The sequence below is a fragment of the Pongo abelii genome, chromosome 1, assembly GCF_028885655.2.
Source record: "Pongo abelii isolate AG06213 chromosome 1, NHGRI_mPonAbe1-v2.0_pri, whole genome shotgun sequence".
NCBI lineage: Eukaryota > Metazoa > Chordata > Mammalia > Primates > Hominidae > Pongo > Pongo abelii.
Window position 1 is genome coordinate 137,620,028 of NC_071985.2, and position 72,089 is coordinate 137,692,116.

Consider the following 72,089-nt stretch of genomic DNA (forward strand, 5'->3'; position numbering starts at 1 on the left):
TTTTCCATCCAGATATTACTGCTCAAGAGTTTAGTGCCCCAGAAGAGAAACTGATTGGCCCAGACTGGGTCACATGGCACCACGTGGTTGTCAGGGGTGGTAGTATGTGGGGTGTGGAGAAGAAGACACTTAGACACCTTGATTGACTATTCAACCAAGGCTGCACCCGATGTGGAGAAGGGATTCCAAATGTTATTGGAGTACTATTACTTGAATAAAAGGGCAATGGTGCTCAATAGAGGAGGAAAGAAGAGGGAAGGAAAGACACGAGGAAGGAAAGAAGTGAGGAAGGAAGGAAGGAAGGAAGGAAGAGAGGGAGGGAGGGAGGGAAGGAGGGAGGAGAAATGGGAAAAAGGAAGAAAAAAGAAAAAAAGGAGAGAGGGAGGAAGAGAAGAAGCAGGGAGAGATGAGAAGGATGGGAGGAAGGTAAGGAAATTACTTAACCTCTCTATATTTTAGTTTCCTTTCTATAAAATGGATGTAATTACTGCATCTACTTCCTAGAAGTGTTATGAATACCACGTAAAGCACTTAGCACAGGGTCTGGAACATGGGAAATGCTCAATAATTTTAGGCATTTATCCCAGATGGGAAGCCACAGAAGGGACACTTGTCAAAAAGAAACAAACTATGTGCTGCTCTGAAATAATTGCCAAATTATTTGTTTATTATGAACTTACTGAAAATCATCAAAAGATTAATTATCCAAGATATACAGCAGAGCAATAGAAAGAGATACATAGTGCAGTGTGTCTCCAAACTGGAGAAACTCAAGAGCATCATGGCATATAAGAAACGTAAGTTGATAGAGTTGTCTACCCATGAAAGTGGGGTTGTTATCTGAGTTTTCACCAAGTATTTTAATGCATTGGTGAGTACTTAGTCCAGGGAGAAAGTCCTAGATGACAGACATCCCTGACATATCCAAAGAATCGCTGCACATTTAATCCCTCAGCCTCCTTGCATTACCCATTAACATGCCTGCTCTGCTACACCAGCACAAGGTTCCAAGTCTGTCACACTTGGCTTCTGCTTAAGTCTGTTTGGAGTGATGACAATCAGGGTCCCATACTGGCTGGCAATCCCTTCCACACAGCTGCACTAAAGGAAATCTCCAACAGAGTAGGAGTGTTATTAGAGGCAAACCAGCCCTCAGTTTGCTCTTTTGTTAGGTCCCAATTAGGCACAGGCAAGAGTCAATTATGATGGTGTGGGGAGGAGAAATATTTCAGGCAAGAACTCCAAATTACATATAACCTCCATTAAGGCAAGCTGACCTTCTAGGAACAATGTTCCTGTGCTGGTACCTCAGCCACGCAGACTGTCAACTAGCCAGTCCTTCCTACGCACAAACCTATGCATATACATGATATGCATCTGATGACCATTTCTCAGTAAACAAGTGTATTATTGAAAATGGAGAACTGGGTTGAGGTGAAATGAGAAAGGGGGAGGCATCCCCATCAGGCTGCTCTGTTTCCATCACTGGTATTGGCTGTTCTATTCCATCCTAAAGGGGAACTGCTCTCTTCCGCATCGTCATGTCATTTTTATTATGCCAGCAAATGATAAGGCAAAAACCCATCATCACAGACCAGCCTGTGAAAAACTAACTAACAATATGAAGTTGAAAATGAAGAAGAAAGTCTTGCATTTCCTTTCACCTGTAGGGGAAAAAAATGAAGCCCAAGGCAAGCTCCTCACCATTCAGCAGTCCATTTTACTTTAAGATATACGCATACAGACTGAACAGGAAGATTTCTGCTATGCACGGCAATTGTTCCATTTTCTGTATTTCATAACCTGCAATTTTGAAGCCATGCTTGGTACACACGCTTGTAAAATAGTCATATCAGATAAAAGCAGAGGGATGCTAAACTATTGGAAAATAAATCAAATTCTCAGCAAGCCGTTATATCCATCATGTTGCAGCAAGCGCACGTATAGTTTAAGCTGTGCGCGCACAGTCTATCCATTGTAATGATTTGGGGTCAAGATCCTGCCACATGCATTTAGCATTCACTAAGAAGTAAACCCAGGAGTGTAGCAGGGAAAAGTGCCGAGCTGTAGCTTTTGGTCCTGGAAGTTGCCCTCAATGTATTTGTTTGAATATAGCCATTGTATCTAAATAGCAAGGCAGAGAAGAATTAACACATGCATAGAACATGACTATTTACAAGGAGCTTGCATGAACATTATCTCACTTGATCCCCAAAAGAAACTCAGAAGATGAATGGAGAAAAGCACTCGCATGTTACAGTAGCACGAAGACATTTGGAAACATCTGTGAAATGTTGAGTAAAAAATCTGAAAACCCATCCACACCCACCCCCATTCAAAACTAGGGTGGGAGTGTTAGAGTGATGTTTCAGCAGTGTCTTGTCCTAGAACCAACATATTCACATTTGACCATAACAAATATTCCATCTCTTCGATTTTTTTCTCTTAACACAAACATAAGACTAGTTTATTAGACAATCGCACAAGATTTTGTGAAGCCTTATGTAAGCACCAAATATGAAAATTATTCAGAGAGAGAAATCAAAACTTATAAGTATCATTAAACAAAAGAACTACACATTACACTGTATACTAATATGGAATATTAAAAATATTTCAAAATGTTCAATGTAAAAAAGTAGAAAAATTTAAAAACCACAGATTTTACTTAAAAGAAAACATAAAGCTTCAAATTCCATGTCTGAATGTCACAGAAAAGCCAGTTTGTTCACAAGGCTACTTAATAAGTCTTAACCACATCAATATAGCACTCTCCCAGAAACGAATGTCCAACAATTAGCCTCCAATTCCCTCAAACCTCCACATCCTTGCAAGATGAATTCTTCCTGGTTCTTTTCTTCCCTGCTTGCCAAGACCCCAAATTTGATCATCCAAAGCATTTTCTTTCCCCTGCTTTCCACTCCATAGTATTTGTCCTTCCCCTTTACCACTAATTGAAAACTCAACCCTGGAACCATGCTGTAAACCACACATTTCACCTCTGGAGAGGATCACAGGATTCCATAATCTGGCCCCTGTATTAATCAGCTTGACTGCTACAACAAAATATCATACACTGAGTGGTTTAAACAGCCAACATGTATTTTTCACAGTTCTAGAGGCTGGAAGTCCAAGATTGAGGTGCTAGCATGACTGGGCTCCTGGCAAGGGCTTTCTGCCTTGCAGACGACTGCCTTCTACCTGTGTCCTCATGGCCACAGAGAGGAAGCTCTGGTGTCTCTTTCTTTTCTTACAAGGGCACTAATCCCATCATGGGGAAATCCACCCTTGTGACCCTATCTAAACTTAATTGTTTCCCCAAGGCCCCGTATCCAAACACCAGCACACTGTGGGTAGAGCTTCAACATATGAGCCTTCACATTATTCACAATAGCAAAGACTTGGAACCAACCCAAATGTCCAACAATGATAGACTGGATTAAGAAAATGTGGCACATATACACCATGGAATACTATGCAGCCATAAAAAATGATGAGTTCATGTCCTTTGTAGGGACATGGATGAAATTGGAAATCATCATTCTCAGTAAACTATCGCAAGAACAAAAAACCAAACACCGCATATTCTCACTCATAGGTGGGAATTGAACAATGAGAACACATGGACACAGGAAGGGGAACATCACACTTCGGGGACTGTTGTGGGGTGGGGGGAGGGGGGACGGATAGCATTGGGAGATATACCTAATGCTAGATGACGAGTTGGTGGGTGCAGCACACCAGCATGGCACATGTATACATATGTAACTTACCTGCACATTGCGCACATGTACCATAAAACCTAAAGTATAATAATAATAATAATAATAATAATAATAATAATAATAAAGAAAAAAAAATAAATAAATAAAAATAAAATAAATAAAAAAAAAAGAAACTAGTTAATTTCATAGCAGAGACAGAGAGAGGAGGAAGAGAAGGAGCGAGAAGAGAAAGGAAGAGAAATACACTATTTCAGAGACTTGTAATGTTTCAGGGTTACTATGAAATGTCCATGAACTCAAGCTCAACAATCTGAAGTCAGGGAGTAAATGGAAAAACAGCAAATATTGCACACAGGATTGGGGAGGGGGAGGCCCCAAAGGCTTTGGGGTTTGGAGTGGGGCAAGGGCTGAACAAGGAGGGGTTTCCTGAAATCCTGCATCCTCGTGCCCCACCTGCTCATTCAGGTGCACATCATGCCGCTTCCAGAAGCATCTCGATAGCCTAAGGGGTTTATTCTCTGGCTAAACTGAAACAGATTATTGGGTATTTAAGATGGAAGTGTAGATATTTTCTGAAAGTTAGTATAAAGACAAGAACCAAAAGTCGAAAATTTCTGAACTGTCAAAAAGGACAAAATTTGTATAACAAAATAATAAAGTTTTTTTTAAAAAAAAAAAAAAATATATGAGCCTTCAGAGGACAGAATTCAGTCCTTAGCAGCCCCATTTCCAATTCCTGATGTCATCCTCTAAATGGCCTTCAATGCTAGACAGCAGTTCTTCTACTAATTCCTGTCATATACTCACTCTCCTAAATTTATATATGAAACCAAAGAATTGCCCTGGCCATAGCTGAGGTTATATAAATACAATGTTACTAATACACTTGTATGAAAGAATAGAACATCAAAAGTCAATGTATTAAAGAGCCCACACAACAAACTCTTTTCGTGATTCTGAAAATCCCTTCAGGGGCTCTCCTAAAGTTCCAAAAATTCTCCTATAATTAAAATTGTTTTTCCCCAAATCTAGCATTTAATATAAATAAATATTGACTTCCTTTTCTGTTTTTACAATTTTGTTCTTGTTTGCTGTTTTAGCAACTGTTTTTCTGTCTACCTTACAATATAAATGTCAAATATTTCAGGTACATTATGGATGAAAAAAATTGTTTAGAAATATAACAATATTTGTAGTATTTCTTTGGATAAGTGCTTTCTGAGTTTCAAATGAGCAACTTTTGAAATAAACTTTTAAGAAATAAATAATCTGTAAGTTGGGGACTATTCTATAGGAAGCATCATATTTTCCCACATAATATTTAAGATTTAAGGCAATATAATTAAATTTAGAAAATATTTTCAAATTTCACAAGGGGAAGGGAAATATATACAAGGCTCAGATGACAGCAAATACCAATGTGTAATTACTGATTCTTTATGAAAGTGGAAACTTCGCTGTAATACCAGGCTTCCAAATATGAATTGAAGAATGAACCTGTTCAACTTATTAGAAAAGTTGACACTAGCTCAAAACAACTTTTTAAAAAGTGTGTTTTAACAACAAACTATTAATATTTCTGTAGCATTTTGAACCAAGAAAGACAATCAATCAAAATGAGAAGTATAACAAACACGCCAGAAAGATCTAGAGATCACGTTCCCTTAAAGCATAGATGTGATCTGGTGAAAAACTTCCAGTTATCAATCTGAAACTATACGACAATTCCAACAAATTTTACTGTCTTGTAGACCTCCTCTTGCCCAGAGCTAGCCAAGATAAGCCATGGGCTCACCTGTCACATTAACCTTAAGAGACACATTAGGTCCTGCTGAAGAGGATATTCAAATCAATCCACTACTGCTTCTTACACCCTGCTCCTTCCAACCCACTGTCAAGTTCTAAGAAACTACTAGCAGATCCAAAGTCATCTTGGGAGGGAGTGCCCTCAGCACTGGTTAACAAGTGATACCTGATCACCATTCACCTAGTCTTTTATTTCTACAAATTTCAACTCCAGTCCTTAGAAAGAAGCAGAACCAGGGGATGAGCACCATGAACTGAGTTTTTCTGAATCCTGATAAATTTTCATTATCCATTTTGAAATCACTTTGCCCCAAACCTCAGGTACAGATCAAACTAGGAGACTGAACTGAGAAGGAGACAAATTGAAAGAAAAGGTCTGAGACACAGGGCAGGCAAGAGATGCTTGGACCCTTTTAGCTGCTCCATCCCTTGAAAGCTTTGGTCTCACTGGGCTAGCAGCACTCTTACCTCCTGCAGAAAAGTGCTTTTGATCCATTATTTTAGAGAATAAGAATATCACTTGTCATTTCCCTTTTTAAAAAGTCATTTATAAGTTAGTAAATTAATAAGTATTTATATAGCAACTTTAGTCAAATGGGTTTCACATCGTATAACAAGTCTTTGAGTTTTAGAATTTGAGAATTTTTGAATATGTCTTCTTTGCAATTATTGTAGTCAAATGTAAAATATTTTCCCTACACACTTAAAAATGTCGTGTAAATTATGTTAAATGCTTATGGTAAATATCTGCACTGGAAGGAAAAATCTGTTCTCAAAGAAATTAGGGCCTGAAACTTCATATAGATTCAATAAATACATGCCAAATGAATAAAGTGATAGTATGTATTAATTTGTGCTAAACCTAATGCTACATCTATACATATTTTCTCATTATGATATGATTTTGCTGTGTCCCCACTCAAAATCTCATCTTGAATTTTAATCCCCATAATCCCCACGTGTCAAGGGAGAGACCAGGTGGAGGTAACTGAATCACGAAGATGGTTTCCCCCATGCTGTTCTCATGATAGTAAGTTCTCACGAGATCTGGTGGTTTTATACCTGTTTGGTAGTTCCTCCTGCGTTCCTTCTCCTTCCTGCTGCCTTGTGAATAAGGGGCTTTGCTTCTCCTTTGCCTTCCGTCATGATTGTAAATTTCCTGAGGCCTCCCCAGCCATACTGAACTGTGAGTCAGTTAAACCTATTTCCTTTATAAATTACCCACTCTTGGGCAGCTCTTTATAGCGTATGAAAACGGACTAATACAAATCATTTGGGTGCTGTTCTTATTTTATGAATGAGGAAAGAGTTATTTGTCCAAGGTTACAAAGCTGATCAATCATGTCACAAAAACTCAAGAAGAAACTATATGTAGTTGGGATGTCAACACAAGACCCGTGTCCAGGAACATAGGTTCTAGCTCTGGCCAGGCCACCAGTTTTCTATAATCTTGAATATGATTCTTGATTTTTCTTATCCTCACTTTCTTTATCTAAGGTTCTCTTCCAGTTGTAAAATTCTCTAATTCTATAAATTTATGCCATCTTGCACCTGCATTTCAGTTAAAGATCCTTTCAGACAAGTGGCTGGATGAAATCCTCCCAGATGTGGTGTAAAACCACACAGTTCTTCTATCGTGCAACACTCTCGTATTAGTCATGCCTTGAGTGCACTACCTCGATTTTCTAATCCATGCAAGTGCTTAATTTGTTGTATGTAATTTGTTCTCTTTCAAGTTAATATCCCTGTATTATAAAAATCAATAAACACACATTGAAAATAATTACAAAGATATAAACCTCTTACTTTGCAAAAATACGTTGTAATGCATGCATTTTTCTACTCAGCAACATTTACTATGTGTTAAAAATGATGCTCTGTGCAATCTTAGGCAGGAGAAAATGTTTCCTAGAGAAATTTCAAACATCTACATGAAAAAAAGAGAATACACATAATCAACATAACGATCTCAAGAATGGAATCAACAGAAATAAAATCACCTCCTTTGGTTCTTCTGGGAAAATAGCTAGTTAAAGATAAAATCAATGCTAGCAAGAGGGGTGGCTTTGTTAGCTAGCATCAACTAACTGCTGTTCAGTGGGTGCATTTGTTTATGGCTTTATTACTAAAGCAATGCAGGATCAATAAAATTGTTTGAGGGCCTTGAATTTCTTACTCTGCATAACTACTGATGCCAAACCAGGGTGGACTAATAAGGTGGGCAGTTTGGCAAAACAGGCCCATTTAACTGGAGCTTTTCTCACAGGCTTTGACCACTGCCTCTAAGGAGACCTTAAAGTAAGACCCCAGTGGATTCAGGCATCCACATTACAAATTGTACTTCATGAGACACTCATTCAGGTCAATTAACTGTGAGAAATATTGCATATCTATCCTTTTCTGAATATGTGCAAAGCAGATGAGCTTATTAAAGTCTTTAAGGAGTCCTTTGTAAAGATACATGCTTAAATTTGTTTATATCACATTCTCCAAATCCATTGCCCATAGGACCCCTCTTATCCAATATCTATTAACACCTGATAAAGTATTCCAGGGAACATGTTCTCTTTAGCCACTGCTAGGGCTACTGATTTCATAAAATGAAGACTGAGCAAGAGAAGGGAGAAAAGGGACTACCATTCATGGATCACTTACAAGGGGCCTCACTTTGCTCTCAGGGTTTTGAATGCACAATTTCATATAATCTTCACAATAATCCTGTGAAATAATATCATATTATCTTCATTTGACAGTTAAGGGAGCTGAAAATATATGTGAAATTGACTGGGAAAAGTACTTACAATTAAGTGAAAAAAAATCAGATTATAAATATGTTTATAAATATATGCATATATCTATTATATATAGTCTAAATATTGTTAACTAGCAGCCTGTAGGGATTTTTAATTAAAAGACATTGGTTTCCCACATTTAAAACTGAGGAAGTTTCCAATATTTTTAAAAACCAGAAGCTTTAGCAATGAGGGGACCCTTCTTTTGGGGAACCTCCCTCTAATGCTAAACAGTAGCTGTCTCTTTAAATGAGGTTTGAAATCTCCACTTGCCCAAATTCCATCTGGCTCGCTTAACTCACACGTGCCAGCTGTCTAGTCCACACAAACATTCAGGTGTCTGGTCTAAATAGAGATATGCCAAAGTGCTCTAAGAAAAGCACTGTGGTTTGGCCCTAGGTTACAGCACATCAGAACAGCTCCTACCCTAACAGAGCTCAGACTATAGCAGGAAATACAGACAATTCCGCAAGCAATTTCATAATTGCTTGGAAAGTATTAAGTTGTAAAGTATTGAGAAAATGAAGGAATAACTTAGGAGCTCAGATTGGGAGCACCCAAAGAAAGTGATTTTTGAGCAGAGACTTGAAAAATTAATAAGAATTGTCTAGGAGAACAAAGAGGGTAAAGAGTATTATAGGAGGTAAAGAGTATTGTCGATGGACCCCACAAATAAACCTTTTTTGAGCACTGTTACACGTATGGAGTAAATGCAACCTCTACAAGCTTGTAATAATTTGGAGAGACAAGACAACAGGCCGTCAGAAAGAGGGCACACAATGTCGTTGATGAGTGTGAGGATTCATAATTTCAACTTGGGACTCTGGCAAGGAGGTCTGCCATAGCAAAGTCACTCAGATCATCAAGAAAAAGGCTGAGAAAACAATATAATATGATAATAAGAGCAGACTGTCCCAAATGCGCAGCAAATTCTAGTTCCCCTCACTCATGGCATTCTCGTGACTGAAGAAGTATGAGTGCCCAAGGCTCATACCCCCCAGGGAGCACAGCCACAAGGTGAGCTTGTGGACGCAGAATGTGTTCAGTGAGCATGAGTGTGGGAAGTCACAGAGCCCACAGGAACGAAGGTCGGCCAGGGAGGTTTGATATGTTAGAGAGTGATGTATCTGTCACACTACAGTTTCTGAGAAGTTGGATCACCTGATCTTTTGGTCATGTCAGGACTTATCTTCCCAACCAAAAAGAAGGTTTGAATCCTTTTGATTTATGACCATTTAAAACGTTGCAAGAAACATACCTGGCCGTTTATGTTATTGTCTCATTTAATTTAATCACAAAATAGATCATTAGGCAGAAATTAGTATCCCATGTTATAAAAGAAGTAACTGAGGCTCAGTGGTTATACATCTTGCTGAATGTGCCATGGCAGTAGTAAGTGGCAGAACCAGACTGAACTTAGGCATTCCAAACCCAAAGCTCATACCCTTAGTCAGTGTTTTGCAAACTGTAGATAAAGACCCATTACTTAATAATAACATCTATTGAGTGGCTTACAGTATAAGAATTTGTGAGTGAAAAATGTAAGATAAAACAGATTAAGTATCATGTTTCACATATAATAATACTAAGTTCACTTGACCCTTGAAAAATATGGGTTTGATCCATGTGGGTCCACTTATACACAGACTTTTTTCAATAAATATATTGGAAATTTGGGGGGAGATTTGCACCAATTTGGAAAAACTTACAGATGAACTATGTAGCCTAGAAATATTTTTTAAATTAAGAAAAAGTTAAGCATGTAACAAGCAAATAAAATATATGTAGATACTAGCCTATTTTATCAAATACTACCATAAAATATACACAAATCTATTATAAAAAGTTAAATATTTTTCAAAATTTACAATACTTCATGACCAAGAACCCAAAAGCAAATGCAACACAAAGATAAATAGATTATCTAATAATTTATAGTTTAAATAATTAAACTAAATGGCTTCTGCCCAGCAAAAGAAACACAGCAAGCACCTAAGTTAAAATCAGATTTATTTCTCAAAATCACTACGTGCCCAGTGTTCTAACTCACACTCACTCCGGACACCTGGCTGATGGAGGCTCTGCCTTGAAAAGCACTTTTACAATCAATGTGGTACTGAGGAAGGCACATAGAGAATAATACATAGTCTCTTAAAGCTTCCACATTGATATGACACATGTCACTTAAATTTTATTAAGCAAAGCAAGCGATGTGGTCACATCTAATTTCAAAAGTATAGCGAGTACCACTGTTCCATGTGTCTGGAAAGCAGAAACCTGGAAGTATTGGTCAAACAGCACTGTATTAGTCCATTTTCACATTGTTGATAAAGACATACCTGAGACTGGGTAATTTGTTTTAAAACAAGAGGTTTAACGGACTCAGTTCCACATGGCTGGGGAGGCATCACCATCATGGCGGAAAGTGAAATGCACGTCTTACATGGTGACAGGCAAGAGAAGGTATGACAACCAAGCAATAGGGTTTCCCCTTATAAAACCATCAGATCTTGTGAGACTTATTCACTACCACAAGAACAGTATAGGGGAAACCACTCCCATGATTCAATTATCTCTCACCAGGTCCCTCCCGCAACATGTGAGAATTATGGGAGCTATAATTCAGGATGAGATTTGGGTGGGGGCACAGCAAACCGTATTAAACACTAATGACTATCATAGGAATCACTATCATGTGGGCAATAGTTGAGGCCATGAAGATGAATTAGATCTTATTCTATTCCCAGGGAAGAAAATGCCAACACATGTTTTAATAATATGGTGCCTATACTCACATTTCCAAATGTCCTACTAGTAGCTTAAATACAAAATATCCTAAACCAAACTATTTATCCTCCCTACAAAAATGAGTTCCCTGTACTCATTTGGATATAATTTTGATTAATATCATCTCTATTCACTCAACTGCCCAGGTGAATCACTTTGGATTCATCTTTAACTCCTCCTTGGCCTTCATGGGCAGACCTAATCAATCACAGCTCTGTCCACCCAGTAAACAGCTCATGAATCCATCCTTACTTCTTCATTTGCACTCTCACTACCTTGGTACCAGCCCACATCATCTCGACCAATGCCACCTCTCCTAAATAAGGCTGTACTGCTTTTATACCATTAACAAACTTGGAGATCTGTCTTGTGAAAATTGGCTGTTATTGTGCCATAAATAGTTTCTATAATCTTTTTCTTAGTATCTTCTTGAGATTTGGCAAATATCTGTTCTTGAAAACGCCTCCTATATTGGAAGAAATCCAGGTATAGTGATTGAAGAGGAAGAAAATATTTAGAGAACACTCGAGAAGAAAAAACAGGAAAAGAGGGACAAGAAGAGTCGAGGATACTTACATGACTGCCTTGTCTCATGAGAATAGTCACCTTTCAAAGTTCTCTCTGCCTATAACTTAGAGGGTTTATAGTTTCCTTTTAAAGAGAGAAGCTGATTCCTTGTAGAGAATCTTTTATAGTGCTGTAGGAGTTGAAATCACAAGTCTGAATAGAATCTCCAAGGAAGATAATGAAAAAAAAAACAAAACAGAAAGATGAGGAGTAAACTTGGAAGTGTGATGTACTGATGAGGGAGGAATAAGAAGAAAGCAGAGCCAGAGCAGGGCAGGAAAGGAACAGAAAGAAAGGTGGGAGAAGCAGGACAGTGAGCTGTGTGTTACAAGAAGGATAATCGACAGAGCTAAATGCAGGTGCAGTCCCGAAGAAAGAGCAGCTCTAAAGCTTTTGATTCGGTCATTGGGTGGTTGCATCCTTGAAGTCAACATTTACAACTGGAGGATGGGTTGCTGGGATACAGGCAGCAAGGAATAAGTGGATGGTCCCATGGCAGCAAAGGTAGCATACTCCGCCGAAAGTTTGGTAGTGTGTTAGGAAAGAACGACAGCTCTATGAGGCAACAAGTTCTAAAAAAGATGTCTTCAAAGGCAAGGAATACAAGTAGCATATGTTTCATGAAGGGGAGAGAAAGAGAAAAGGGATGAGAAAGAAAATGGCAGAGAGAAAGAAAATACTAATGAAAAAAGATTAATTTCCTCTCATCTAGACATTCTCCCCAGCTACAACATAACTCATTGGTATGACAGCAGCTAAGGATGGGTAAAATCATATTTTTATCATTTCATTTTTTTCTGCCATAGCCCTTTAAATGTTTCCATTACTTCACTTAAAATTATTGTGTATAATAACTTCAAAAAGAAACCAGTACACATTAACAAGAAAGATCTATAAGTGACATTTTGGAAAAGATTCCAAACCTCCTCCTATCCCACCTCCAAAAATTCTACTCTTTTATTAAGAGTAGAGTTGTGTACTATTAATGATAATAATAGTATCATTATATACTATTAATGATAATAATAGCAGTTAACATTTATTCTTATTATGTATCAAAACGTCCTCTAATTCTTAACACAAACTTATGAAGCAGGTGTTACTAGATGAGAAATCTGAGACTACCACCCCATGTTCTCTTCTAGTACTTTCATAACTTCCTTTTTTAGCTTAATTCATTGAACCCTTTGGAATGTACTCCACCATAATTGTTGAGAAGAAAATCTAACTATGTTTTTCAAATATCTACACAGCTGGTCCAAAACTAATTCCAAAACTAATTTTTGAATAGTCCACTTGCACCACGTACTAAAAGCCCATATATATTTAGACCTATTTCTGTGTATACCTGATTGTTTCTAGATTTTTAAATTTTGTTTAATTGATCTGTCTCCATTCATTTACCTACAACACTGTTTTATCTACTTAAGTTTTAAAATATGTTTTGATATATGGTAATGCTTTTCTCATTTCCTTACCATCATTATCAATATTGTTCTTGTTCTGAGTTTTATTAGTCTTTATTTTTCATGTGAACATTATTTTTTTTTTGAGTCAAGGTCTCACTCTGTCACCCAGGTTGGAGTGCAATGGCATAATCTTGGCTCACTGCAGCCTCTGCTTTCCAGGTTCAAGCAATTCTCCAGCCTCAGCCTTCCAAGTAGCTGGGACTTTAGGTGCAAGCCATTAACATCTGGCTAATTTCTGTATTTTTTGTAGAGACAGGGTTTTGCCATGTTGCCCAGGCTGGTCTCAAACTCCTCGGCTCAAAGGGATCTGCCCACTTTGGCCTCCCAAAGTGCAGGGATTACAGGCGTGAGCCACTGCACCAGGCCTGAACTTTATAATTGAATTGTCTAGTTTCAAAAAACAAATTCTTATTTTTGTTGCAGTTAACTTAGAAAAAAATTGACATCTTTATGATTATTTCTATCTATCTATTCAAGGTTTTTCAATATACTTATTGGCATTTCATTGAAGTGTTTTAAAGTTTATTTTGCTATTTTTTAATAGATCTCTCATATTTCTTCTAGCATGTACTCTTAGGCATTTCAGTATTTTGGGTTGCTACTGTAAATAGTATATCTTCTCTTATTCTATCTATAAGCTTTTAATTTATTTGTATTAATTTCTTCTCATTAATTACCAAATTTTTTCATTGTAGTGTTTTTTCAGCTAATTCCCTTGGGAATTCCAGGTAAAACCTCACATTATCTACAAATAATATTAATTTTATTCCCTCCTTTTCACGTATCTGCTTTGGCTCATACTTAAATAATGTAAAATAATATAAGTGATAATGGACATCCTTAACATTTTTTTCCCTTTAAAAGGAATGTCTCTATTGTGTGCCATTAAGCTTGATTCTGGCTTTTCTACTGAGCCCTATCATATTAAGGAAAATTCATCTATTCCTATTTTATTAAATACATAGATATTAATAACTGCTTTTTTAGACTATAATTTAGATCCCTTAGCATTGTGGCAGATCTAAAACATGGTCACAAATTATTTGACAAACTATTTGTCCCCTAGAGAAGTAAGATCTTTGCCACCTCTCCTGAATCTCTGCCAGCCTGTGAATACTTCAACCAATAGAGCACATGTACAGTGATGCTATGTGATTCTAAGGCTAGGTCTGGTCTGAATGTTTGTGTACCTTTAAATTTATATGTTAAAATCCTAGCCCCCAAAGTGATGGTATTAGGAGATGGGGCCTCTGGAAGATAATTAGGTCATGAGGACAGAGCCCTCAGGAATGGGACTAGTAACCGTTTAAAAGAGGCCCTAGAGAGCTAGCTAGCCCCTTCCACCATATGAGAACACAGTAGGAAAGTGCCATCTCAGAAACAGAAAGTAGGCCTTCATCCGACATCAAATCTGCCAGCACCTTGATCTGGAACTTCCCAGCCTTCAGAACTGTGAGAAGTCAATTTCTGCTGTTTATGGCCAGCCAGTTTACGTATTTTGTTATAGTAACCTGAATAGACTAAGACTGAAATTTGGTATTGAGATAATGGATATGGGGCACTGTAACAAATAACTAAAATATAGAAGTGGCTTGGGAGGCCGTGGAGGGCGGATCACGAGGTCAAGAGATGGAGACCATCCTGGCCAACATTGTGAAACCCCGTCTCTACTAAAAATACAAAAATTAGCCTGGTGTGGTGGCACACACCAGTAGTCCCAGCTACTCGGGAGGCTGAGGCAGGAGAATCACTTGAACCCAGGAGGCAGAGGTTACAGTGAGCCAAGATCATGCCACTGCACTCCAGCCTGGGCAACAGAGTAAGACTGTATCAAAAAAAAAAAAAAAAAAAAAAAAAGAAGTGGCTTTGAAACTGGGTAAAGGGTAGAGGCTGGAAACATTTTGAGGTGCATGCAAGAAAACGCCTCATTGTCATGAACAAACTATTAATGGCAACTCTATGAGGGCCCAGAAAGCAACGAGGAGAGCTGTAGAGAAAGCCTCAGTCTTCTTAGGGAACACTTAAGTAACCCTGAACAGAACGTTGTTGGAAACATAAGCGGTAAGGTCCTTCTGATAAGGTCTCAGCTGGAAATGAGGAACATGTTTTTGGACAATGAAGGAAAGGTCACCCTTGTTATAAAGTGGTAAAGAACTTGACTGAATTGTGTTCATGTCCTAGTGTTTTCTGAAGGTAGAACTTGTGAGACTAATCTCCTTATCAGATGATTGTTTGGTCACACCTTTAGTGTTCTCTCTCACCATTCTATCTTACTCTTTACAATATGATAGGCTGAGAATACTTCAAATCTTCAGCTTTTTGCTTCCCTTTTGATTAATGTTGGGATGGCAGTCTTATGTGTAGTCTTTTGACCCCCACTTGGCCACACAAGAATGGGTATGGAAACTGAAACACTTCCTAACCAAGAGGTAAAGTGCTCACACAGCCTTTGTCAGGCTCATCACCTTGTGTGGAAAGACATTTTCCTGTTTCATACTCAGTAAGTATTCTTTTGTTCTGTTTCAGCATGTGTGTCCATGGCATGCAGGCCTATCCTCAGCTTTCACTATTTCAGGCTCCGCAGAGGAGAGGTCTGTCCTCTGTGGCATAAGAGGGGTGTGTTTAGGCAAATGGCCCTGCACTGGCTGCCAGAAGAGACTCACTGACCCTGGGGTATCAATGCACACTGTTGAAGCTGACCTTGCTCTATATCTTGTCTATGTAAGTAAAGCATTGCTACATCCAGTGCTTGACTGCACTGTGCTTTCCTTAGCAATTCCTATAGCAAGATGCAAGGGGCAGAAGTGTTTACAGTCCTCCTCTAGGATGCACAGTGTTCTAACATGCACAGTGTTCTTCTCCTCTAGAATTGATAACCCATACACAGTGTTCTGTACAGAGTGTTCTGCCCAGTGATTGACAATTCCATCTTTAAATCATTTCTCTCATCTCAAATTTTACTAGAAACAGCCAAGAAGAACCAGGCTACTCCTTCAGCATTTTGATTAAATATTTTCTCAGCCAAATATTCAATCTTCCAGTGCCTTGATCTTGGACTTCCCAGTCTCCAGAACTATAAGTAATAAGTGTCTTTCTTTTATAAACTACTCCATTTATGGCATTTTGTTATAGCCACACAAATCAACTAAGACAGTGTATTTGTCTGTTCTCACACTGGTATAAAAAACTGCCCAAGACTGGGTAATTTATGAAGGAAAGAGGTTTAATTGACTCACAGTTCCACATGGCTGGGGAGGCCTCAGGAAACTTATAATCATGGTGGAGGGCACTACTTCACAGGGCATCAGGAGAGAGAATGAGTGCCAGCTGGGGAAATGCCAGATGCTTATAAAACCATCAGATCTTGGCAGGGCATGGTGGCTCAAGCCTGCAATCCCAGCACTTTGGGAGGCTGACGTGGGCAGATCATGAGATCAGGAGATCAAGACCATCCTGGCCAACATGGTGAAACCCCATCTCCACCAAAACTACAAAAATTACACAGGCGTGGTTGCGGGTGCCTGTAATCCCAGCTACTCAGGAGGCTGGAGCAGGAGAATTGCTTGAACCCAGGAGGTGGAGATTGCAGTGAGCCAAGATGGTGCCACTGCACTCCAGCCTGGGCAACAGAGCGAGACTTCATCTCAAAAAAAAAAAAAATCAGATCTCATGAGACTCACTGACTATCAAGAGAACAGCATGGGGGAAACTGCCCTGATGATCTGATTACCTCCACCTGTTCCTGCCCTTGATAAGTGCGGGTTATGGGGATTAAAATTCAAGATGAGATTTTGGGTGGGGACACAGCCAAACCATATCCAACAATTACAAAAGGCCATGAAGCTTCCTCCTTGTTCCCTGTGGACATTTGCTGTTGGATTGCCAATGTAAGAAGTCTGGTTGGGCACAGCGGCTCATGCCTGTAATCCCAGCACTTTGGGAGGGCAAGGTGGGTGGATCACTTGAGGCCAAGAGTTCAAGACCAGCTTGCCAACATGGCAAAACCCAATTGTTACTAAAAATACAGAAGCTGGGCATAATGGCACATACCTGTAATCCTAGCTACTTAGGTGGCTGAAGCAGAAGAACCGCTTGAGCCCAGGAGGCAGAGGTTGCAGTGAGCCAAGATCTGCGCCACTGCACTCCAACCTGGGTAACAGCGTGAGACTCTGTCTCAAAACATAAAAATTAAAAAAACAAAAAAGAAGTCTGACAATCCTGAAGCCAACATGCTGTGAGGAAGCCCAAGCCACACGAAGAAATCATGCTCAGGGGCTCTGGTTGACAGTCCCAGATGAACCAAGGCTTCAGTCATCCTAGCCCGTGCACCAGCCATGTGAGTGAAGCATCTACAAGATGTTTCTAGTCCTCATCTATTTGTATCTTCCCAAAAGGGGTCTCAGATATTGTGCAGCAGAGACAAGTCATCTCTGCTATACCCTGCCTGAATTCCCACAAAATCTGATAATTTGATAAAATGGTTGTTATTTGCCACTAAGTTTACAACAGTTAGTTTTGAAGAAATTGAAAATCAGAACACATGTAATAAAATGCTTTATTTGTCTCATTTAATGATTTTTGACCTGAATTCTACTTTGTCTGACATTTAGATTGCAATCCTTAATTTCTTTTGTTTGAATTTGCCTCATTTGCCTTTTACAACTTTTCTAAATCATTTTGTTTTAAGTCTTTCTTTGGAATATGGCTGTTAGGTGTTTCTTTAGAATCTAATCTGAAGGTCTTTCTCATGTAATAGTTGAGTCAGGCTCATTTATAATTTTTAATGTGATGGATATATTTTGTTTCCATTCACTTTCATTATTTTATATTTTTTCTTAAGTTTAGTTTGGTAAACTTTGAGAAGGGAAAAAAGAGAGGGAGGGATGGTGTGTCTTTTTGTGTGTACAGTCATTCTGCTCTTTGAGGAAGTTTGTATTTTTATTCTATTGGTTGCATTTATAGTTTTAACTTTTTAAAAAATCCTCCGTTTTTTAAAATTTTTAGATAACATCTATTGGTTTCTTACTCTCTCTCTCCTCATCATCTCTCTCTTTCCCCTCTACCACTCAATGACGTATTATCTTTGTCCTTTGAAATAAGCATTTCACTTTTATTACTTCACTTATTAAGAAAATAGTTTGATTGTTGGCTTTGCCAATGAGGACTCGTCAAACTTAATCTACCTCCCAACTTCTTTGTCTCTTTTTTTCATTGTAGTTAGTTGTTCATGTAGGAATGATGTTCCTATGTTGTCGTTTATATAAGATTTGTATTCTGTTCTGTTACCTTAATTTCCACAGTTGTCTTCATCTTGGCTGTACTTTCAATTACAGTTAGCTTCATGGTCATAAAAGAATAAAGTTGGATTTGTATCTTATACCACATGGAAAAAATAACTTAAAACAGATCAAAGACCTGAGTGTGACAGCTGAAACCATAAAACTCTTAGTTAAAAACACAGGGGGAAAGTATCATGACGTTGGCTTGGCAATGATTTTTTGTATGTGACACCAAAAGCACAAACAACAAAAGACAAAATAGATAAATTGGACTACATTAAAATTAAAAATTTCTGTGCATCAAAGAGAACAATCAACAGAGTGAAAAGATAGCCCACAGAATAGGAGAAAGTATTTGCAAATCATATATCTGATAAGAGGCTAATATCCAGAATATATAAAGAACTCCTACAACTCAACAACAGCAGAAAAAAAGAAACCCAAATTTAAAATGGGCAAAGGATTTGAATAGACATTTCTTCTAAAAAGATATATAAATAGCCAATACACACATGAGAAGATATTCAACATCACTAATCATTAGGGAAATGCAAATCAAAACCACAATGAGATACCCCCTGGCACCCATTAAGATGGCTACTATCAAAAAAAATAAAACAAAATAAAAAACAAAAAATAACAAGGGCTAGCATAGCAAGAATGTAGAGAAATTGGAATCCTTCTGCATTTGTTGGTGGAAATGTAAAGTTTTGCAATTGCTGTGGGAAAAAAAACCAGTATGGTGATTCCTAAAAAAATTAAAAATAGAACTACCATATGATCCAGCAATTCCACTTCTGGGTATATGCTTGAGTCTTGAAGAGATATTTGTACATCCATGTTTATAGCAGCATTACTCACAGTAGTTGAAAGGTAGAAGGAACCCAAGTGTCCATCAGTGGATAAATGGATAGGCAAAATTGTGGCATACACACACAATCGAATATCATCCAGCCTTAAAAAGGAAAGACATTCTGACACATGCTACAACATGGATAAATCTTGAGAACATTATGCTAAGTAAAATAACCAAGTCACAAAATGATTCTACTTATACGATGTACCTAGAGTAGTTAAATGTATAGCGGCTGAAAGTAGAATGGTGGTTTCCAGGGGATAGAGAAAGGGGGGATGAGGAATTATTGTTTAATATAATCGAGTTTTAATTTTGAAAGATAAAGAGCCCAAGAGATTGGTTGACAACTACGTAAACATACTTAACACTACTGACCTGTACACTTAAAGATGATTAAGATCATAATTTTTTTGTTATGTGTTGCTATGGTTTGATTGTGTCCCACAAAGTTCATATGTTGGGAACTTAATTCCCAGTGCAACAGCATTGAGAAGTGGGATCTTTAAGAGATGAGTAGGTCATGATGGGTCCACCCTCATGAATAAATCATTGTTCTTATCACCAGAGTGGGTTCATGATCATAGGGGTGTGTTATGAAAGTGAGTTTGGCTTCATCTTAGAGAGAGGAACTCACAAGTGTTCTCTCTCTACGTGATACCTTCTGCCATGTGAAGTAGCAGCAAGAAGGCCCTGATCAGGTGCAGCCCCTCAGTCTCTGACTACCCAGCTTCCAGACAGTGAACCAAATAAATTTCTGTTCATTATCAATTACCCAGTCTGTGGTATTCTGTTATAGCAACACAAAATAGACTAAAACATGTATATTTTACCACAATTAAAAATAAAATTTAAAAAGAGAGAGAAAAAACATATACACTATAAGAAACTCAAGGACGTAATCAATTGCAATGTATGGCCTTTATTTGTAGCTCTATTTAAACAAATTAACCATTTTTTTATTATTTTTAAAAATTATTAAAAAAAATTTTTTTAATCATGAGGCAATCACAGAAATACAACCACTAACTGGCTATTTTATGGTATTAAAGAATTGCTATCATTTATTTTTAGAAGTGATAATGGTATTGGCATTGTGTTTTAAAAAATATTTTTCTGTAATACAGTTATATACTAAAATGGTTATGGAAGAAATAAAATGAGGGATTATTATCGACTGGAGGATGGGGAGAGAATGACAAGATATAGATGAATCAAGATTGGCCATGCAAACTGTTGAAGCTGTATAATGGGTACACGAGATTTTATTATACTATTTTCTCTACTTTTCTAGATATTCGTTTTTCTCCTGATAAAAATTCCAGTTGCAGAAAGAAAAATAAAAAGCTCACTGCCAGTTCTTTTGCCACAGTTATACTTGATGGCAGAACTCCTCCCCTGAGTTGCTTATTCACAAAAGGATCCTAGCAACAGAGTTCCCTGAAATCTTCTGTGCACATGGGTGGATATAACATCCTTGACTCACACTTTCTTTCTCTGAGAATTTGAAAGGTACCACTTTTCCACCCTCTAGTGTTGAATATGGCCATGGATATGAAAACGAACTCAGCTGATTGTTTTCCCTTTCCAAGTTACTTCATCCTTTTACTGCCCAAAGAATTCGTCCTTCATTTCTTAGAGTTCAATAATTTCACTAGGGTATTCCTTGTTGATGATGATCTGGGTCACTTTTCCCTGGGACACGCAGTGCCTTTTCAATGTGTATAGTCACATACTTTATTATCAGAAGTTTTTCCTGAATCATATCTTTAAACATTTGGGTTTGGTTTCATTGATTGTGTTTCTCATCTACAACTTCAATTGCATGTATCTGGGATCTCCTTTTCTTTTCTCTTATGTTCATTATTTCCATCACTGTGTTTCTATCACATCTCTCTTCTTCATGTTTCTTTCAGTTGTGTCATCATTCTGGAATTACATATTTCCTGAATTTCAGCACGTTTCATATTTTTCATTGACTACTCACTTCTCCTCTGTGTTCTTGTGTTTCTGCTTTGGGGTCTTCCTTCAAAAGTAATTGCTCAATTATGACCATTCTTGCAGGAGTAAGATGGTATTGCATTGTGGTTTTGATTTGCATTTCCTCCATCATTAGTGATGCTCAGCATTTTTTATAATAGATGTTGGCATGGATGCGGTGAAAAGGGAATATTTCTACACTGCTGGTGGGAATGTAAAGTAGCACAAGCACTATGGAAAACAGTGTGGAGATTTCTTAAAGAACTAAACAGTAGATCTACCATTTGATCCAGCAGTCCCACTGCTGGGTATCTACCCAGAGGAAAATAAGTCATTCTACAAAACAGATACTTGCACATGTACGTTTATAGCAGCACAGTTTGCAATTGCAAAAATATGGAACCAGCCCAAATGCCATATATATATATACCATGGAATACTACTTAGCCATAAAAAGGAATGAATTAACGACATTCACAGTAACCTGGATGGAACTGGAGACCAGTATTCTAAGTAAACTAACTCAGTAATAGAAAACCAAGCATCGTATGTTCTCACTCATAAATGGGAGCTAAGCTATGAGGATGCAAAGGCAAAAGAACGATACAATGGACTTTGGGGACTTGGGGGAAAGTGTAGGAGAGGGTTGAGGGATAAAAGACTACAAATTGGGTTCAGGATATACTGCACGGGTGATGGGTGCACCAAAATCTCACAAGTCACCACTGAAGAACATACTAATGTAACCAAATACCACCTGTTCCCCAAAAACCTATGGAAATAAAAAATTAAAAATAAATAAACAATGATGTCTCTAAAGCCTTATAAAGCACAGCACAGAATGGATGATCAATAAATGAATACGCTTTTTAAAAAGGAATTGCTCAAGGTAATTGCCTCATTGCATATGTTTTTATTTTAATTCATGGCAAATAGTTAGGACACGATTTTCATCCATTTATGAATGTCCTCCATCTGCCAGTAATTTCGCTGCTCTTTCCCACCATTTCTCATATAGGATCTTTTTATCAATGCCCTTTTTTAAAAACTTTTCACCACTGAATGAGTTACATTTTCCCAAACAAACTATTTTCAAGAGGTTTTTTACTGAGGAGGGGCCAGGTGGCCTTTCAGGCTTCATTCCCCTTCCTGTTGCCCCAGAAATAAACAGCTTCCTTCAAATACAGCTCATCTTTGGTTTCTTTGTCCAGCCCTCTCCTGTATTTCTCAGAGCCAAACCAGGACAGGAACACTTTTGCACCGACCCTGCAAACCTCAATTCCAGAACAACTATGTTAACGTTAGTACTTCAGGTGAGTCCCGCCCCTTCAGGGTGAGTATTTTTGCTGGCACTTCCTCCAATTGCCACCCCTGGGCTCTCTTGGTGTTGCCTCCTTCTGTTTCCTCCTTGGCGGCCACTGCACAATTTCAGTGTCTCCCGGCAGCCTTTACAGATGTTGCAGAGTCTATGGTTTATATTTGCCTTTGAGCTTTTCCTTTTCAGTTTGTTTTTGGTTTTTCTTTTGCATAATTTCTAGGACAGGAAGGGGGAAATGATGCCATGCATAGCCGGGTTTGTATCAGAAATCTGACAACATTTTTAGGAATATACTCTTGAGAAGCTTTCTGCTTCCCATTTTATCATGGTTGACTTTAGATTTGTTACTCTGATTTTAATGAATTTACCCGCTATAAAAATAGTTCGCTTTTTTCTCACATTATGTGTGTATAAAACTTGCTTTGTCCGTTGGAGGCTTTCTTAGCAAGAGTAAAGCATCTCATCTGGGAAAGCATAAAAATAATGTAAAGGGAATGATAAGCCCAGTTGCAATAGAATTCTTCCACTCAGTCAATCCTGAAACGGGGGCAGGATTATTGCAAACCAACTTATGATGCCTTACCAGCTGCTGAATTGGATCTCGCTTTAACTCTGCAAGATGACGGGATGAACTTATTTTCTTTCATGTAATGAAACCAGGATCTTTCATGGTCAGTAAGAGTAGGGAAGCATCTGGATTCATTGACTGCAGCAGACCTTAATAGAGTGTAACTCGCTGGGGGAAAATTGTGTGTATCATATTGTCATTTTGCATCTGTTACTCTGATTAGGATCACTGTAATACATTCAAATTCATTAATGGTGGCTACTTTGGATCCCTAAATAATTAATGGAATCATAGGTGTCTCCCTAAGCAACAACCCGATGGCACTGTGTATTAGGCAGCACTGTGAGCTCAGAATAAACAGCTCTGACACAGCGACATCTGTTTTGTCAGGCACCTCCTCTTGCACCAGCTTTCCTTAGCTGAGCTTGGGAAAATGGGCAGAAGCAAGGGTAGAAATCAAAGGAGAGAATCAAGTAGATTCTGTGCAGTGGTTTGATGTGAAATGCAGGATGCCAGGTCCCAACTTATCCCATGAATTAGAATCCCTGGATGGTGGAACCTGAGAATCAGCCTTTTAATAGACACCCCAATGATTCTTATGTGCACTATAGTCTGAGAAGCTCTGGATAGAGACCTCTCTCCCAAAGGAAAAAAAGACAGCAAGATAGGGAAAATGTTATGTTGTGGATCCTAGCCCACTGGGGTACTATAATATAGTGTGTGAATTTTTCTTACCCTATGTGCTTAATATGGTTCCAAGGCTTGAAGGAAAGAATTTCTCCTACTTCTGAAATATAAATAAAACATCCCCACGCCCACCCAATTTTGTTGATTTCTGCATGTACTCTGAGGATGAGCAGATGTCCCCATGTGAAGCAAAAATGTTAATATTCTGAGACTTCTCCCAGAGTAACTTAAAGAAATAAAAAGCCAATTTATTAGACTGTGATTAAAAATGCACACACAATTAACTGTGGAAGTGCTTGTTTCCCAATATCCTGCGGACAACAATTTTTGGCAGATTTTTCAACTTATCTGCATCTCATCAAAGTAGGAGACTATACAAATAAATGGCAGTGGCATATCCTAGGGCACTAAAGAGGTGATGAAAAGATCTATAATCCACACAAATTGCAAGTGTTAATAAAGATAATGTCCTAGTCAGGAACTGTGAAGTTAATATGTATTTGTAAATATCTAAAGAGTAGATGGAGAGAAGAGAAAGAGAGGGAGAAAAGAAAGCAGAAAGTGAAGGTTGTAGAGGGGACCAGGAGAAAAGATGGAAGAACTCTGATGCAATTTACATCCCAGAAATCTCTCTGCTGTGGTTGCAGAAAGCCAGCCTGGGTTGTCTTTCTTCCTGGCTGCTCCACAGAACGCCCTCCAGAAAATAGCCATAAATGAGCTCAGTAGCCTCCCACTACCACAATTAGAAAATCAAACTATCAGCAGCATTTCAAAGTAAATGAAGGGAACCAGAGGATGAGTGTGAATTCCAGGTGTCTAAGTTTGTATTCACACAGTAAAATAATGCCATGGACACAGTGGGGCTAAAACAGGGCAAGCAAGAGACATCACTTGCCAATGAAAGTGGGTATTAAAAGAGGAGCAAATTTTAGCACAATGTTATTAATAGCCACCATTTGTCAGGTCTTACTAGGTGTCAGCATTTATTTATTTAAATTTAATCCTCACTGCAGTCTTTACAGATTGCACTCAATTTACTAACGAGAAAATGGCAATTGTAATAAGGAGGCTCATCTAGTGAGCAGCAGAGCCAGGATATGACTCCTACATGTCTAACTCCGATTTCCATGCTTTTAACCACAATTTTACTGTGGAAGATAATGTATCTCTTCAGTAATACAGGGTTGCCCTCCTGGTAAGATATGCAGGAGAGTCTGCATCTATGAGTCTACACTCAGTTTGGCTAAATGAGAGATGCCAAGACATATAGGACAACTCTTCTGGCTTTGGACTTATGGGCAGCACACTCTTTGGATGAGGGCCGAGACCAGAAGTCAAGAATTTCTGGTTCCATTAAACCATAAGTTACATGTAGACAATAAATATTCATTTAATACATGATTTAATTTTGCTTTTGCCATTCTGTGTTCCCAGTGTTAAACATAATATTGCCTGGTACATAGTAAGTGACCCCAAAAATGCATGATTAGTGAGTCAATAAATACCTGAACTAGTGAATAAATCAATCAGCGTACAGAGAAATGTGCATTCCCATACTCATCTGTAGGAAATTATTGCACAGAGAGCAATACACCAACCCTAGATCATCAATCTTTTCTTGCCATATGTGGGGCCCAAAATTTTTTCACAAGTAAAGGGAATGTGGCATTGTCATAGTTACTTGTAAAACAGAATGTGTGCTAACAGCAGTAATGAACAAAGCCCAGGCCATGAGCAGTCCCAGGCTGATGACTCATACACCACCAGAGCCTTTTGTCCCCAGCCATTATTTTCCAGCATTTTCTTGCACTGCCCTTTTGCTACAAGAATCAAACTGGACTTAATCATTTGCTCTTTGACCTGAAGCATACAGATTTATAGCACACTTTTTAGGGCCATGGGATCTTTGTTTTGGATTTTCTATAGTTTAAAGATCAATTTTGACTAATCAGAGCTAATTAGAGATCAACAAACCCTTCCAATCTCTATCTAGGGCCTGGGCAAGTGTTAAAAACCTACATGATTTCTAAGTCAAAAGTCATTTCACAGGCAAATATAGGAAGAACCCATGTTTGGCAAATATAATTTCTAGTTGTGCAGCTTTCAATTGACAAATGCCTTAATGATGGAAAAAACAAAGGACAGAAGCTAGACCTCCTAGGTTTCCAAAATGTTGTTATCACTATTAGATGTGTGACCTTAAACAAATCACTAAGCCACACTAAATCTCAGTTTGCCCAACTGAGTAATGAATTGTTGAACTCTCTGCTAGGTCTATAAACACACACATGTCATTTTATTACAGTCCATCTTATTCCATAAGTTTGCCTTTTTTATCAACAAGCTTGTGAATTACTTGAGGATGTGTCTTAAACTTTCTTTTTTTGTCTCTTCCATTGCTTCTAGAACGCTGTTAAATACAAAAAGCTGAACAGCAGTGAACTAGATTGAAGTAAATCAAGGTTCTTTGTGTTTCCCTACCAAGAATATGAAAACCTTCCCAAATTTATGTAAAGAAAACTCTTCAGGAATCAGAACAATATGCTGCATTTCTATAGGGTTTTTCTTTTTTGTTTTATTTCTCAGATATGTGTGATCCCTTAAATACTGTGTGTGTGCATGTATTTAAAACAATCTGTGCTTCTTTCACTCTTGGTTAAAAATTTTATTGATTTTGTACATAAAATTCTCAAAGTAAAATTTTCATTGAAAATGGAAAATACTCAATTTCTGTTTGCACTAAGTGGCTGACAATTAACAAATGAGTCACATGTATTCCCTTCCTGTAACTAATGCACTGCAAGCCGAATTCATCAATTACAGCAAGGACACAATACTCACTTTACCAAACATCCAAGTTTCTTAGCTGTTGACCTTTTTGTGTATGTGTTTGCTTTCTCGTTCTCTTTCTATGTGTTCTATTCATAAATTGTGTCCAGCAAATTGTGGCAAAGGTGTCTCCCTTCTCTATTGCCACTTTGCAATCTATATTTCACTGCAGGGTAACAACAATGGAAGCCATCACTAACAGAGCCAACTCTAGCCCTCTAAATCTGCAACTACAGCTTGGGAAAAATCTTGTCTCAGGGTGTTACATGCTAGATTTAATGTGAATGTTGTAGTCTGAAATGAAAATTATTTGTACAGCTGGAATATAACATTTGCATAAGTTACAATTAAAAGGGAAAATATAATTACAAATTTTCAACTTAATTTGAATGGTTTTTAAAATGCTCATTTGGCATAGGCAACAGCTTGCAGGCAAACAGAACACACTCTCAGAGTTGCATCCCTTTGTCTGGGTAGCAATAGTGAGCTCATTTTGAAGTGCTTGCTTTAACCCCTGAATCCCAACAGCAACCAGCATTGAGAACCTAAAGTACAAGGCGATGTTTGTTTTCAAAACAAGATTACAACATACACAGTGATTCATAAATATTTGCATCTTTTAATTGTTTCTAAAAATGAAGTGGCAAGTGGCATCGCACAGGAATGTTATTTCTCCCGTGGAGCGAATGAGCAGTGGAATTTTAACTAGTTTCATTCCCTTTCAGTTCTCAGATCTGAGATCTTCGGTCACATCTCCTGTACAATGTTTTCCTCATATCACAGTCTCTTTAATGGCTCCAGTTTCTGATTTTTTTTTTCCTCCTTAATTACATGTCCTTTTCTTGTAGCTACTTCATGCTGAAGGCGTGTCATTCTTCTCATAGACAGTCTCGGCTAGGTGTCCGTGGACCGAGTCCATTTGTTCATGTGTTTTTAGGATTTCTTTTCTAAGACGCAAAGGAATCCTTTTATTATCCTTAAACACAAAAATTGAAATTTTCATAAAATACTTTGTACAGCATGTTTACTTGAAACCCTGCTTCCCCAAAGTCATGATATCTGTGATTATTATGTAACATGCATTGTGTTGCATCAATGGGTTTTGCAAAAGAGAGGAAAAAGAGAAAATTATTCCATTGTGTCTTTCCCAGCAAAAAAGCATCCAAAAAGACATATAAATAAAAAAATTACTATTACTGTGAATAACACAATGAACTGTGCCTTTCTATTTTCCCGATCTTTCTTTTCACAGCTATCTCCAAATAATGAGACACCAGAAGATGCTCTTGAAAAAAAATAAATTATAAAAACTGATTCTTTGTTCTATTTACCCTGGAATCTGAAAAGGAAACTCCGTGCCAAAGAGAAAAACATAAAGTAATAATACAACCCAATTTTATATTTTTCCTGAGAAACTACAAAGGTACTCAGTTAATCGAGAGTATTATTAAGTAGTGTGATTTTTTTAAATCACAGAAATCTTTCTTATTTCAGGAAGAACAAATACATAGCAATGAGAGGACCACCACACCACCTTCAGGAAAATGCTACTTACAATGACTTGCTGAAACCAATGACAAAACCACATCGTGTCCTTGTGGATAATCACCTTTTGGGCAATGGACTTAGAATAACTTCATCAGTCTTAACTGGGACGTAAATGTAATACACATATATGATAAGTGCATATAAATGTAATTTATCTTGAAAAGAATTCCAAGGTTTTAATAAATATTATGCTGGAGTCAATAGCTTCTTTCCTAGCCCATCAGCTTTTCCATTTCTTTCCTCTTTGATGCATAGTGGACAATTGTATCAGCCCCTAGGTTTGTATTCAAAGTCATAAGCCAGTAGCAGGCCATTTCCTCAAATGATATTTCCCAAATGGTGAAGATTTGTCACTGGTGAGATCATTTTAGTTGCCCATATCCCAATATTTATCTGTTTTTTAAAAAATATAACACACTTGTGATTTCACCAATTTTATCAAATAACAAGAATTTATCCAAGAATAAGGCTAAATTATTCCATTTTAAATTGATAGAAAGAAAATATTGAGAAAAAAGTGCAGATGGTATGCAGATAGAACAAAGATCATGAAAGAGGTATATAGATGACTAAAGTTTAGGAAACTGTCCTAGAAAAATCACTTCTCCATCAAGAGCTCAGCTCTTAAGGAAAAAAGAAAAAGAAAGAAAGAAAGAAAAAAAAAAGTACTCAAGAAATTTTTGGAAAAAAATTAAAGCCCCAGAAAAGAACCAAATATTTCTCCTTTTTACTTTTCCCTTTGATTCATGAAAAACATTTCTCAAAAAGACCAAAAGCACCACAGCACAAGGACTTCCCTTGAATGCAAAGAGTGGATCTGGAGAAGGCACTGTGGGGAAGATGTAGACATTTTTTGACAAGGCTCCTCCCAAGAAGCCAAGGTGTCAAGGAAGGCCTCAGGCAAGTTGAGTTCGCGAGGGTTGCCGTTAGCGGCTCCACAGGTCACACTAGGGCAGGACTGGAGTGATGCTGAGCACCAGGCGAGGATCGCCCACAAATGAGGGACACAACCAAGGGTGCGGGGGTGCGGGAACAGCCAGCCACCCTGTCTCCCAAGCTCCTGCCACTCCACATCTCGGGCTCCCTCTGCCTTCCCTTCCCTTCACTCCCTCCCTTCCTTTCTTTTCTCCTCAACTGTGTTTCATCAACTGAACGGATTATAACTGTGTAAACTCTATTTTTATTATTGAATTTCTTTCTGCAAAGTTCTTTGTTTTCTCTTCTGACTTTTAAATATATGGGTGACTTCAAAATTTTATATTCCCAGTTCCCCAAAAAGGTTAGAATTCAGCTAAAAATGGTGATATGTTGGCTTTTACTTGTATATGTTGGCTTTTACTTGTATATGTTGGCTTTTACTTGTATATGGTTGTGAGATAGATATTTTGTGTGATTTGGTGTCCACTCCCACCCCCACCATTGAAAATAGAGCAAAAATTGGAGCTGAGAAAAAGAATCATTTCCTTATTTGGTGGGAAGAGTATTGCATGCAATACATTACGAGAGTAATTTTGAGAGTGAAAAAGACGAGGAATATTCTTGAGAAGGATGTTTCTGAGAACCTTTGTGTTTTGGTGTTCTTTCTACTATCCTAAAGAAGTCACACCATTTCCAGTGGTAGCCAAGGGAAATCTAGAGTTATTCACCATTAAGACAAAATAGGTCATTCTTAAAATGTTCCTTTACATCCCTTTTTATATAAGCTGCACCTCCCAGAGTGAATGTCAGAATCAATGGGTTGGGTAGAACAGAAGTGTCCACCCTCATTTCCCCAGAGCCCTACCTTTGACGGGGGGCGGGGGTACTAAAGAATGAGGGAAAGGGGTGCTAAGAGGAACGATACCCAGGCTCCACCACCTCCTTCAACCACCACAGCCCCACTTTTGTCTGTTCAATAGAGCAATCATTGAAAATTTCCTTTGAAAAAAAGGGTCTCATGTTTTAAAAACTTGGAACACAATGGGAATAGAAAAACTGATGTGCCTGGATTAACCCTGGAAAAACAGGATACAAGTTATAAGAATGGTGAATGTTTCTTCAGACTAATTGTTTCTTTCTAATTTCTCACAAGGCTCATGAAATTATATGCTGTTCTCCTGTGGGATCCACTAACCTTGCACCTTGTGAATCACTCTCCACTCCCCTCACTTTCTAGTCCTCAAGCTGGGGTGGTCAGGGGTTAGGGGAGAAGCAGGTGAAGTGGGGAGGGCACATAAAACAGATGGATTGGGCTGCTCTCCCCTACAGTTTTATATATACTTGCCAAAGAAGTAAGACCTCTGTTCTGATAAGAGTAAGATAAATCTAAACGTTTCTTACAGACAAAGTTGACAAGATTCAAAAGTGGTTTGGGTAAAAGAGACTCAATCCCAGAGGGGCATTTGATTCCAAAAGGGAAGAAGACGTACTTCATCTGGAACATCGTGATGTCACAGAAGAACTTCACAAGTGTTCCGATCGGAAGGGAGCCCTTTGAGTAAGTGAAATGAAGCATGAATAACTGCCTAATTAGTGGACATGAAAACTGGACAGTCTCCAAAGTCATCAGAGATGACCACGCTTTCCAGGCAGCTTACTAGACTAAGGGTGAGTCCATTCGTAATCATCCCAGCTGGGAGGTGGCTGGGAGATTTGACATAGGGCTCAGAAGACTGGCTAACCTGGATAAAGCCATTCAAGACAATCAGGCGTGACATCATCTCCATGGCTGAGGTCCTCTGGAGCAGTAGTTCTAGAACTTCTTGGGGCCACTCCAATATAACAACACTCAGGAATCACCTCCACTACTGCTGGGGCAGGCGGTGGGAACAGATGTAGACAGGGTAAACTTTATTACAAGGAATGAGGAAAATGGAACTGATTTTGATAAGGGCCATTGTCAATCATTAGTTCACATGACAGCCATGAAGGTAGAGTCCTGTCCCAACCAATATTATAAGAGGGGAGTCCACAGACCACCCACAGACCAAGGAGACATCAAGTAGCATTTGAACCATAGATTCAAAACCTCCACTCAACAAGAATATCAGGGAGCTCTTTGATATCTAGCTTTCACGTGTTAAAGCTGTTACTAGATGCCTCTCCTTCTCACTCCTATTCTTGCCTAGAAAATGAAGTCCAAATTCCTTAGCATCAAGGCTCTTCAAATTCCAACCCATTCTACTTTCTCAGCCTTCTCTCTTGCCATGCCTTGGCCTGTTCTCTGTCTTGTAAGGAATATAGGTTGCACTAGCCCCTTGGTCTGGTTATGTCCATTTCTAAAGCCTCTGGCAAAAACACTTTCATCTTTCAGGATGCAGTTCAAATTTCACTTCCTTCCCTACATAGTTCATGACTCCTTTGTGTTAAAGACACAGTTCAAGCATCTAGCTTAGCACCTTACTCAAAGAAGAGTCTGGGGAAAACAGTACTTGCTTCAGCCTCAGTTCAGACGTAATTACACAGATCTAGCAAGCTAGTGGTGTGCACCCAGGAATCACATGGCACTGAGAGACTTAACTGACTAGGCTTGTTACCCCCAGGTAACTGTGAAATAGGGCTTTGGAGTGTGGTATCAGTTTCTTGCATCTATCCCAAGCCTAGCCCCTTAGACACATGTCTAGGTCCTTGTAGATGGGTGATTAATAGCATGACTCTAAAGCCAGTTGCCTGGATTCAGATCTCAGTTCTGTTGCTTACTGGTTGCCTTGAGTGAGTCAGTTAACCCCTCTGGCCTCAGTGGAGATGAAAATAATATGGGTCTGTTGTGAGCATTACACAAGTTAATGTATGTAAAGCTCTCCCCACACTGCCAGGCACACAATGAGCCTCATATAAGCATCAGGTACTACATTTAGGAAGAGAGATGGTGGTAAGTAAAAGTTTAAAATTATTCAATTTGGGAGCACAAGCCACACTAATTCAGAATCACTAAGTTGAGAGAAAATTTAAAGAGGGTGATCTAACTCCACCATCGATTAGAAGCAGCTTAGCTCATTGAAGTGGTGGCATTGTGGTGGGGCTGGAAGCAAGGGTAGTCCCAGCAGAAGGCTTGGGCACATGACAGAGGCAGTAGTGTGCAGATAGAGGTGGCAGCAGGGGCAATGGCATCACCAGGTGGTCTCTGTGACACCCACAGGTGGTGTCTCAAGACGTTCAAGGTGCTCAGTGAGTGCAGACTATGCAGGAGAAGTGACACAGAAGCCTGATGGAGGTGATGATACCCAGTGGCCATGGGACATTGTCAGCAAAGGCAGTGATGAACAGCATGAGAAGTCAATACTCTGGGACACCATGGGGCAGACGTCAGCCTTATTCACATGCCCATGGGAGAAATTCCCGGGTCGACCAGAAGTGCATGGAGGTGAAGCTTTGCCAGATCCTCATGAATCCAGTGTGACAAATTCCTCAAATTACCATTGGTGTGAGCCCATTCTTCCAGAAGAGGAATAGAAAGCACAAGCTTTAGAGTTAGTCAGGCTTGTTCTCCATTCAACTGAAAACACTTCCTGAGCACCTATTTCATGCCATAGGCTCAGCTGTAGTTGGTAGAAACACCAACTAGAGGCAAAAAGTGAGCGAGGCAAAAAATGTCCTCTTCACAGGACGTTCACCTTACAGAGAGAGACACAGTTGATAAACAAGTAAGCAAATACATTAATGAGATGTTTCATGTGATAAAGGCTGTGAAGACAATAGAGTAGGTAATGATGCAGGAGATGAGTAGAGCAAACTACTTAAATAGAGAAGCCGGGTTAGTCTCTCATTCACAGTGAGGATGCAGTGGCCAGAAGAGGCAGCCCAGGGAAGATCTGGGGTGAACCCTCTGGTAGGAAAGGCTTGGCAAATTGGAGGAACAAAAAGAAAAAATAGTAAATCTACAACAAGGATCAGCAAACTCCAGTCTACAGGCCAAATCCAGCCTGCTGCCTGTTTATGTCAATAAAGTTTTATTGGAACATAGCCACACTCTTCTGCTTATTTATTATCTGTGGCTGCTTTCATGCTAGAAGAGCAGAGTTGAGTAGCTGCAAGGGAGACTGTATGGCCTGCAGAGCCTAAAATATTTACCTGGCCCTGTGCTGAAAAGTGTGCTGATCCCAGTCTAAAGCACTGTAAACAAGCTAGGGGGAGAACAGTAGGAGATGAAGTTTAAGGGTTCAAGGAAAGGTGGCAAATTCTGCAGGGCCTTGTAAGCCATGGAAAAGGGCTGGGATTCTGTTCTGCATGTAATGGGAAGTCACTGGAAAAGTCCAAGGAGGGAGCACGCGATCTGACTTATGTTCTTACAAGGCCACCCTGGGAGCTAAAGAGTAGATTTCCAGTCTTTGGAAGATGGACCACAGGGCCAAGAGGCAGCCAGAAAGTCTATCAGGTGGCTACTGCAGAGCCCAGTGGGAGACAAAGGTGCCAGAAATGGGGATGATAGCAGTGCCAATGCAACAAGTGGTCAAGGTGTATTATTTTAGGTAATATTTTAGGTTTAACAGGCATGAGAACTCTTACTCCACTGTGTAACCTTAGGCAAGTTATTCAAACGCTTTAAGCCCAGTTTCTTGTCAAAAAAACCCTCAGAGCACTATTGTGTGGACTGAATTACAAAATACATCTGAGGTGCCTGTCAAAAAGTTAAGTGTTCAACAAATGTCAACTATGATTACTGTTTGTTGTTGTTGTTGTTGTTGTTGACTGTGGAAAGATCAGGTTGCAGCATACAGCTCATTGTGTCAGTTAATGGTGCTCTTCTCTCCCTGATTAAATTTGTGAGTTCCCTGGAGACAGGGAAGCTCCGTTATTCATCTTTATGTCCCCAAAAGTGTGCCTGGCACATGGTAGATGTTTAATAAATGCTTATTGATTAAACTATTATTTTTTAAGAAAGGAGGAGTATTATCTATTCTGCCATTTTTCACCAGAAGTGTTTTGTTTTCAGGATTGATATAGCACATTTTTGTGACACAGAACCATTGCAAAGATACAGAGGTAGCTGTCTCTAAGGAAAGCTGGTACCCAGCAAAGGAAAACTCAGATGTTATTCTTTGGAAAACCTCTAACCTGATAAAATATGTCAGTGTTTGCAATAATATATTGAATCTGGGCTAAAAATTCACCATGCACAAGAAATCCAGTCTTATCAGATACATATCAAAAATCTCTGCCATAGTGTGGATGAGAACAATGAGTCCAAAAATCATTGCTCTAATGTGTCAAGCTGTTTTCAGACTAATTTCAAAGCGGTTGGATATTCTGATCCCTTGCGCAGCCATATTGAAGGGTCCTCTATTTTGCATTATTACCTCCTTCCTTTTATTCATTCATTATTCTGCCTTTAAAACTAAAAGGAGTTGGATTAAAATTGAGACTTCAGAATTGTTTGTCAGCTTTCTTATTCTTTGGCATTACCACTTACCAAAAAAGACTGGAAACCTACACTTCTTTAGAAGTTAAATTTTGTCATTATATGATAGTTTCAAATGAAATTGTATATGACACAAATTTTAAAATAAAAAATGACACCTGTAAAATACATACATACTCCTAGGTGACATTTTTATTTTTAAAAAGTGGTTAAATACCATAGTAGTCATACAATACAAAATTATAAAACCTTCAAAGGGCCACAAAATAAAATGTTACCAGTTGCATTTACCTGTTGCATTCAGAATAACTAAATGTATTCTTAACACATACATGTTGCTATATCTGAAAGAGGAACTCTAATTTCTTAAAAATTAACAAATTAACACTAGGTGAGAAATCTCTTCGAGGCAGTCACCGAATCATAGCAGTACTACACAAACTTATCAATAGCTAACAAACCCTAAAAGAATGAGAAAATAAAAATAAGGAAAATACTTAAAATAACAGGACACTAAAAAAGAGGATCCCTTATTATAGCAAAGAAAAGGCTGAAATCCTTGAAACACCAGGGAGCAGCCATGAGGAGGGATTTTTTTTTTAACACGAAGCCTGGCATCTCACAAATAACGTATGTTCTATATTATGTGGCAGTTGCTATGGTAACAACCTTTATTTTCTGAAACAGTACACAGATGTGTACAACATACTAACTTACTGGTTATAAATTATAGCTTTTCCCATAGTTCAATAACTTAAGAATTCTACATTTTTGAAATCTCAGAAGTTCTGTTATTACATTTCTTTTATGAGATAATTTTCCTTGTACTTTCAAAATGCGAGTGTTCCCAAACAGACCAAAAGAAAGGAGCAATGAGAAAATGAGGTATCTCAGAGAGTAGTAGCGGACTGAGTACTGGCTATAGAGTACTGGCTATAGATTACTGGCTCTAGAGTACTGGCTATAGAGTACTGGGTCTGTAGGAAACCCACTGAAAGAAGGAGAAAATTACTTTAATGAATTAGGTATCATGAACAATTGTCATGAGAAACAAGTCGCCAGCAAAATGATGTCATAAATAAAGTTATGAATTGATTTCCTATTATAAGGTGCCATATTTGCAGTTTTAAAATAAATGAAAATTATTTCTTAGAAGTGTTACAAACATTAATATAATTTTATAAGGTACAATACTGTGTTTGCATGAATTAACCTGGTTTTTTGACTTCAAATGAAATCTTCTGAGTCTTGAAAAGACCAGAATCTGGGGGAACACTTATATTACTATATTTAATATGGGATTCGTATCCCTTTGTCAGGTTATAAAGCAAAAGACAGATTTTTACTGACTGGGATATTTTTATATTCTAACTTTAATCAACAAATACTTGAAAAGTGCCTTTTACATGCAGGGAGCTGGCTGTCCATGCTTAGATGCATATTGACATGTGTGGAAATATGTTATAGGGAAGTTCAGTTCTACAGATGATTTTTTCCTATTCTAAAAATTTATATTACATTTTCCATGTGGATCTGAACATTTTCTTTAAATAGGTAGTTCACATTGTAGATTTTTTAGAGTTATCAGAAAGAATCATCTCCGCAGCATTTGTGAAGTGAGAGTTCATTACCTGGGAAACATTTGAAAAATAAGCTTGTATAGCTAGCATTTACAGTTAAAAACCATCTATCTTAAATAAGAAAAAAGATTTCTAATTATAAGAAAATTGTAAGTACCGTTACATAAAAAGTAACAAAGCACCCCTGATTTAGAAAGTCCAGAAACTGCACTGCTAATGGCTTTTCCTAACAAACATAAAACACTGGGAACTGCTATTTCAAGTCACAATACGGTTACATTCAAATTCAAAATTGTCTTATAGCAGCAATGACAATGAGAAACAATTGAATACTGTGCAGATAAGACCAAATCATTTTGAAAAGCCTGCACCATTAAGTGGTTGTTAAAATTTTTGCTAATGATTTCCACACATACTCCTTTCTATATCTTTTAGAGATATATTAAAAACGAGACCATGACTAATCCATTCAAATCCTTACGCTATCAGAGAGAGAGAGAGTGAGAGAAAGAGAGAGAGTTAAGTTATCACCTAATGGGGGCTTAGTGGCTAGAACTCAGAACCCAATAGAAAAAGAGTACTTCACTGCTAGGTGCATTTTAAAAGTATTACTTAAATTACGTTTAAGTCATCAGATAATTATGAACTTTCTTCTCTTTTATATTTATATGGCATATTTATTGAATTGCACAGTATGCTTTTACAATAAAGTGCTTTTTACGTTGCCGCCTTTGTTCATCCAAAATAAAACTGACAGTTATCCTTTTATAAGCTATTCTGAGAACATTTTCTCTTCTTTGAAGCTGATTGATGCACTACTTTAAATGTTCCTGCAAATATCTTTTCAATTCAAGTTTTTGCATAATGTAATAAGAAGATAAAAGAATTCTATACTTCAACAAGAGACATTACAAAGCAAGTAGAGACATTATCAAGGGCATTAACATGCTCCTAATAGCAATAAAACCTTTTAACTGTCTGATGTAGAACATGCTCCCACCAAACCACCACATATTATGGTAATTGGCTCCAATTTCTGAATCTTACATTGTAAAGTTACAAAGAGTTAGGTAGAACTGAAAAACAAATCTCTAATACTCATCTTGTTACTGTTCCCATTATAAGATGTTTACTTTTTACCTCTGAGGAGGACTGATCTGCTCTGTTGTGCTGCTCTTTACTGTGCTATCATATTTTTGCATCCTGTCTCATTTTTATTTCTACTCACTGATACCAAGACACTTTTTTTCCCAAATAACTCTTTTCTAACTCCAAAACATCACAGTAACACAAATAGCATTTTCCTGAGAATTTCAGTGTAACAAATGGGTTCTCTCTGCATGTCTGTGTCACGTCTCATTCACTTTATGTGTTCTCGCATCACGGGCAGATACGACAGGGAAAAACAGTCCATGAGGACGCTTTGATTTTTCTTTACAACGCGTTACTAAATGACATGAGTAGCCTTTCCATCCTGGCCAAGAGGAAATATAATTTCAAACTAAAGTTGAGTTCAGATTCTGTTAAATTAAATCGCAAAGAAACAGTCATTCTTGGTTTTATTCCTCTTAGACAGGAAGCAGGGCAGTGGGGAATTGACATGGGCCGTTCCTCGGTGATTAACCTGCAGTTTATGTTGTTTCTAGGTGACGTGCCCATCATGCAGGAAGCTTCTCCGAGGCTGGCAAGAGCAACTTGTCTGCTTTGAGAAATGCAGATCTATCAGGATCCAGAATCGGACTCTGAAAAAGCTGTCATTTCATGTCTCTAAAACAGCCTTTGATTTAATGTACAAGATGTCAAGAAGTAAAGGACAATAAAATAAAAACCAAAAAAGGAGAACTATTTCAATTAAGAAGCATTTCTATATCAATTCTTGGAAATCACATAAAATAAAAGCTGTCAGAATCAATCTCTGTTTAAAAGGTTGATTTTTTCTGGTGCTTACATACAACATGCAAGACCGGAAGAAAATACAAATTACTAGCACAGAGCAGCCAAACTTAAAAAATCCTTTCTCATTAGAGAGATATCTGGTTATTAAATTTCCTAATGGATCTAGGAAAAGTGTTTTTATGGCTGGGGCTGAGGACTGAGGAGAGAAGGAAAGAAATAAACCCCCATACAGAAATAAAGTCACAGATGTAATCTCCAGTTCTATATGAAGGAGTTTCGTGCATTTCCAAAAATTTCGTCTTTAATTGACAATAATTAAAGGCCTCATATAACATTCTAGGAATCTACCTTTTATTGCTATGGGTTTTCAATGATGTTTGAATGCCTTTTTCAGAGAAAGATAAATATTTCTTGAAAGATTGCCCTATCACCCTAGTAATCAAATATCCTAAAGGCGAATTGAGAAAAAAATCTTTATAAAATTTGAGGCAACCTTTTAGTTAAGAGTATAATAATATTAAATAAAGATATAAGCATTGCCAAAAACAAATAAATAAAGCTCTTCTAAATGTGACTTCTTATTATGGAAGACATCACTTTCATTTTCATTTAGGTTTTTGTGTTTTGTTTTGTTTGGGGTTTTTTCCTCAAATTTATTTATTTTTTAAAATTGACAGATAAAATCGTATGTATTTACTGCATACAATATGATGTTTTGAAGTCTATATACACATTGTGGAATGGTTAAAGCTAGCTTATTAACATATGTTCATTTGTTGTTAAAATATGCTGTTTAAGAAACATGTGTTACACTTCCAAATGTACTCCTGTCCTTAAAATTTTTATTGTGCATTTTATTCCACATCTTTTATTGAAAAGGCTATTGTGCAGGGAAAGAAAAGATAAATTCATTTGCTGTCCCCCAAAAGGTTTGTATATATCAGGGATATACCTCTTTCAGTGGCCTATTTCTGGCACCTTTATTTTTTAAAAATCAAGTTTTTCTGAAGGGAACTATTTAAAGAAGAAAATCCACTCCTTCATCATCAAATCAAGAACTTTTCTTAAAGTAAGCCTTCCACAAGCAGTAAGAGAAACAGCCTAAGAACTTCCTCCAATCAAAAGAAGAAAAATAACAAAATCAGCTCACCCGTGATTTCCTTAATATACTTAAAAGAGATAAAATCCCATTGATGCCTCTAAAAATAAAAATGAGGAAAGGGCAACTTTATTGATTCCCTGCAAACCAACGAACGTGTAGCTTATTGATAACACTAAACACCATCTAAGCCTTTAGTGATTTTCAACCAAAAGTCTGTCTCTGAATGATGGTTTAAATCATCGTATTAATATATTAGGGGAAAATTACCATGGGAGACACTTGGAAATTAATTAAAAACCCTGCACTCAGTTTGTTTGTGAGAGAAGATAAATATCACACATGGGAAAAGATGCCTGACAACCGCCATAGTTTTCAGATCCAAATTAGACCCTGACAGCTATGTCTTTGTATGACTCTCCTTGGGGTATGATAAGCAGAAATATAGAATATGAAGATTTCTGATAGAAGTATTTATTACTGACACTTCCGAAACATTCCATGTGTGGCATCAGCAAAGCATGCTTCACCTCAGACAGAAATGTCAGGTTTTCTTCCAAGATTTGTTTTTTCTGTTCCTCTTCCCCCATTCCCATCCCTCCCTCCCCATCCGCCACTACCCCCCTTCTCCTCCAAAAGATGATCTTTTTTTAGAAGTTCAACAGCAGCCCCTGGTGGAACTCAGCAGTTGTTTCAGCCTGAGCACAGTTGTTAAAGCAATCCCATTCATCTTGTCAATAAAAAGAAAAGTCTGTACATGTGTATATTACCCCATCAGTGTGCTGTTCCTGCAGGTCAGGGATCAGAATACGACCCTGAATGTACAAAGGCAGTGCTTTATGATGGTAATTTCAGCCAATTTCGGTAGCTGGAGTTTTGAAAAAATATATATATGTAACAAACAATAAACATCTGTCTCCAATGTCACATTCATTTTATTCATGAAGACCAATAATTAACTGCTCGTGAATAACGCTTACCACAGAGTGCGTCAAAGTGAAGAGGCTCCACACATATGAGGGGGTGATCGCTATTTTGTTTGGCTCATGTTGTGACAGATTCAGCTTTGTCACTCAGCAAAATGAGCTATACGAAGTGACAAAGAAGGGAATCCTCTGGGTCAGAGCTCAGAAAGCACCACAGTATGCTACTGCTCCATCAGAACGGCAAGCTAGGCTTAACAAGAAAGCCCACCAACATGCTCTTCAGAGAGACCGTCTCTATTCCTTTAGGGCTTGATTGACAGCCCCAGATTACCATGTGGGGCAAGGGGAGATGTGTGGCTCTTTGTTTGCATTAGGCAGGGTCAGTCTCTGCACTTCACAAAGGTGCCTGGTAGAGGGGCTCAAAGCCAACTCTACTCCCTCTTTGGAGCCATCTTCCTAGAGAACAGTCACTTTTTTCTTAGCACAAAGGCACAGTCCTATTGCTAAGCCCCATGCCTTTGGGGTTGCATCACACCAAAGGAGTTGCCTTCCCAATTCACACAGAGGTGCCATGTAGGCTCCTCGTGGCTCGGATGCTAGGCAAGGAGAAGGAGACTTGCATAGTGAAGAGGATGGCTCTCTTGCCAGAGTCTCATGTGCGCCAGGGTTGAGGAACACAGAGGGCATTCACCCTCCAAGAGGCTCATGTTAGGACAGAGGTAAAATGAGAAATTTACTCAAAGACTCAAAAGTCTACTTGAGTAAATTTATTCAATGTGTATTTCGCTAGTGTATTTTGACTTTTCTCTTCTTAAATGATGAGTTTATTAAGAGGAAAAGCAAACTACTTTCAAAGCTTAAAATAGCTTCATGATAAATGCTAGGATCGAAGAAATATTATTTTAAGTGAAAACATGGTTTTTAAATTTTGAAAGTATTGTACTTCATATTAGCCGTTCGCATGACCCTGAAGCCACTTAAATCTCTGGACTGATCTCATGTGAAGCTAAATCAGGAAACTGATGTTTTGAGACCAGAGAGAATCCCACGATAGGCCACTTACTGAGTGCCTAGTGGATGTCATGCACTGGGAAGGAAGAGGGATAGAAAGAAATAAGGCTTAGTCACTAATGAATTACAATCTAGTAGAAGAGACACATGTACCTAAATAATTTTAATATAGTGTGGGAGCAATGTGCAGAGTCCTAAGAAATACATGGACATCCTTAGCACAGCCAAGGGGTCAGCAAAGGCTTTTTACAGGGAAGACACTTGCACTGACTTAAAGAAAGATTAGAAATTAGCTACAGAAAAAAGGGGGAGAAGACATTAGAGGGCAAAATAGGAGAAAAATTACTATGTCCCAAGGAGTGAAGGTGTAAAACGACATGGCATATCCAAAGAACTCCAGGCAGCTTGATATTGCCAGAGCATGAAGCATGGTATGAGAAAGATGAGAGTGAGGCAGGAAAGACTTGGAAAATCTTCTCTGCCCTCCCAGAGAGATGGGATCTGTCTTATGGGTCATGGAGAACAATTAAAAGACTTTATGTAAAGGAGTGATCATATAGGGAAGGAAGGAGACTGAAGGTCTTAAGACTGACCAGGAGTTTGTTGTGAAAGAAGATAAGGACCAAGAGAAAGAGGATAAGGACCTGAATTCTGGTGGTGAAGATGGGGCTGGAGAGGAAATGGTAAGTATAAGAAACATTCGAAGGTCAACACTGAAAGGAGATAGTGTTTTATTAGATATGGACCCTGAGGGATGGGTCTTAGATAACTCCTAGGTTTCCAGCATAGGAGACAACATAGATTGTGGTGCCATCAACAGGGTTAGAGACTGCAGGTGTCGCAATAGGTTTGAGGGGAGAAGATAACACTCTAAAGAAGTACTTCTCAAAATACGTCCTCAAAAACCCTCCACTGGCCTCCAGACAGCTCCTTGTAACACTGATTATTAACACTGCCCTTGAATGTCACAGCTGGAGAGTGACCCAACAAATCATTAAACCTGCTCACTTTCCAGCTGTGTGCCACCAAGTTGAGGGGTGCTAGGGCAGGTAGGACTCCAGACTGCCTCCCCAGATGCAACCCAGGAGGGTCTACTTTTACCTAGTGTGTATATTATAATTCTTCATAAGACTTAGATCACAAAAAGAAAATCACTGTTTGAAAACCACTGACAACCTCTTCCTTTTACAGAGAGGAAACTGAGACCCATGGAGGTGAAATAATTTGTCCACAGATATAAGTCTATAGCGGAGGCTGAGCTAGATCCATGACACAGAGTTCACCATATGTCAATTCCAAGTGTCCTCCATGCTGTGCTTTCCTCCATGAAGCCACTGCTTTTGCTGTGTTTTTTGGAGCTAGCTTCAAAAACCTCCTTTTTAAAGAAACTCAGTTAGCAGCTTCTTCAGTTGTATTTACTTAATGAATATTCATTGAACATCTTCTGCATGCCAAGCCTTCTTTTATCAAGAACACCTGAGCATCTCTGTTTGGATTCCCAGTTGTAATTTTTGATTCTTTGGGAGTTCTGACAGGGTCTTCAACTAGTGTTCAACTATAACTGGATGTGGTTATGACCCAAGAGGGGTTTTAGTCCCTAGTAAGCAGGGTTATTATCAAAGGCATGGGTTTCCTAATTCACTGGAAGATTATAGCTAATTTATATGTTTAAGGTAATTTTTGAAAATATGTTTTTAAAAATCTATAAATTTCCTAAGGCATTTTAAGATTCTATTCACAATTTTTTAAATAATTACTTTTCAGATGTTACATTAATTTTTTCACATATACATATAAGAACTCACTGGAAATAATGCCCCAAAACTCAATAAGCCTAACTGTACAAAACTTAGAACTGGCATCTGAAATAATTACAGGATAGATTGTTTTCCAAAAAATGAGAATTCAAATAAAATAAAATAAATTTGATAATCCCTTCCTCCCCATCATACTAATTCAACAGCTGCTTGTACCGATAGGGTAATTCCTAAAACAAGGAAAAGCAAATCCTTGCTCAATCTAGAGAAATAGAGACAAATGTAGCTAAGGGGTTACAACAACCTGTTGACCTCTTTCTGAAATATTATCCAGTCTTGAGAATCTTGTCCCAGGACTCCCAGAAGAGAGCAGTGGCTTGCTTCGTTGTAACGTGTGTGAGTCAGGGTAGAAACAGGAGCCAGCCAGAGAAAGTCCTCCTGCTCGTGGACTGCCAGAGATGAGATTCACACAGGCCTTTTCAGGAACATTATATAACATCTCGCTGCAGGAAGGAAAACCACTGCTCAGTCTCTCCTGTTGGGGAATTCATTCTTCATCTTATGAAGCTCTTTAAAATATAGAGCCAAGGAATCAGTCTTTCTTCCACTGCATCTTTATACTTCACCACCCAACCCCACCCTGTTTTCTTTCTGTACTCCTCCCATCTGCAAATCGTTTTTAAAATCAGAAATTCTGCATATATCAACAAGTATAAAACCCAGCTAGCTGGGGTGGGTTGCAAGAACAAAGAAGGGGAGAAAAAAGGAGAAAATCCAAGATTATGGTACAAATGGATTTCAAGGCTCACTCATTACAGCCTATTTCTTTTTTTTTTTTTTTTTTTTTATTTTGAGACAGGGTCTCACTCTAATCATGCAGGCTGGAGTGCAGTGGCATAATCATGGCTCACTGCAGCCTTAACTTCCCAGGCTTAGCTGATCCTCCCACCTCAGTCTCCTGAGTAGCTGGGATCACAGGTGCGCACCACCACACCTGGCTAATTTTTTAGTAGAGATATGGTTTTGCCATGTTGCCCAGGCTGGTCTTGAACTCCTGGGCTCTAGAAATCACCTGCCTCAGCCTCCAAAAGTGCTGAGATTGCAGGTATGAGCCACCACACCCAGCCTAACCCATTTCTTTTTAGGTGAGAAATCAAAGTGACTCATCTAAGATTACCCCACCCACTGTTCTCACATAGTGGTATTATTGAGTATAGGAGACAAATAAGCAAACAAGAAAGTTTTAAAGATCAGGCAAAAGCTTTACTGGATCCACAGGCCTGCATTTCCATCGATTTCATTTACATAGGAAAGCATATTAGTGAATGGTCACAGTGAATCTTAGAGGGAGCAAGCATATGGTTAGTGCTTATCGCCATTACCTCTCGAAGCCCAAGGAAATTCAGAGTTAATGTTCTTTTGAGGTGATCATGTTTTGGATATTTTGATCTGGTGTCCTGGAAAATCTCATTTAACAGCAGATTTGTTGATTCACTCAACAAATGTTAATGAGAAGCTTACTCTACACCAGCTCTCCAAAGTCATGAGCAAGAGAGCCCAGGTCTTTTACTCTCTTGCTTGTCTGTCTTAACCTTGTCACTGCATGGTCATGGTGCTGGAGCCATATTTCTTTCCCAAACCCAATAAATGGACCTATCAGCTTTTTCTTACAAAGTAGTTGAAAATGGCTTAAAAATCTCTTGAAGCTCATGTTCTGTGTCATAAATAACAATATTGGTTTATCATCTCTGTATCCCTCCTTCGGGTGTTCTGGCTTCCTTCTTTCTGAGAATTCTTCTGCCACGTAGACTGGCCTTGTCTAAATGCAATGACACTGAGTTACACATTAATGGAACTCCACATAGCACATGAAGCCTCAATGGGAGCATTTAACAAAATGAAATGCTTTGGTGAGCTCTTCAAATTCATTAGAGTCCAATGATCAAAGATGTCCTGGAACAGATAACTAAATGTGGATTGGAAATAGGAGGTAGATAGGTCACAGAGTCTTCTGGCAAGTCCTTGGAAACATCAGATCAAATGCCAAAGATCTAAAACCTTTAGTATGACTATGAAATTAGTATAGGCCCACATCCCTAGAAGTGAAAAAACTTACACTGGGTCTAAAACATAGTCGATTGCCTATGAAAAAGCAAATAGTCAAGTAAAAAAATGGCAAATGTGACCCAGCTCTGGGAGGCAATGGTCCTAGAGATTAAAAATGTTGCTCATCTGGTCCCAAATTCATACAGACAGAAAGTAGAATGGGGGTTTCTGGGGCTGAGAGGAAAGGGAACTGGGGAGTTATGGTTTGATGGGTATAGAGATTCGGTTTAGAAAGATGAAAAAGTTTCTGTAGATGGGTGGTGGTGATGGTTGCACAACAATGGGAGTGTATTTAATACCACTGAACTGTAAACTTAAAACATAATTAAAATGGGAAGTTTTATGTTATGTATATTTTAACACAATTTAAAAAGTGGAAGCTGGGCAGGAAAGAAGAGTATAATGGATTGTCCATATTAGTTCATTCTGCCTAGTTCCTAAACCAGAATTTACCCACATGAACATTTTGAGCTTTGGCTTCTTCATATATAAATGTTAATCATGGTGCCAAATTCACAGTTGCTTGAAAGGATCAAATTAATTTTTGAATGTGAAGGGGTAAAGAAGCATGTGGCCTATCTAAGTATTCAACAAATATTACCGCTTATTACTGTATCTCTTCTGGATATTTCAACTTGCTGTTTATTATTATGATTAAAAATATTATACAATGTCTTCAATAAGTTTGTGAAAATTTCCTTTAATTACCACATTAGATATAACTTTTTTGCATATAATGCACCATATGGGGAGAAAAAAGTGGTTTTGAAATATTGTTCTTGCTTTCTCTACTTTTATTTTATTAAATTTAGTTAGGATAGGGTTAAAAGTCAAAGCAAACATCCTATCAGCTAGCAGTAGTCGACTGACACCAAAAAAGTCCCATTGGTATGAGAAACTGATTGCAAGTAGAATGATCTAAGGATTCCTTGAAACAAATCTTATAACAACCCATGTCTTTCTCAATTACCAGAATGCTCTGTAATACCTGCCAAGTATTTGTCAAGACAATATACATCAGTAAATTTAATTACACATTTATTGAGCTTATATTTCATACAAAATATTGTGCATGGTGCTCTAAGAAAAGTTACGATGTAACATACATGTCCCTGTTCTCAAGGAGCTTGCTGTCATGAAGAAAAGTCAATTTCCTCAGCAAGTCTTGATTACATACTTCTCCCAAGACAATTCTGAATAAAGGTAAGAAAAACTGAAAATTTTTTCCAAACTGTAAGAAACCTTTGATTGAATCACTGTGTCTTATACCATAGCTTAGAGGATATATTTTCCTTTATGCATTCTGATATTTGAGAATAATGAATTCAAAAATTACTGGAAAAAGAAGATCTGTAATTGACTGCCTAAGGAAACTATAAAAATCCTTTCAAAATTCCCACCAGGAGTAGAAGCGAAGTGGATTCAGATACAGTCTGAAATCTTCCCAAGCTTTCTCCACTGGAATTCTAATTAGTGAGACCCCTTTAAGCAATTTTAAAGCTGCTTAATTTAAATACAGGAAGTGTTTCCTTAGGCTCCCTAATACTTTGGCAGAGCAGATCCTATTTCCTGAGATTAAATAGAAGAAAATTCTTTCCTCAGGAGATTGAACCACACACAATAAGATCATTCATTAGAATGTTCATATAAATTCAAAATATACCAGGGGAAGACCAAATGTCTTCTTCACAAAGGGTAACAGCCTAGAAATTCTAAGTGGAGCCATAACTGGTTTTACTCTTGAGTTTTGGCCTTTGCGGAATATAGGTTCCCCGGGAAGAATTATTGAAGTGACAACTTATTTTCACAATGAAACCAAGTACAAGACAGCTAAGATAAACAAATTAATTAATTATTAAATATTTTATTCTAAATAAAAACCATCTGTCAATATTGTTTGTTTTTTAACAATATTTATTCATGAAAATAAAGCTGTACCTTCTATAATGTGATTCTTACTCTACTTTGCACCACTTAAGACTTAGCAATAGGAAAATCTCATAAACTTTAGGAAGTCTGCATTTTGATCTGTCAGGGAAAGGGAAAGCTTAATACCAAAACCTGCTACTCAAATGCCTGATTGGTAAGGGGAGTGCACAAGGATACCTCTAAAACTTTTGTATTGTTCCATAAAAGAAAGGGGAACACTTTGCCATCTCTTGCCATCCTTCTGTAAATTTACATCACCTCACTAAATTTGATAGCTAAATAGTGTTCTGATGGTTGTTGAGACTTGTGTGTCAGATATAAAAAGGTTATTGTTGAGGCTTACTTTGATGGTAAGATTTTAGAGGCCTATTTCCCTGCTAGACAAATGTATTATAGAGTGATGGATAACAGAGATTCTAAGGATTACAATGAGAGATCAAGGAGTTCACCTGCAATATCTATTGCATTGACAGCCGACTTTATTGAAGTTTCGCAATATTAACTGCCTCTCTGTGGACTGGCTTAACCAGGTAGGTGATTATCAATTTATCACCAGTCAAAACACAGATTGCTTCATGTACGGTGTCTGTGGCATAATCATGTACCTTGAATCTCATCAAACTCGAATGATCCTACTAGGATGATTCTTATAAGACTGAGAAAGAAACATCAGTTGGGAACTTCTCTAATGAAATTGTGTCTAATTCTCAGTTTGATAGAACATCATTCCTGGAGCCTAGATTAAGAATTCACCATTCCAAAAGGGGGCAAAGAAAGCCTGAGAGAGAGAATGGAGAGAGAACTAAGGTTATTCACTTCCTCTTCTTGAACCTTGCTTCCTTTAACAACTCCTCACTCCCACTCCAGGGACAGAAGGCAAGAAATTGAACAGTTCTCAAAATCCACTCCAGAGGGGAAGAATTGTGCCCTGAAACTCCATCTAGCAGTATACAAACTGACTGAATTGCACATAGGAAATTATCTGGGATAACCATGGACCAGCACCAAGATGCCTGCATGACCTATTTGGCCCTATTTTCAATACAGCAAGAGCTTTTAAGTTTTATAATTCCACTCTATTTTCTGATTCTATCTTTTAACAAAGTCTGACCTTTCTCCACATATTGAATTCCATTAGCTGCTATCCCAATTAATATTTGTTAAAGGCAGGCAATGAGAGAGAAGATTTTGGCCTTAAGTTTTTGTCTGATCGGGGCACAAATAAATAGCTACACTAGGCAGGGAACAGTATAGCCTGTAATCCTAGCACTTTGGGAGGCCAAGGCAAGAGGATCACTTGAGGCTGGCCAGGAGTTTGAGATCAACCTGAGCAACATAACAAGACACCATCTCTACAAAAAAATTTAAAAATTAGCCTGGTGTAGCGGCACACCTGTGGTCCCAACTATTTGGGAGGCTAAAGTGGGAGAATCACTTGAGCCCAGGAGGTCGAGGTTGCAGTGAGCTGTGATTGTGCCACTGCACTCCAGCCTGGGCAACAGAGCAAGATCCTGTCTCAAAAAAAAAAAAAAAAACTACACTAGCAAACACTAATTGACCACTATATTGACCAGGCACTATTCTAAGTACTTTTTCTATATTAATTTGTTTAATCTTCTAACCCTATGAGGAAAGTACTATTATTTTTCCTGTGCGATTCTTGAGAAATTTGATGAATAGAAATATTAAGTAACTTGCCCAAGATTACCCAGCCTACAGATTGAGCCCCGGAGGATGACCCGAGAGCCTTATAAATTCTAAAACCCAATCTCTTTTCAGTCATACACTGATTAGATTAAGACTGAGTTTCTTTGCCCTTATTCTAGCTGCCTACCATTGTATAAAGTAGAACCTCTAGAGGAGTCATCTACAGCTTCTACAATTTTTCATACAAAATGTCTGGCACTCAATTTTAAAAATGCCAAACGTACCAAGAAACAGGACAAAAAGTAAAAAGACAATAGAAACAGGGCCAGAGATGATCCAAATAATAGAGTTGTCAAACTTGGATTCAAATGTTCAAAAAATAGAGGACAAGAAAGCTTCGCCAAATGGAATCTTAAAAAAATCAAGTGAAAATGCTAGAACTGAAAAAAACATAATAAAGCTAACAATTCAATAGATGAGTTTAGTAGTAGATGAAACACAGGTGAAAAGAAGATTATTAGTACTGTAAGATATCTCAGAAGGACCAGAGCATGAAGAGAAAAAATAAAAACATAGGGAAGAGTACAAGAGACACACGGGAGATGGCAGAATCCTAACATAAGTGTTCTTGAGGCCCCAGAAGAGAATTAGAGAGGAAATGGTGGTAAAACCAATATTTAAAGAGAAAATGTCTGCGAATTTTCCAAAACAGACAAAAGATGTTAAACCTCAGCAGGATAAATACATTACTAGTCACTTCACAGTGAAACTGCCAAATGACAAAGACAAATAATAAACCATAAGAACGCCAGATAAAAAAGCAAATTGCCTTCAAAGGAACTACAATGACAACTAAGTTCTCAACAGAAACCGTGGAAGCCAGAAGAAAATAGAATAACATCTTGAAGTGCTGAAAGAAATTGTTGGCAACTCAGTAATCTATATCCAGTGAATACCTTTCCAATTTAATACAAGATTTTGTAGATAATACAGATTTTTGTCAGCAGATCCACACTAAAAGAAATACTGACGGAAGTTCTTTAGACAGAAAGGAAATTATCCCAGCTGGAAAGACAGAATTGCAGAGAGGAATGAGGAGCAACAGAGAGGTAAATATGAGTATAAATATAAATGGCTATTGACTACAAAGTAATAATAATATTTTATGGAGTTTAAAATACATGTATCATTAAAATGTATGACAGCAATGACTCAGACAAAGGAAATAAATGAAGTTAATATGTTCTTAAATCCTAACATTGTCTGAGGAGTGATAAAACTACTAATTTATATTAGACTCTATTAAGTAAAGAATGCATGTTGTTATATCCAATAAATATAATTCCAAATATATCAGTAATTACATTAAATGTAATGGACTAAATGCTTCAATTGAAAGACAAAGTTTATCCAACTCAAAGAAAAAATAAAAATTCAACCACATGTTGCCTAAATAAGCATATCTTAAGTATAAGGACATAGAAAGGTTGACAGTAAAAGAATGGAAGGAGAGATATGTAAACACTACTATCAAAAATAAAAAAGGAGATTTGATAATGGTGTTTAAAAATCAATCTACCAGAAAGATAAGACAATTTCAGATTTGTATTCTCCCAAAAAATGTGCAGCAAATATTGACAGATCTAAAAGTACAAAGAGATAAATCCACAATGATAGTGGATACTTTAACACATTTTTCTCAGTTACTTATTAAATGATCAACTAGAAGGTATCATTAATAAACTTGACTTAGTTAATATATAAAAAATTATGCATCTAATAAGGGAACATGGGACATTTATCAGGACTGACTATATGCTGGGCCATAAAACAAGTCCCCAAGTTCAAACAAATTTCAAAATATTGAAACCATTAATGTATCTCTGACCTCAGTAGAATTAAGCTAGAAACCAGTAACAAAAATGATAACAGAACATCCCACAAATATTTGGAAATTGGTCAAAGAAGAAATCACAATGGAAATTAGAAAATATTTTGAACTGAATGATAATAACATAACATATCAAAACTTGTGGATATAGGCCAAGTTGTCTTAGTGGGAAAAGCCAGTGGCAGTGGTTACTTGGGAAAAGAAGGATAATGACCAGGAGGCAATATAGGCAGGGCAGCTTGGGAGCTGGCAATATTCTATGTCTTGCAGGGGGAGGTGATTACATGAGTGTTTTACCTTTATGAAAAATTCCCCAAGCTACATATTTATGCTTTGGGCATTTTTCTGCATGCATGCTATATTTGAAGAAAAAGTTTACTTAAAAACAAACTATAAATTATTCCTGACTCCTGTTTTTCTCACATCCCACATTCAGTTCATTAACATTTCCTGTTGGCTTTCATTCAAAGTACATCCAGAATCTGGCCATTTCTTGCTACCTCCCCAGCTACTAATCTTGTCTGAACCAACAGCATCTCTCTCTCTTCATTTCAATTTCATGACTGCTCTCCCTGCTTCGGCCCTTGTTTCCTATAGTCTTTGGTCAACACAGTGACCTGGTGAACTGTTAATGCTGAATCAGATCATGTCACCAATCTCCATCCACCAAATTGTCCAACTGGATTCTTACTTTGTGCACAATAAAATCCAAAGGATTCTTACGATCTTTGCGCTACATGATTTGAAACACCATCCCCTCTCCTATACCACCTCCTACCACTACCTTGTGTTTGCTCTGCTCTAGCCCTACTGCCTCATCACTCTTCCCAGGCAGGCCGGGCACATTCCTGCCCCATGACATTTGCACTCACCATTCCCTCTCCCTGTTTCTTCCCCTAGATTCACAAAGCAAGTCTCTCCAATATCACCTTCTTCTGTGACCATTATCTATCATTTTAATTCCCTCCACCCCAAACAACCTCCAATCCCTCTTCAGTTTAATTCACCAAATATTAATCCAGCAAGAGTATGAGGCAAGTACTGTTCTAGGTGCTCAGGACAAAACAGCAAACCAAAACAACATTCCTGCATTCATGGGGCTTGCAGTCTAGCATGGGGAAACAAACAAACAATAAGCATTAATGCATTAATAATTATACAGTGTGTTAGATGTATATAAATGCTATGCATAGAAAACTAGAACAGGGTAAGGGATATTAGTGACACTGTTCAGAGGGGATGAGAAAAGAGTTGTAATTGGAAATAGCATGTTCAGGGCAAGCTTTAGTGAGAATAACATCAGAACAAAATTTTGAAGGTAGTAAGGAAATTAGCCATGCAGATGCAGGAGGGAGAGCTTTCCAAATGGGCAGAACAAATGCCAAGGCCAAAGGTAGGAGTGAGTGTGTCTGACATGCCTGAGGATCAGTAAAAAGGCATCCATGGCTGCAGTGGTTTGTAGGATGAGCAACTGTCCAAGTTTGCCAGGGACTCAGGGGTGTCCTTAGATGTGTGACTTTCAGTGGTAAAGCAGGAGCATCCATGGCAAACCAAGATAGTTACTTGGTCATCTTAGATCGATAGAGTTTTTGGAGGAGAGGTCAGAGAAGTAACAGAAGGAGGATGGGGAATAGGGGTTGGAATAAGGATTCTCATGAAGAACCATGATAACCATTTTAAGGACCTGGTCTTTTAGAATGAAAAAAGTGGGGAGCCACAAGAGAGTTTTAAAGAGAAAAATGGTATGATCTGACTTACATTTTAAAAGACTTGGTCTGATTGCAGTGTTGAAAATGGGATATAGAAGGACAAGAGCAGAAGAAAAGCCACCATCTTGAATACTATTGCAATAACCCAGGCAAGAGATGATGCTGGCTTGGACCAAGGAGCTACCAGCAGAGGTAGTGATGAGTGGTCAGATTCTGGATATATTTTGAAGGTTAAAAAAAATTTCCTAACCAGAGACCTTTGTTCATGTGTTTATCTCCTGACCTTCTCTCCACTATTATCCTATGACCCTGCCATATCCCCCTCTCCGAGAAACACCCAAGAATGATCAATAAATACTTAATAAAAAAAAAAAAAAAGAAGACTCCATCTCAATAAAAAAAGAAAAAGAAAAAAAAAATTTCCTAACAGGTTGGATGAGGGATAGAAGAGAAAGAGGAAGGATGACTTCCAGAGTTTTGATCCAAGCAACTGGAAAAATAGAATTGCCATCAGCTGAGATGAGAACAAATGAACATAGAGCAAGTTTGGAGAGAAAAAAAATTAGTTCCATATTATGTCCTCTTTTCTCCTTTATTTTCCTCCATACCTCTTACCAACATTGACATACTATATATTTTACTTACTTATCATCTGTATTCATCCACTAGAATGTAATCTCCAAGAAGGCAAAGACTTTTGTTTTCATTCACTGCTATGTCACCAGCATCTAGAATAAATTTATTCATTCCATAAACATTTATGGAGTACTTCCTAGACGATTAGAACTGTGCTAGGCTCCAGGAATACAATAAGCACAATATATGTTCGTAGGATTGCCAGATAAAATATAGAATAACCAGTCAAATTTGAATGGCATAATGAATAATTTTTAGTATAAGTATTTTCTATACTCAAATATTCAAATATGTATGTTCCATATTCAAATATCCAATTATGGGACTACTTATACTAAAAATTATTTGTTGTTTGTCTGGAAAATACATTTAACTAGGAGTCCTGTATTTTTATTTGCTAAATCTGACAACCCTATGTGCTTTCTGCCTTCAAGGAATTTAGAATATGATAGGATATATAGACAAAGAAACAATTTGTATATAATAACCTAGGAATCCAGGACGCCTTCAGAGCACACAGGAGGAATAACAAATAAAGATTCTAAAGGGGCATCCAAGAAGCTTCCTGAAAGAAGTGATATGGCAACCGAGCGTAGCATTATCTACTGGAAAAAGAGAAGAAAGAGCATGCCAGGAAGATGGAACAACATGAGCCAAGCTTGAAGGCAGGAGAGACTATGGGGCACCCAGGAAGCTGAAACTTGACCTGGTATCCTGAATGCACCTAGAGAACATGGCGGTGTGAGATGGGAGTTGAAGGAGTTATATCACCACAAAATATTGCTGCAATACACACTTGGCTGAGCAATTACTTTACCAGATATCTAGACCGAGGCCAGAAAACGTAAGCACCTACAGCCAAGAGCAAGAGCAGCAATAGTGACTGTCTTCCCCACCCCACCAGGCAGTTGTGGCAGCAACCACAGAGGGTTCTGAGATTCACTGCCCACCAGCGGCACTTTGTCAGCTTGAACCATCATGACCAAGGGCAAAATGGAGGACAGCTTTTGTACAGCTCATTCTGAAGGGTAATGTTGTGTCCCCACCTCCCAGGCAGATAGAACAAAGACTGATTTCTTAAAAACAGATAAACACCATGAGGAGTTTGGGGAGAGAGGAAATCCCATGGGAAAGACTAGAATTTACTTAGCAAAATGGGCAAAGGTTGGAGCCCTTCGTGACCCTATTTTGAATCCACAGGACGGGGAAACTCTTGTGACATTTGGGTTCTACTGGAGCACATGTTCTCAACAAGGGTGATCTCACCCAAAGGAGGAGAAATTGGTTCTTGAGGGGGAAAAAATCTTCGATATTATAATGATTTGTTGCCTTCCAAAAGGTCACAATGCATAAAAAGATATACAAGTCTATCTGCAGTATTAAAATTCCACCAGAGAATGGAGTAAGGGGAAAAGTGAGGAGAATAAGGTGGAAAAATGTCTAAAAAGGCTATCTGGGGGAAATAATTAGAAAAACTGAGAAACATTAAACTAAAACAAAGTTCTATCTGAGGGCTGGAGACCAGGACAGCTTAAAAGATGTGTTGTCCTGGGAGAAGAGTAGGGGACAAGGATAGGAAGGAGTGGAATGGAGGGATTCTGAGTGGCAGAAACAGCGTATGCACAGGCTTGGAGAAGGTAAACAACATAAAATGCAATAGCATGGTCAAATAAGATAAGGTCTGAGAAAGGTTTATTGGATTTAGCAATTAGGAGGTCACTGGCCATTTAACCTCCTTGTGCTTCAGTTTCAATACTTGTTAAATTAAATTGAAAAATAATCTCTAAGGCAACTTATAGCTCTAAAGACTCTTTCGCCAGGTTGGATCTCTTTACACACAGAGACACACAAACATATCCACACACTTACACACACTCCCAACACACATGCTCATCTTTTTCCTTAATTTGATTTTCCTAACTCTCTAAAACCATGTATGTCTTTGGAGAATTCCAGTTCTCTTTGTTTAATTATAACAATGCTTTGAAAAAAATCATTTATGAGAATCTATAGTGTACTGATAAAATGAGTTGCTGAACAATAAACTGGTGAATATTATTTCCTATAAACATTTCTAATGCCTTGTAAATACCTTTTATAATGTAATAAGCTCTTTAGAATGTGGATACCAAATTTTATTTCATTAAAAAAATGATTTTAAAACTTGGATTTACTCAAACAAGGCAAAAAAATACTTTCTCTTAAAGCTATCACTCCTTTATTAAATATTTACGAAGTGCCTACTATGTGTCAAATAAGACATGAGTTGGGGAAATATCAGTGAGTAAAACAAACAGTTCATAGCTTCCAGAGCTTAGAAGGAGGAAAGTGAGGAGGAGAGTAATTGAAAAGTTGATGTTTGCACAACTTAGTCATTGCTATCATGGCCGCATTGGTAACATACCTGAAGCCTGCGTGTTCCTGAAAATAGAGCCCTGAGGAACAGGTAAAGTATCACTAAGGGGCAGCACAGACAACAGTCACTCAGAAAAGGGCATTCTTAACCATTTTGAAGCCATAAACCCCTTCTTGGATTCCTGGTTTTAATATCTCAAATAAAATTACAAATGAAACCAGTTATATTGAATACAGTCATTTTTTAAAAAATGAACAAGATAGTAAAATATGTACTTCTTTATTACATTAAATAACAAGTCAGGCAGCTGTCCTCATACTTACTATAATTCTGAGGTAGTGACAAGCACAAATGACCTAGTGAGGTACTTGCATCTCTATAACATGTCCTGGAAATATTTGTGATTTCTAGAGATGACAAAGTCACAAATACAGCTAAGAATACTATGGTTGTCACCTACATTCATAATTGAACAATGTTAAATTTCAGTTGGAGGTTAATTAAAGATTTTTTTCCTATTGAAATTCACAGATTCCCCTGAATTCCATCTAGAGACCTGTGGAGTTGGAGGTCTGTGGCCCCCTGTTCTAGGGCATTAAGCTAAATCAGGATTTTTTTCTTTCAATGACATAGCTCCATGGTCACTTCTAGAGCTACAGCTCTATCATTGGGACTGCTCAAATGTGTAACTTGTTCATTACTTGGGACACACTGCCATCCCATGGCTCCTCTTGAAGAGCTGAGCATTAATAACCAGCAACAAAGCATCCTTTTAGGGCATTAGACCAAACCTGCAAATTAATGCACCAGTTCATCACAATTCATTAATCAAACTCAGACTGGGTTTAACAACAGATTATTAAAGACTCAAAATTATATCCACAGAAAAAAAAGCAGCTCCCAGAGGGTCAAATGTAATGTGAATGGTTTTGCATAAAACCATAAACCTGCTATTAAATTAAAAACAGAAAAAATTATGTCCACTCCTTATCTCCAGGCATTTTTTTTTAAAGGAATGCTACACTAATTTATTTCTTCGCTGTTCCTGGTTACACAGTAAAAGACTAAAAGGTTAAAATGCAATGGTTCTTTGATGTTTGGTTGAGCAACTTTCACTAACATGTTCCGATTGAGGTGAAGAAATTAATAAAATTATTTCCATAATTCATTACTAATGGGAAGCTGTCGATGCTTTCAGCTGACTGTTCACACAAATTCTCCTCAGACACTGAGACGCCTCATGGTGACTGGCTGCTGGACTCACTCCTTCCGACTGTGTTCAGCAAAGCAGAGCCTGGCTCCCTGGACCTGCCGTTTCCTGATCTCTCACCTCTGTGTTTGTTCTTGACAAACAAGTCTGTTCTCTCTGTGAACAACAGCAGAAGGGGAAAACAATGATTTTAATTTTTCTTTCCCTTCAGGGAATTTAGGTAGCCCCTCTGGGGAATCTCGATGACTTGTAAACATTCAGAATGCTATAATTTGGCAGATCGCAGTGCTGCAACCAACTGTGCAATGAATTTTCTTAAAAGGTTAATATTTTAGTGCAGTAATCATAGATAAAGAGCATAACAATAATAAGACGTGTAGAACAAACAAATTTCAAGAACTGCATAGTTTTGCAACATCTTTGCTCTTTCCCCATTAGAATTGAATCATTAGTTCTTTCTGGTTTTGCAGAAACAGATGCAAAAATTACTAGCACACATGCTGATTAAGGTAGGTAAGTGACATTTCTGGAAACAAAAATTTTTATTCAAATTATGTACCTGTTTGATATTTATAGGGTGTTTTTGTCTTAGAACTGCATGTTTTAAACTCCAAACTCCTAAAGAGCAAAGACTACATCTCTGTTATGTATCTGAAGATAATTAATAACTTCTCTTTGAAGATAAGCTCCTATACATTGGTCATACCAAGACGGCATCAAATAATATTATGGGTGAGGCAAAATATACCAGAAATCACATAATATTTGATTAACATATTTTTCTATTATATATGTGTGTGTATTTACATAAACATAAAGTAGAATAGAAACAATCTAAAATCAACATCTTCAAAGTACTTTATAAAAACAATGAGATTCTAATACAACATGACTCAGGTTGAGATTTGGGCTATATTGCTGTGGTTACATCATGAACAGCAAATGCAGAGTTCAGTTTTGTCACCTCCTCTCCCAACCCCCTGCACTCTTTCCTGCTGGCTCAGAATCATAATCCATTTTAACACAACATAACAGACAGCCTTGCCTAATTGCTTAGTGATCACTTAAAATGAAATGTATTCACTCTATCCAGATACAGAACCTGGAACATAGTAGAATCTCCATAAAGATTTATTGAAATGAAAAATGAAACTCCCTCCCCTCTTTCCAAATGAAAACATACTATGTTACCATTATTCTTCCAAAATTAACTTAATCACTACTGATTCCCACAAAGCGTTATCATAGAGATTAACTGCAAATAAGTTCTTCATTAAAATATTTTGGATTAATGCACTGAGCCCTGAATTTCATGCAGATGTTTATGACTCTATCGTGAGGGAGAATTCATATACCAGAAGAGAAAAATTATACTTACTTGAAAACACGACTATAAAACTCATATCGCAGAAACTAGGGACATTGCAGGCCACCAAGATATCAAAAATGAAGTAAACCTTAACTTTTGAATGATGGCACTCTGTGCAAAAGAGTACTATTGAGATTCCTTACCTCTCTAAGGTGACATAAGTGGACAAATAATAGTAATAGCTACAGTGTATAAAGCTCTTACTCTGGAACAGAAATCTGCTACTTAGATGACATGAAACAGAAGCCCATGAAGTAGATGGTGTGGGTATTAGCATGACCCTTCACAGAGCAGGAACTTCAGAGAGCTCAGCGACTCACCTAAGGTCATACAAGGGAGTTGCAGAGCCAACACGTGGTTACATCTGACTGACTCCAATTACTCCCTTCTCCTCTCCGATCTTTTCCCATACATGTCCTCCACTAGAGCTACCTCAAATGGAAAAAATAAATACTGAAGGAAAGATCTGGGCCCCATACATAGCTTTGCATCAGTTTTCCTTAGCCTACAAAATGGAAGTGCCAAAATAGCAAAGTGCTCAACAGCTTGGGCCATGGCATCAGATTGTCTGGATCAGCTTCCCAGTTCCAGGACTTCCTTGTGCAGACGATTTTCTTATCTTCTTTATGCCTCAGTTTCCTCATAAGTAAAATGGTTATGGTAATAATAGCAACACTGTGGGATTGTAGTGATAATTAAATGAATTAATACAGAGCAAGTGCTCAGTCCTGGACACATAGAAAGTGCTGAGTAAGTGTTTCAGTGTTGGGTGCTATTTTTAGCTCTTATGGCTATATTAGAAGACAGATTTGGTCACCCACAAGTCAGCTTGTTAGTTGATCAGCTTCCAATCATCAAGTTTTACTGAGCATCTAAAATATTGCAATATAAACAACAAAATAGCCTGAAAGTAGTCCTAATCTAAGACATCGGGTCATAAATTCTTTGACATAACAGACAATTTGGCAATTCCTCACTAAGTAACCAAGAAGGGGTTATTAATGACCTTGGAAAAGAATTTCTTTTAAATATGATTGGGAAAAGACTAGCTTATTACAGGGGGTAAGAAAACGGAATAATAAGGAAATTGAAATAGCAGTACAGGTGATTCTTCTTGGCATTTTGGTAGTGAGTGCGAGGAGGGAATTTACTCAAGGGTTTGAAAGTACACAGCAAACAAGAAAGTAACTTCAACATCAGGGATATGTGACAGTTGTAAGAGAGAGTAAGAAGTTGGGGATTATGGCAATACTTGATGCATTCCCATGACTGAGTGACCCAGATGAGTTGATCTTTGCTACCCATTTTTACTTTTTAATTAATTAGGGTTTTATCCCAAATCAACCATTTTATCTTTCTGGGCTTTAGTTTTTCAACTCTTAAATAATAATGACGGGTAAGGGTGAGTGAATAGTTAACAAAAACACAACAGGGAAGGAACAGTTGCCGTACATTTTGTCCGTGAAATCACTAGAGCTTCCAAATTAATATATTATTTGATAGCGTAGGAAAGAAGGAACCAAGATTTACCCTTGCAATGTGATTTCCAATGCTCAAATGTAGAATTTAAGGCCCAAGATCACCCAGCCAGGAATCACAATATTGAGATTTGAACCCACAATGGAGTCTCTTCAGAAGTCTGTTATTTCCACAACTTCAACTTGCCCTTCTAATGATAGGAGAATTCAAGTAACATTTTATTACTAATATCTCTTAGATGTAACTAGTTTTTATACATTATAACTATTAGACACTTTCAGCCAATTATATATAAGAATAGTAAATATATTGATAATATTTCTTATTTGTAAAAACAGCTTGAAATAACACCTTCTATACTGGCTCCAACATATGATAAAACTAAGTATCTGAATATTTTAGCATTGTTATTAGAACTGATGCAACACTAAATTAAAAATGACCACATATAGAGCACCCACACCCATATAACCTGAATTAGTTCTTTGAAACATCACTCTCATTGAGTGAATATTAAACCTTTGCATTCCCTGCTGTGGGGAATCTTTTAAACTACTACAAGCAACGGGAGCCAATGAATTCTCTAGATACTGGGGGCAAACACTTTCTAGACCTTTTCCTCTTGGTTGGAAAGGCAAAGGGATTTTGTTAGTTTATGGGAGAAGATAAAGAGAAGAAAGAACACACAGAAGTCTAAGGTAAGCCGAACAAGGTATAAATTCCTTCTTTGTAGGAAATAAATCTTGCCCTTCATACCCTACCTAAGTTACTCCCAGGTAAAAATGTCTAAGTGACAGAGGTCTTCACCACAAGTCAAATCTGCATGACCACAGGTAAACACAGCTGTTGAGCCTTATTTCTAAGCTATATTTCATAAAATCGCTCTCTCTGGATCAATAAAATGCAAATGCTAAAATTATCTTGTTAACCATCAAAATAAAAAGGACCTTGAGAATAAAGTTGTCATTCTTAATTAAAATGGTCTCTTTAATTCCTTTACTCTAACTAAAGTAGATACTAATACTGTAAACACTTAATTGACTAAAGAAAGATTCTATCCATACCCCCAATTAGAGAACACTTAATTTATATATGATGCAGCTCATAACTATTTAGCAGTATGGTTGAGATAAGTCTCTTTGGCCTACTTTTTAAATGATTAAATACTCTCCATCCAACTGAATGGATGTCTTCCAAGTTGCATTTTGCATGCTAAAACATTCTTTAAATACATAGGCCATCACTCAGATTTAAGTGGAAAAAAACCTTAGTGACAGTACATTCGTTATGTCTTTATTAACACAGGACTTTTCCATAGGGTTATGTGCAGCTGAAAATGAGGTTCAGTTTAATAACAAAGCAAGCATTCCTAGCGCTACAAAAATTATAAAATTTTAATGTTTACTGTGTTGCTTAATTGTAAAAAACTCTGAAAAGAATAATATCCTTGAAATTTACTATGCAAATACTCTTAATTTATGACAAATAGCTCCTCAAAACACAAGTATTAAATCTCTATTAGATTTGTTGAGGTAATGTACTAATATGCATCACTAAGGTCTTAAATTTCTAAGTAGCAATGCTGCTTGTTAGATGCAAATAAGGATTACCTTAATTAAAATACACTATCCACAGCCTCTCAGCAGATTTAGCTCAGTCTTTATATGGGACAGGTTCATTATCTACCTCAGGTTAATAAAAGTATGACCTACTGTGGTTATTTCTTTTAAAATTTAATTTTAATTACTATTTTGTTAATGGAAATAAAGCACAAAAGAATTGTGAGTATGATCCGAAAGCAATTTTGAAAACTTTATTAAAATACCTCTTGAAAGCTTCAAAAGGAATTTAGCACTTACATGGTTTGATAACTGATGGCCTTACAAATACAGCATTAGATACCAACTCTCTAAAAAAATGTTGAATGAAACGACTTTAGAACTATAGCGCTTCCTTAGTCTGCATCTTGAACTAATGGTCCAACTAAATAGGTGTAAACATAAAACTTTTAATTCAAAATTTCAACATTAGACAAAGGCTCTTAACAAAGAAATGAAATGAATAACCATTACACAATGTCTTTACAATACATAAACCTTAAGTGCATTCAGAGTTTTTACATAAAACTATAATCGTTTAATCCAGAAAATCGCAGGTGTGTTCAGTTTGTCTTCTAGTCCTTCGGGACCTGAATATAAAATTAAAAGACTGGTATATGTTGTATAAAATTCAGTACCAGAGTTTTATTAGGCAGCTTCCACTTCCATCTAAATTTCAAAGGTTTACACATATATTATTGATCTTATCTGTGAACATATTGGTTCAGTTAGGAGCCTTTAAACATAACACAATCCATAGATTTTATCGAGATTCACTACTCCTCATGAAAAAGATAAGAATATGAGACGGAGGGTATAACAAAGAGCATGCTCCAGGCAAGAAATAGTCTTTGTGATATTCAAAATATATTTAGCAGCTCTTATATTACAAACCTAGCAATGTTATGGTTCATACTGCAAAGCGTATTTTTGTATCAGACTACTTGACTACTTCCGGTAAGCAAAATCCCTGAATTCATTAGCAATAATAAATTTTTCTTTCTATGATTATTTAATGGAAAAGGCATTTTGCCAGACACCACTCCCAACCATGTCCAAAAGAAAAACAAATCCAGTATGCCCTTCTATTTAGCATAGAGTCATGAATCTAATCTTTAAAACATTGGAATCTTAACTTCAGAAATAAAAGAAACTGAATTTAAAATGAAAAATGAGAACATATGACTAAAATAATGAGATATCAATTAAGTTGAGATGCTACTGAATTTCTGCAATTCTATATTAAGCTAGAAATGTGATTTAAATTCACACCCACAAATTTGACCTAATCTAACTAAAGAAAGTCTGTAAATATATAAGAGTATATCTTTTGGTATTTCTTTTTATTCACCACACAGATAATTGCCAATTTATAAGTGAGTTGTTTTCTCAGAGTTTATTTACATGTCATATTTTTGAAACTTAGGATGACTATTACCCTAGAAGTAATAAATGAAGATTAGGTTTATCCTGAAAAAAAGAATCTATAAAAGCTCAATTTAGGCTTATAGCATATCTGAAATATTTGCAATGAAATATAGCAGGAAGCAAGACTGTTTCATACTAGTAATTAAAGAAAACAGAAAGTCAAATAGAATAAAAAGAATAATAGTTTATTATTCTTAAATGCTCTAGGAACAATAGATTTAATTGGATGACAAAACAACATGACATGAGATGTTTGTGAGCATTCTGAAAAGGACTTCTGAGCTTTTTCAAGGTCTTTGGAAGTGGTTACCACCAGTTCTCTATTAGGGCCTAATTCCACATGACTGCATAACAACATGTATTAGCCATACAGTTATGGTAAATTTTAAAACTACTGTCTTTCCCTTCCCTTATTACTGGTATTCCCTAATATTAATGTTGTTTTCATCAATAATGATATAATGATAAGAATAATTTTTAACTTATAGTTGGGGTGGAAAATGAGCAAAAACAGAGAAAGATTTTTCTGGAGACAATTAAGCATGCATTGGAAGAGAGGAAAGGGGGAAGGAAGAAATAATGGAAAGGAAAAGAAGGGAGAAGGGGATTAAGAAGAAAGTATGTACATGTGAGAAAATAGTAACTTGAGGTCCATTGGTGTACGGAGTTTTTTGTTTGGCTTTTATGTTTTCGTTTGGTGTGTGTGTGTGTGTGTGTGTGTGTGTGTGTTGTGTGTGTAAAACAGAGAAGAAAAGGAAGGAGCAAGAATAGTATGGTTTCCTAACACTGTCCTTATGGTTTCCTAACACTATCCTTCCATTTAAGTTAGTTTTTTCATTTCAATTGTTTCTTTTGAAGGCAAACATGCCGAAATAGTGAATGATCCATCTGATCCCTTAAATACAAAATATAGTGGCTTATGTTTCTAGAGTAAAAAGCATTGAGAGGCGCATAATAAATAAACCTTAGAATAATTCAGCAGAATTTTTGAATAAAACCACAGTGGTTTAGCTATATTATTGCAAAACATTTTGTTTGTATTTTGGCCCTCCAGGACCCATGCAAATTATTGAGCTGATAATGTACTGCATAAAATTCATTACCAGAGCTATATTAGGCAAGGACAAAAAAAGTCTCGGAGCCTTTAACATACTTATGTGCATTGAGACTCCTTAAGAGTGTGCAGTGCTTCTGCACGAGTCTGAACTTCTCTCAAGGGGTTAACTCTTTGTGGTAGTATTCTGTGAAACACATTCTGGGAAGAGGTGAGTTACAGTCAAGAATGAGACAAAGATTCCCACTAGCACCCCTATTGCCCAATGATCCCCACTAACACCCCTACTGCCCAGTGATTCCCACTAACACTACTATTGTCCAGTGATTCCCATTAACACCACTATTGTCCAACAGTGTTTTGGAGGATCTAGCCAATGCAGTAAAACGAGAAAAAGAAGTGTAGCATAAATTGGAAGGAAGAGACGGTATTATCATTCTTTGCAAATGATATTAGAAAATCCAAGAAAATCAACTAAAAACTATTAAAACTTATAAAAGAGTTCAGAAAAACACAAAATCAATAATTTTCACTTATGCTAACAACAATCAGTTGGAAAACATAATAGAAAAAATATTCCACTCATAATAGGAATTTAAAAGAGAGAGATCACCCAAAAGAAAAATGGGCAAAGAATATTAATAAGCAATTAACAAGAATATGCAAATAGCCAATTAACATATGAACAGATGTTCAAACTCAATAATAATCAAAAAATATAAATTAAAACAAGGTGCCATTTTCCCCTTATGAGAACTGAAATGATTTAAAACGTGGGTAATACCATATCTTGACATGAAATGTGGAGGGAAAAGATATTCATACGTGTAGTATTACTCAAGAGTCCAGACAGGAAACAAAGATCACATTAAAATAGGGTAATTTGAAGAGCGTTTAACAAAAGGATTATTAATATGTGTGTGGGTAGGGTGGAGAGAACCTATAAAGGACCGTGCAGTCCCCAGGGCTGCAAGCAGAAGGACAAAGCTGAGCAGACAGGCTCAACTACCAGGAACTGTGACACTGGGTCAGGGGAGGCAGCCACCGCTCATCAGCCCTGCAGAGAAAGCCAGGAGAAGCAACACCTCAGCTTAACTCTCCTCTTTCCTTCTCATCTCCTGCCAGTATCTCTCATTAATCCAGCACTACCATAAAGTAGGAGCCAAGGGACCTTTACTCCTAGGCCAGCCTCCCAGAGCACAAAACAGGCTGGAGCTAGTAAGGATGGAAAGGAGTATGGGGTGCACCTGGAGAGGCAACAGAAGATATACAGTGTGACAGTGTTGGGGCAAGCATAAATTTAAATTAGTGACAAATTTAAATATTCATGTATACCACAATATTTGCATAGTCATTTTAAAAACCAAAAGTCAATCACGAGAAAAATATCAAACCGCTAGCAGTGGTTGTCTCTGAAGAGGAAAGGGAGAGAAGCTCAAGGCTCTAGGATCAGCCATATATGGGTTTACATCCTGATTCTAGCTGCTCAGTCCATAATCTTTTGACTGAAAACATACACACACACACACACACACACAGGAAAAATAAAACAAAACCAACCCAAGGAAAAAGTTTTGGTCAAGGCTTGCACCATCAAGCCATAGGGAATCCAGGGGCAGATCTGCCTTCAGAAACGCCTGGATCTGGGGAGTCAAACGTCATCAGGTTTTTTCTCTCTCCCTTCCCAGAGCCTACCAGCACTGCTTCCTCATACTGGCTTCATTCTCCCAAGCCAGCTGTTCCCACAAGTTCAATCCATGGCTTCAGGTAATACTAAACTTCTGTTCTCCAAGACTCGTGGCTAAAGAGAAAAGAGCTTCCCTGGTGTTTCAGTTAAAATTATTTCAGGAAATGCTGCTGATTGGGCATGCCTGGATCACATGGTCAACTGTGGACAAATAATACAGCAGGCCAGGGCAGCAGGCCATGGGGTTAGACTCTTTCCGACACACATGTCTACCCTGTAGCCACAGGGGGTGAGAATCTGATTGACACCCCACCACAGCCACATTTGGGATGAAAAAAGCACAATTCCCCCAAGAGAGAAATTTTTTTCTGGGCAGGAAAAGGTAAATAAACATTATATAAATGGTAACCTTAGGCAATACCTAACATCTCTGAGACTCAGTCTCCTTATATATGAAATGAAGGAGATGGTCATATCTATATACTAGGGTTGTTATGGGATTAACCCTGTGGGTTAATCTTATTCTTATCGTCTTATCATTCTTTTTTTTTTAACCTCTCCCTCCCGGGTTGAAGCGATTCTCCTGCCTCAGGCTCCCGAGTAGCTGGGATTACAGGCATGCACCACCACGCCTGGCTAATTTTGTATTTTTAGTAGAGATGGGTTTTCTCCATGTTGGTCAGGCTGGTCTCGAACTCCTGACCTCAGGTGATCTGCCTGCCTTGGCTTCCCAAAGTGCTGGGATTACAAGCGTGAGCCACCGTGCCTGGCTATCATCTTATTATTCTTATCCTTCTATTTCATATTATTTTTAAAAGAATATATATTATTTTAATCTTGAATAAGAAAGATGTTTCCATTTGAGAAAAAAGAAGTTAACAGCATTAATTGAGGAAGAGTCATCAAGTAAGTTAATCATTTATGATTCAAATTATTACCCTTATATTTGCTATTTACAAATTACTTACTATTAACAATTACTGCAGTAAGTGTTTTACATACATTACCTAATTTAACCCTTACAAATACTTCATACACAAATTCTGATTTTACTGACAAAACTGAAACTCAGAAAAGTAAACTAATGTACCCAAGAACATAAAGCCAATAATTAATGGAGCCGCTATGTAAAGCCAGGTCTGTCTAAAGCAAGGAGGGATCTGCAAACTACAACCCACATGCCAAATGCCACCCATCCCTCGTTTTTCCACAGCCTGTGAGCTAAGAATGACTTTTACCTTTTTTTTTTTTTTTTGAGACAGGGTTTCTCTCTGTCACCCAGGCTGGAGTGCAGTGGCACGATCTCAGCTCACTGCAGCTTCCGCCCCCAGGTTCAAGTGATTCTCCTGCCTCAGCCTCCCAAGTAGCTGTGATTACAGGCGCACACCACCACACCCGGCTAATTTTTGTTTCTTTAGTGGAGATGGGATTTCACCATGTTGGCCAGGCTGGTCTCAATCTCCTGACCTCTAGTGATCCACCCGCCTCAGCCTCCCAAAGTGCTGGAATTACAGGTGTGGGCCACCAGGCGCCCAGCTGACTGTTACATTTTTTAGTTGTTGAAAAAACTAAAAAAAAAATACTTTGTGACACATGAAAATTATATGAAATTCAAGTTTCAGTGTTCATAAATAGCATTTATTGGAACACAGTCTTGCTTAGTTGTTTAAATATTTTTTATACCTGCTTTAATGCTGCAGTCACAGAGTGAAGTAGTTGTGACAGAGATCATATGGACCAGAGTAACTAAAATATTTACTACCTGGTCTTTTGCAGAAAGTTTGCCAACACCTGGTCTAAGTAAAAAACACATCATCTTTCAAATACATCTCACTGTCTCTCCAGGTACTGCCTAAAAATCATACATTGGATGCTACCATTGAGAGATCTCTGGGGGCCCTAGCAAGAGTATTTCAGTGCAAAAAAGATAAAAGGGATAAGCAAATTCAACTTGTAAGAATGAAGACTTAGATGACAATGTCTTCTCAGGACAAGGTAGAAGGAAACAGGGTTATTGGTTCTTACATGACATGTGGACTGACCACTCAGTTACATGAAATGTTATCAAGTTGAATACCTGAACTCAGTATCACACAACATTCACAAAACCTAATGAGTCAGTTTTCCTGACTCATTAGGTTTTGTGAGTTTCTTTTTTTAAAAAAAGAATGTTTTTAAAAAAAGAATGTTTCTTTTTTAAGAAAAGAAAGTTTAAAAGTAAACCCTGCCTTACATTCTAAATTTATTCAATTCAAAAGCAACAAATAAAAGGGATAGAAGTAGGGGCTTATTCAAATTCTTATAATGGAAAAAAGAAATTTGAATTGGTTTGTAAATTTTAGAAATAGTCTGCTTTTTCACTATACACAAAAAATATGGACTTCCACCTCTCCTCCCTCTCCCTCTCCCTCCCTCCTCTCCCTCTCCCTCTCCCTCTCCCTCTCCCTCTCCCTCTCCCTCTCCCTCCCTCCTCTCCCTCTCCCTCTCCCCTCTTTCTTCAGTCTCCCTCTCTTTCTTCAGTCTCCCTCTCCTTCTTTTTTCAGTCTCCCTCTGTTGCCGAAGCTTGACTGTACTGCCATGATCTCGGCTCACTGCAACCTCCCTGCCTCGGGCTCCTGTGATTCTCCTGCCTTGGCCTGCCCAGTGCCTGGGATTGCAGGCGCGTGCCGCCACGCCTGACTGGTTTTTGTGTTTTTGGTGGAGACAGGGTTTCGTCGTGTTGACCGGGCTGGTCTCCAGCTCCTGGCCTCGAGTGATCTGCCTGCCTCGGCCTCCTGAGGTGCTGGGATTGCAGACGGAGTCTGGCTCACTCAATGCTCAATGTTGCTCAGGCTGGAGTGCAGTGGCGTGATCTCGGCTCCCTACAACCTCCACCTCCCAGCCGCCTGCCTTGGCCTCCTAAAGTGCTAAGATTATAGCCTCTGCCCCGCCGCCACCCCGTCTAGGAAGTGAGGAGCGTCTCTGCCTGGCCGCCCATCGTCTGGGATGTGAGGAGTCCCTCTGCCCGGCTGCCCCGTCTGGGAAGTGAGGAGCGCCTCTGCCCAGTTGCCCCGTCTGGGAAGTGAGGAGCGCCTCTACCCGGCCGCCACCCTGTCTGGGAGGAAGTGAGGAGCGCCTCTGCCCGGCCACCCTATCTGGGAAGTGAGGAGCGCCTCGGCCTGGCCACCCCGTCTAGGAAGTGAGGAGCGCCTCTGCCCGGCCACCCCGTCTAGGAAGTGAGGAGCGCCTCTACCTGGCCGCCCCGTCTGGAAAGTGAGGAGCGCTTCTGCCCGGCCGCCCCGTCTGGGAAGTGAGGAGCACCTCTGCCCGGCCGCCCCGTGGGGGAGAAGGGGAGTGCCTCTGCCTGGCTGCCCAAAGTCTGGGAAGTGAGGAGCGCCTCTGCCTGGCCGCCCCGTCTGGGAGGTGAGGAGTGCCTCTGCCCGGCCGCCACCCCGTCTGGGAGGAAGTGAGGAGCACCTCTGCCCGGCCTCCCCGTCTGGGAGATGAGGAGCACCTCTGTCCGGCCGCCCCGTCTGGGAGGTGAGGAGCGCCTCTGCCTGGCCGCCACCTCGTCTGGGAGGAAGTGAGGAGCGCCTCTGCCCGGCCACCCCGTCTGGGAAGTGAGGAGCGCCTCTGCCCGGCCGCCCTGTCTGGGAGGTATACCCAACAGCTCCAAAGAGACAGCGACCATCGGGAGCGGGCCATGAGGACGATGGCGGTTTTGTTGAAGAGAATGGGGGGAAGTGTGGGGAAAGGAAGGAGAGATCAGATTGTTGCTGTGTCTGTGTAGAAAGAGGTGGGCATAGGAGACTCCATTTTGTTCTGACTAGGAGAAATTCTTCTGCCTTGGTATGCTGTTGATCTATGGCCTTGCCCCCAGCCCCGTGCTCTCTGAAACATGTGCTGTGTCAACTCAGGGTTAAATGGATTAAGGGCGGTGCAAGATGTGCTTTGTTAAACAGGTGCTTGAAGGCAGCATGCTCTTTAAGAGTCATCACCACTCCCTAATCTCAAGTACCCAGGGACACAAACACTGCAGAAGGCCGCAGGGACCTCTGCCTAGGAAAACCAGGGACCTTTGTTCATGTGTTTATCTCCTGACCTTCTCTCCACTATTATCCTATGACCCTGCCATATACCCCTCTCCGAGAAACACCCAAGAATGATCAATGAATACTTAATAAAATATATATATATATATATATGGACTTCCAGATTCAAAGCAATCCTAGAGGTTTTTTTAATGTATTCCCTGTTTTATTATACCATTACTACCTTAAAACATCCTTGGAAATTATCTACTGTTGTCTCAAAAATCTCTTTAAGACTGAACAATCACGTGTTCACACAATCTTTTCTTATAACCTTAATACCTAAGCAATGTTTTTGATATAATCAAAACATTAAGAACAATTTTTCATCAGACAGACTAGTAAATTCATGACTTCCTTTTATTTTATTACTGATTTATTGTGTAGTTTAAATGTATATGGATTTTAGTAGGTTTTAATTGACACATAACATATTTATGGGGTACATAGTGATGTTTTGATACATACAATTAGAGTGAACGATTTAGGGTAATTAGCATATCTATCATCTCAAACATTTATTATTTCTTTGTGTTGGGAACATTCAATATTCTCCTTCTAGCTATTTGAAACTATACATTATCATTAATAATAGTTATTCTACAGTGGTATAGAATACTAGAACTTATTCCTCCTATCTAGCTATAATTTTGTATCCTTTAATACATGTCTCCCTATTCCTTCCTTTCCCCTCCCCTTCCAAACCACTAGTATCTTTCATTCTACTTTTTACTTCTATGAGATCTGCTTTTTTTTTTTTATCTTCTGCATATGTGTGAAGGCATGCAGTGTTGAATGTTCTATTTCTGGCTTATTTCACTTAACAAAATGTCCTCCAGTTCCATCATGTTTCCATGAATGACAGGATTTTTTTTTATGGCTGAATAGTAGTTCATTGTGTATATATACCACATTTTCTTTACCCATTCCTGGACACCTAGGTTGATTCCATATCTTGGCTATTATAAATAGTGCTGCAATAAACATGGGGGTGCAGATGTCTCTTCAATATACTGATTTCCTTTCCTTTGAATAAATGCCCAGTAGCAAGATTGCTGGATCATATGGTACTTCTATTTGTGTTTTTTTGAGGAACCCCCATACCATTCTCCATAGTAGCTTCCCTAGTTTACATTCCCACCAACAGTGTGTAAGAGTTCCCTTTCTCTGTATCCTCACCAGCATTTATTTTTTGTATTTTTGATAATAGACATCCAAACCATGGTGAGATATCTTACTGTTGTTTTTATTTGCATGTCCCTGATTAGTGATGTTGAGCATCTTTTTATACCTTTGTTGTCTGTTTGTATTTCTTCTTTTGAGAAATGTCTGTTCAGATCCTTTGCCCATTTTTTAATCAGATTTTTTTTGCCTTTTTGCTGTTGAGATGTTTGAGTTCCTTGTATATTCTAGATATAAATCTCCTGTCAGATGAACAGTTTGCAAATATTTTCTCCCATTCTGTAGGTTGTCTTTCCACTCTATTGGTTGTTTTCTTTGCTGTGCAAAAGCTTTTTGATTTGACATAATTCCATTTGCTTATTTTTGCTTTTGCTGTCTGTGCTTTTGAGGTCTCATTCATAATAAGTCTCTTCCCAAGCCAATGTGCTGAAGTGTTTCCCCTATGTTTTCTTCTAGTAATTTTATAGTTTTGGGTCTTACATTTAGATCTTTGACCCATTTACAGTTGATTTTTGTATAGAATGAGAAGTACGGGTCTAGTTTCCTTCTTCTGTATATGGATATCCAGTTTCCCTAGCATCATTTATTAAAGAGATTGCTCTTTCCACAATAAGTGTTCTTGGCACCTTTGTCAAAAATCAGTTGACTGTAAATATGTGGATTAGTTTATGGGTTCTCTATTTTGTTCCATTGGTCTATGTGTCTGTTATTGTGCCAGTACCATGCTGTTTTTGTTACTACAGCATTGTATTATATTTCAAAGCCTGGTAATGTGATGCCTTTAGCTTTGTTTTTTTTGCTTAGGATTGTTTTGGCTCTTTGGGATTATTTTTGTGTGTGTGTGTGTGTGTGTGGTTCTGCACACATTTTAGGTTTTATTTTTCTATGTCTGTGAAGAATGTCATTGGTATTTTGATAGGGATTGCATTGAATCTGCAGATTGCTTTGATTGGTATGGTCTTTTTAACAATATTTTTAATTCTTCTGATACATGATCATAGGATGTCTTCCATTTGTTTATATCCTCTTCAATTTCTTTCACCCATGTTTTGTAGTTTTCCTTGTAGACATCTTTCACGTCCTTGGTGAAATTTATTCCTAAGAATTTTATTTCATTTGTAGCTACTGTAAATAGGATTACTTTCTTGGTTTCTTTTTCAGATTGTTCACTCTTGGCATATAGAAATGTTACTAATTTTTGTACGTTGATTTTGTATCTGGCAACTTTACTGAATTTGTTTATCAGTTCAAAAATTGCATGGTAGAATCTTTAGGTTTTTCTATATATAAGATCACATCATCTGCAAATAGGGACAATTTGACTTCCTCTTTTCCAAACTGGATGCCCTTTATTTCTTTTGCCTAATTGCTCAAGGTAGAACTGCAGTACTATATTGAATAAGAATGGTAGAGCAGGTATCTTTGTCTTATTCCAGTTCTTAGAGAAAAAGCTTTCAGCTTCTTTTCATTCAGTAAGATGTTAGCTGCAGGTTTCTCATATATGGCATTTATTATGTTGAGGTACTTTATACTTAATTTACTGAGAGTTTTAATCATGAAGGGAGGTTTAATTTTCTCAAATGCTTTTTCTTCAACACTTAAGACCATTATATAATTATATGGCCTTTTGACCTTCCTTCTACTGACGTGATCCATGACATTTTATTGATTTGCCTGTGTTGCACTATCCTTGCATTCCTGGAATAAATTCCACTTGATCATAGTGTGTTATCTTCTTGATGTGTTGTTAGATTTGCTTTGCTAGTATTTTCTTGAGAATTTTTGCATCTATATTCATCAGGGATATTATTAGCCTGTAGTTCTCTCTCTGTCTCTCTCTCTCTCTTTCTCTCTCTCTCTCTCTCTCTGTTATGTCCATATCTGACTTTTGCATCAGGGTTATGCTGGCCTCACAGAATGAGTT

At 38.0% G+C, this 72,089-nt stretch overlaps 3 long non-coding RNA genes across 3 annotated transcripts; 2 read left to right on the forward strand and 1 right to left on the reverse strand.

Moving 5' to 3' along the window:
- The first annotated feature begins 15,442 nt into the window (after positions 1-15,442).
- LOC129049968 (uncharacterized) lies at positions 15,443-28,403 on the forward strand. The gene is made up of 3 exons (XR_008513442.1): positions 15,443-15,646; positions 22,470-22,571; positions 28,155-28,403. It is a non-coding gene; the product is annotated as an uncharacterized LOC129049968 (long non-coding RNA).
- Positions 27,260-30,804, reverse strand: LOC134762138 (uncharacterized). Its single transcript, XR_010141801.1, has 2 exons — positions 30,528-30,804; positions 27,260-27,607 (listed from the first exon to the last, which is right to left on the reverse strand). It is a non-coding gene; the product is annotated as an uncharacterized LOC134762138 (long non-coding RNA).
- LOC100436190 (uncharacterized) lies at positions 30,383-37,976 on the forward strand. The gene is made up of 2 exons (XR_151166.4): positions 30,383-30,794; positions 37,772-37,976. It is a non-coding gene; the product is annotated as an uncharacterized LOC100436190 (long non-coding RNA).
- The last annotated feature ends 34,113 nt before the right edge of the window (positions 37,977-72,089 follow it).